Raw genomic sequence first — 68,740 nt, 5'->3', positions numbered from 1 at the left:
AATGCTAATTCTTCCTTTTGGGTTTTTTGGAGTTTTTATGTGGTTGAATTACTGGTTTTGTTTTGTGTGTGGTTCTAGTAGTGTTATTTTTTTTTGCTTTCATAGTTGGTTTTTTTGTTGTTGTAGTTAGACATGGCAAAACAAGCGGATCGGGTCGGGTTCGGATCGAGTCAATCGGGTTGCAGGTCAAACGGGTTGTGAGTCAAAATGAGTCATTTTAAGTGGGTTAAAAACGAATTTGGGTCAATCGGGTTTCGGGTTGGGTCAGGTCTGGTTGACCCATATTTTTCACACGAATTTAAAAAAAAAAAAAAAAAAAACATGTATTTGCCATTTGGAAAGTTATGTAACAAATTACTTGATGTAAAATGTATTACTTTGAATTCATCACTTATATCAAGAATGAACTCAATTAAACTTATTAATACTTATTCAATAATTTTAAAATTATACAAATCCTAATATTGCTATCTAAAGCAAAATAACACAAAGACAAGTAAAACAAATACACAAGTTTTATTTGTACACAATATCAGCATTCCAAAATATAAAACAAAATTACAAATAACTTATTGGATAACTTATTTGATAAAAAATAAAAACATATAAGAAATTTACAATCTTGAAAATTAATTTTATAATATATTATCAATTGTGATTGACACTCTATTTCTATTTGAAATATACATTAAAGTTTGATTGTTTACTTATTTATACATGGTCTCTTTTATGAATATCATATCATTGTTAAGCAACACACACTTTAGGAAATATCATAATTTATTTTGAAAAACCATTTATTTTGGACATAAATTGTTAAAAAATAGGTCTAAGCATTCATAATTTATGCTAATTTGATACTTTGGCTTCACTATTTTCATACTTGTGAATGTTTCTCACACATGTCTACAATTTTAAATCTATATTTTTAACTCTACTGTAACCAGATTAACTTGACATGTACTTTGCTATTTGATATTTAAAAATCTTTACTCATTACAGAATGCTCAACCGTTCATCTTTCAATTAATTTGCATGCAGTTATATGAATGTATTAATTATTTCCTTAAATCTCACAACAAACAATTAAACCAATATTGTCTTAATTTTACTATTTTTTTTACCCAAAAAATAGTTTTAAAAAATTGTTCAGATTCGGGTCGGTCATGGGTCGGGTTGGGTTGATGCAAAAATGGGTCAACTTATTTTTGCTTTTAATCAAAAAAATCGGTTTCGAGTCAAGTATTTTTCAGGTCGGGTTAGGTCAGAAAATTCTGACTCGTTTTACCATGTCTAGTTGTAGTCCTACTCTAGTCTGTAAGTTATAGGTGCTACTATATTTTTTAGGAGCCTTGTTTATTTATTGTTTAAAAATTGTTGCTAGGTTTCCAATTTGTTTTCAGTAAAGTTTCTTCATTATAAAAAATAATAATAAATGAATAACCATTACTAAAAGCCACAAATATTTAGTTCAAAGTTGTTTCATTGTAAAGCATTATTTGCTAATGATGGTAGGATTGCCACTTCTTTGTGAAGCCATTTTTTAAGTCACAATTATCATTATCAAACAGTGCTTTATAAAGAAACAACTTGAACTAAATATATGTGGCTATTAGTAGATTTTTTTTCATTTTTTTCTTGTCGGATAATGAATAAACTTTACTGAAAACAAGCTAGGAATCAGCAATAATGGACTAACAACAAACAAAAAAGACTCTTAAAAAAATGGAAAATGCTAACGAGTGCCCTTAGGGCACTGGTTAAGAATCCAATTAAAGAAAGTTTTGATATCACTTTTATGGGAAATGAAAAAAGCTGTCAAAACATTAATGACCCTAAAAAAATATAGCAAGACCTATAACCTATAAAATAGAGTAGGACTCCAACAACAAAAGCAACCCAACTACCAAAGCACAAAATAACACTAATACAACAATATTTAGGATCCGTTTTGATATAACTTATTTTGTTGAAAACTGAAAACACTATAACAAAATAATTTTTAAATATGTGAATAGTGCCGTAGAACCCATTTTTAATGAAAAAGTTGCTAAAAAGTGAAGTTTGTAAGTCCCATAAACAGTGCACGAGACCCACTGATGTGCACTGTACACTGAAGAAAAGTCAGCAACTGTGGCTTAAAAAAAAGAAAAAAAAAAGAGAGAAAACGCGCAAACTGAAAACGCAGACGTGAATAAGTTGAATCCAAACCGGGCTTTAAAATAAAACCAGCAATCCAACCACATAACAAATCCAAAAAGAAGAAGGAAGAATTAGCATTATCCTTGAGTAAAGAAGGCCTCCTCCTTATAAGAACAAAATCTGTAAACTCCCACATTAGTAGAGGGTTTTAGATAGACCCATTAACTAAATTGAAACCTATATCAAAATTAGCCAAAGGAAAAACTCTACTAATTCTCAAAATAACACACATACATTAACTAAAATTTAAAACTCAAATAAAAATTAACCAAAGGGAAAATAACTCCAACCCATTTACCAAAATTGACACCCAAATCAAAATCAGTGACAGAAAAACTCTCAAAACCTCAAAATAACATAAACCCATTAACTAAAATTGAAAAACCATAATCAGAACTAGCCAATACATACTAACGATTCTCTTTAGTGCCAGCCAACTTATTAATCAGAGAGAGAGAGAGAGAGAGGGAGAATTTGGAGAGGAGCTGGGTGTGAGAGAAGTTTAGATAAGTTTGGGTGTGGGGTTTTCTCATGTGAGAACTCAATGGCTATAATTGGAAAAAAGAAAAGAAAAGAGAGAGAGAACTAAATGCCGTTTGTAAACTTAAGTAAGTGTACAAGTGGGTGAATTTTAAAAGGGGTATTTAAGATATTATATCTAAGTTTTTCCTTTTATATATATATATATATATATATATATAACTTTGGAAAGATTTAATAAAAAGAAGTCCAAAGAGATAATTGTTAATGATTTACAACATGAAATTACTATTATTAAGAAAGAAATCATTGAACTAAAAAAATGATTTAAAAAATGTTTAAAATGATAGCATTAACTTAAAACAAGAAATGTTACTTTTAAAAATTGATAAACAACTTGACAATGAACAATTTCATGTCTTGTGCACTTCTGCCCTTATGGTATCAGAGCCATTCTTTTCTAGCTGGTAATAGTGGTATTGGGTTCTTTGTACTCAATCTGTTTCTACCCAAACTTTTGATACTTCCTTTGTCGTGTCTTTCTTCTTATCTCCGTTGTCACCACCCTTATCAGAAAGTGAATTCCCTATACCAAAAAGTAAGGCCTGTTTAGCTAGAAGTGCGTTAGGGCATAAGTGGTAGAGGATTGATCAGGGTATGTGTTACGAAATGCAATGGTTGTAAGAATAAACATAACAAGTGAGTGTTAAACCTAAGATAGAATGGATAGATTATTTAGATCCAATTCCTCTATTAGCTCCAGATCTAGCGTCCCTCCTGATATTATAAATGAAGAAGATTACTATGTTGAAAAAACTGATTTCATTGATTTTTAAGAAATGGTGTATTCCTAAAGTTGATACTAAATCTATATATAGGACTAGTTGGGTCCAATCTACCTTCAATTCTCAGTTTAGTGCTAGAACTATTGAGGAAACATATTGTATTTCAAGAACTCATGAAAAGTGTTGTTTGTTTAATAGAAGAAGTATTAATGATTTTCTTGCAAAGAAATCCAGTTATTTGCATATATATATATTGTGTCGAGAATCGTGGGCCACTTCCTGGAGTTGCTTGGGCCCTAGTCATGATGATTCTGGCCCTGTTACAGCCCATATAGTCGAAAACTATAAGGGAAAGAGTCGAGAATGAGGACTTGTCAGCTTGTGCCTTCACGAATTCTTATAGTCGAGGATCCTAGATAATGCCTTGGGAAAATCCACTTGCCGAGCATGAGTTTGGTATTATGCATAAGTTACTAGAAAGTCACTTCAACCTCAGAGGGTGGACCATCTCACTGACCTAAGATTTGACATTGACCAACAGTGCCCTAGACTAAAGAAGCCACTTGTACCACCTGAGCAGTGGATCCAATGACGTAAGGAATATTCACTTATCATGACGCCCCTATTCAAAGAAGAGTATAAATAGGACAAGAGTGGGGGAAGTAAGGGGTTGGAACAAAAATTGGTAGAGAAACACGAGAGAAAAGAGAAACATCCTTTCTAGGGAGAAGGAAGTCTTGCTTAGACTTCAGAAAGGGGGCTCGGCTTGTGATAACCTTCACGGCCGAGCTGAACTTGAGGTAGTTCAGTGCTGAAGCACCATTGTAAGACCATTAATGATACCACTAACCATTTCTTTGGACCTCCCATTGTGGGATAGGCCCAATCCAAAATACAAGTAAATCGGGGGTCTGGGCCCAACTTGCCCAACGTTTTTGGAAAATGACCACCCCAAGGTTAGGGTCATATTTTCTATGTATTGGCTTATCCTTGGACAAAACACACTTTACTAGTAATTTGATAGATCTAAGTTAGGTTTAATGTATCATCAAATGTGTGAAGTTTACTTTACAAGTGGTATTAAAGACATGAAGATTGATCCAAGAAACAAGTGAAGAAAAGTTGCTTCATTAAATCTCGACACTAGCATCTATCAAGGATTAATGAAGAAGCTTGATGCCAGCTAAGACAGGTTGGAAGTCTTTCATACCATGACCTCTCTTCTTAAAAAGTTTTTCAAGAGCTCATAGTATTAGTTAGACTTGTGCTTTTTTGTGTAATAATTAGGGAGACTGTTATTTTATACTTCTCTCATAATTAAGCTTGTGGTTTTGTCACGGATTGCCAAAGGGGGAGATTGTTAGGGTCATATTTTCTATGTATTGGCTTATCTTTTGACAAAATGCACCTTACTTGTAATTGGTAGATCTAAGTTGGGTTTAATGTATCATCAAGTGTGTGAAGTTTACTTTACAAGTGATATCATTAAAGACATGGATATTGATCCAAGAAACAAGTGAAAAAAGTTGTTTCATTAAAACTCGATACTAGGATCGACACTAGCATCTATCGAGGATTTATGAAATAGCTCGACACAAGCTTGTAATTAGGTAGATCTAAGTTGGGTTTAATGTATCATCAAGTGTGTGAAGTTTGCTTTACAAGTGGTATCATTAAAAACATGAAGATTGATTCAAGAAACAAGTGAAGAAAAGCTATTTCATTAAAGTTCGACACTAGCATCCATTAAGGATTAATGAAGAAGCTCGACACAAGCTCGATTTATTGAGATTTATAAATTTAGAATTCTCAAATATGAATTTCGGCCCATGATGACTTGGATGATTAGGGTTTCTCTCTCTGCAACCCTAGACCATATAAAAGGCTTATTTTAAAGTCATCAATGTGACACAAAGACTCAATTAGAGAACTCATATACTTTGTGAGAAGCTACTGCGTTTTGTGCGCCTTAGGGTTTTGTAACCAAATGCTTTTTGATCTTCAACGTGATTTGAAGTGAAGAATTTTGCAGCCAACAACAGTCAATCAAGTTGCTGGAGTTAGTCATGTACTAGGATCCGTGCATGTGAAGAAGTCTACTACAAGATCGAGACAAATTGGGTATTAGACCGAAAGTTCAACTCTAGGTTGGTATTTTGGGATAGGCCAAGGTAGTGGTAAGACCTCATACTTGTAATTGCTTGATTATTAATTAGTGGATTCTTGGGAGATGTGACTTGAAATTCAGGGGTTTTTGCCTTGCTAGAGATTTTCCCCATTTGTCAAAAATTACCGTGTCTATTTTATTTCCATTGCATAATAGTTTATTTGGTGATTTGTTGGTGTCTCCACGATTTGCATGTAATTTTACATAATTAATCAACTTGGGTAATTAAATTAATTAACGGGGTCAATTTATAACCCAACATATATGAAAAATATAAAAAAACCCACTAATAAAATAAATATAAGTTTGTTTGAAACAAATGAAAAAAAAAAATGTTATTAATGAAATTCTCAATTTTAATTTGTCCAACCACTATTTGTATATAATAATAATAATAATAATAATAATAATCATACCATAAGAAAAATGAATCAATGATAGTGATTTTTTTAAGGTTTATTAATTTTGATTCTATGGTTTTGTCATCAGTATTCCATATGTGCTTATTTGCAAGTACTTTTGTGCCATTAAGAGACTACAACTTTGTACACATTTCCCGACCTACCTTTTCTAATTAGATTCTCTTGCTTGATGGAATCAAGAATATGTGGTACAAGACCAGTTAACTTCTTGTGAGAAATATCAAGAAGGCTTAGCTGTAGAGAGTTAAGAGTCAGTAGAGACCCCAACGAAGATAGGATATCGCTGGAAAGCAAATTGTTGGCGATATTTATATCAGCAAGAGATCACAAGAACTAACTGTCTCTAGGATTGAGTCAGATAGCTTATTGTTCTGTAATTGAAAAGCACTCAATTGCTTCAGATCACCAATATTAGCATGAGATGTAAAATGTTTTACATTTATAGTTACATTTCACGCTCACTGCTCAGCTGCCTCTCCCCCTCCCCAACTCCTCATCAGATTAGCCACGGTACCCTCCCCCTCCCCAAATATTTTACTTCTTCTTGCCTTAATTTTACAGTTTGACTAGAAAATATTTTCCAATTGACCAGATTTTACAACAAAATAAACATGATAAAAATGTGACAAATGGAGCATAAATAAAGTTGCAGGTCTATCCCCAATCCATAAAGGGAAGAGAACTAAAGAAGGATCCAACTTATGGAGGAGGCTTTAGAGACGGAATTAAAATGCCCTATGACATTCCTGTACTATCTCGGACTACATCCCTGTGCATCACAATGATGATTCACAATGATGAAAGAAAGCATTAGAAGTATAAGTAGTCTCAATTCTCAAACATTAAAATAAAACTACAAAATAAATATAAAGATGCCTGTGACAGATAACAGAATATAAGCTAATGAACACAAGCTACATGCTAAATAAGGAATAAAGAATTAACCCCATTCCTTAAAGATTGAAAAGCATTACCCTTCTCCATGGTTTGTATACCACATTAAGTCTAACAATTGCAAAAGAAAAAATAAAAAATAAAATTCAGAAACCATAACAAATGCAACCATTGACAAACAAACGCTCAAGTCTAAGCGATCTTACAGTTTATCCATACGAGAAAAACTGCCTCCAACAATTGATTTCCAGGGATAATTGGTGACTGATTATTATCCACTAAGTTTGTCACCGATGCTTGATAAAGTCAAAAATCTCACAAAATCAGTCCATTAATTTTCTCAAAATTAAAAATATGTCATCATTCACCCGGATATAAATTCAAATATTTCCACACCCCATTTCTTTTTCATTTTTTCTTCTAAGAAATAAGAGCTTTATAACAAATTTAAGATACATTAATTATTAATCAGCTTTAGTTTTAATTCATAAGATAAATAGAAAATTAAAAAGAAATATAGTTTACAAAATAAGTAAAATGAATTAAAAAGAGAATAATAAAGAATAGGGACATAATTTACTTGATATGCCTTTATTGCAATGGATGGTGAGTTGGGGATGTTACATTCTATTCTACTTAACATCATAGGAGGCAAACCATTGCGCACCCTTATAAGTTCCTCTGGAGTGTGGGTCGGGAGGCAAAGACTGGGGTTCAAGTTTCTAGGAGAGTGTTTCACATATATATACACTTAAATTAGATTAGAGTAGATTTTCTATCTTGTAAAAAAAAAAAAAAAATCATAGGAGGCAAGCTTGGCCAAAAACAAATTAAGCCTCCATTATTATAGATGGTATACATTAGATTAATGATTTTTTTTTTAAAAAAAATTATGGTTAAAAAATATTAGACTATTCGTTATTTGCAAGTGAGGTATTCTTGCTTTGGTGAATGAGCTGATATTATGGCATTCTTAGCTTCTGTAATAGGTATTAATGTAAGTACAAAAATTTTAAAAATTAGATAAGACATGTGTCGCAAGATTAGGCCTTCAATTTAACATGTAATTGGATTTTCTTTCAACTATGGTTTATATATATATATATATATATATATATTTTGGAGGAAGGAACAATATATATTTTTACGACTAAGAAAATCTGAAAATGTGAAGGGCAATAAGGAAAATATATATATCACAAATAAAATAACATAAATTGGTATGTGCTTTTTTTCTACTAGAAATGATATGTTTATAATATTTTCACAATAAATTATATGTGACAGTTTGTTACTAGTTGTTATTATTGGGCAAAAAAGTGATTTTAGTGTTAAGATTAAATTTGAACTAATAACAATTAACTATATATTATGGACGTAGAACCTTTGTTTTTGGAGAAGGGGGTCGTGCGGAGTCGGGATTTCTTATCGTTCCTTATTCCAGCTGAGTAAATTTAGAGGTTGTAATAGTGAGCACATGTCAATTTCCGACTCTACTCAATGAAAGTTATCAAACGAGTATTCACGACAAGACAAAAGGAAAAAAATAATAATAATAACGCATTCACGACAAGACAAAAGGAAAAAAATAATAATAATAACGCGTGTATTTGAAAAATAGCCGTTAGAACTACAACGGCTACCTTCGATGTAGTTTTAAAAATATATAGCCGTTAACCCATAGCAGTGGGATAAAACAAGTCACTGGCTGAGTTTGCATTTGGACTGAAAAGCATCTCACTATTCTCCTTCGTTATATTTTGTTGCCAATTCCTCTCTCAAAGCTCCAACTGCGAAGCGAAGCTAGGGGCAGAAGAAGAGCTATCCTATCCTTAAGAGCAAGGGGCTGCTAATACTCGAGAAAGGTATGCATTAATTCCCTCATCTGAATTTTCTACATTTATTTCTAAAAGGAATTTTCTACATTTAGTCTAGATTACTGTTGAAGTGTTTCTTGAACAATTTTAATTTATTAAGGGAAAGTTTTTAGTTGGTCAAGAGATTTAGGAAGCAAAGCTAATCTAAAATCAAATTTTGTTCCTGATTTATGCAGGTTCTTAATTAATTCCCAATTCGGGAATTCAAAGATAACAAAAGATGAATGACCTCATGACCAAATCGTTCACCAACTATGTGGATTTAAAGAAAGCAGCCATGAAAGATGCGGATCTGGAAGCTGGAAATTTAGAAATGGCATCTTCCAAAGCCCACATGGACAGTGACCTTGGTCTCTTTCTAGAAGAGGCTGAGAAGGTGAAGATGGAGATGTCCGAGCTTCGCGACATTCTGAGTAGCCTACAGCAAGCCAACGAGGAATTCAAGTCCCTCCACAAGCCCGAGGCCTTGAAATCCTTGCGAAGCAAGATCAATGACAACATTCTCACCGTGCTCAAAAAGGCCAGGACTATTCGGTCTCAGCTGGAACAAATGGACCGTGCCAACGCGGCTAATAAGAGGCTCTCTGGCCAAAAAGAAGGCACCCCAATTTACAGGACAAGGATTGCTGTCACTAATGGGCTGCGAAAGAAGCTCAAAGAGCTTATGATGGACTTCCAGGGGCTGAGGCAGAGAATGATGACAGAGTACAAGGAAACCGTGGGTAGACGCTACTTCACAGTAACGGGAGAGAACCCTGATGAGGAGGTCATAGATAAGATTATCTCCAATGGCGGCGAGGAGTTTCTAGGACGGGCAGTACAAGAGCACGGAAGGGGGAAAGTGCTAGAGACGGTGGTGGAGATACAGGACAGGCACGATGCCGCGAAGGAGATCGAGAAGAGTCTGCTTGAGCTGCATCAAGTGTTTCTTGATATGGCTGTAATGGTGGAGGCACAAGGAGAGCAAATGGACAACATTGAGCAGCATGTATTGAATGCTTCTCACTATGTCAAGGATGCCACCAAAGATCTCCAGACTGCAAACAAGTACAAGAGAAACAGCAGGAAGTGGATGTGTGTGGCAGTGATACTTCTACTTGTGATCATTCTTGTTGTTGTCATCCCCATTGTCACTAGTTTTGCCAATTCTTGAAATTGTCTTATTTTCTTCAATCTTTTGGGGGGGACGGGTACTGTAATGTATGATTGAATTTCGTTCACTCAACTGATTAGGTTGAGGTGATTTTAATTTGAATGAAATATATTATTAATTTTATTTAACTTTGGTCAAATTGCATCGGTTGGTTTCATTTTTAAAACAAATTTACGGTAACATTATCTATAACACTTTAGGAAAACCCCCCACTTTGAGTTAAAGAGTGTTGAAATCAAATTTCTTAAGCCACTTTGAACACAGAAATTCCTCAGAATATCATTTCCATCATTATAATAGGGCCCATAAGATAATTATTGTTATGATTCAATCTCTTTACTACAAATATTTCGAAAAAAAAAAAAGTACCATTAGGAATTCATAAAACTGGAAGAAAAGAAAAAAAATTCATTCAAGGAATTCATATAAAAATTCTGAGCAAAATTTATGAAACAAATTAAAAATAAAGCGACCCATCATTAAAGTGCACAGTGAAAAGTGGAAAAGACCAAAACCATCTCTTAAATTGATTCATTCAGACTCTTTCAATATCTTAATTCTTTTTTGGATGGAAAAATAAAAACTTGTCAACATTTGCTTAAAACGTTCTAAATTTTTTTTGATCATGTGACACCATTTATCTATGAATGTGAGGATTTTAAAAACTCCATAATAAAATTACACCCAAGAACTTGAAGAATTTCAATCCCCTGCACCTTGTTTATAAAATCTTTCTTTAAATTCTCAAATCCCTTATTCCGTTCACTTTTTTATGAGCCTTTCATACAGTGTTCTATATATAGTTCAATCACTGAAATCTATCTTTTCTTCCCACCTTAGATTTTCATTTTCCTAAGAACTTTGTTAGGCACCCTGAATTCAACATTGCAGAAATCCATAGAGAACACATATATGAATGTTATTAAATTAATGTGAATAATGAGAGCTGATCATATCATACAACAATATTATCACGAACCTTTAACAATCAATATTATACATTTATACTCTATGGTGAACTAATCTTGTTCTTAGTCATATAAACAACAAATCCTAGTGCTAGTCAATGTTTATTATTCCCACACTATGATTGACATTTTTGTATGTATGGTATTATTCGTGAGTATTTATAACTACAAAGTCAATGTAAAGTTCCCCTCTCAAGGGCAGTGAGGGGAAACAATTCCTGTGTCAGTCGATTGCACATTATTGCATAAAGCTTTGGTTTTTTTCCCTTTTTCAGCTTCCAAGTTAATGCTTTGCAAAAAAATCTCCTGACATGGAAAGCTATTGCTGCAGTTGAATTCAATGGCAACATCAGAAGCGCTAATCCCATGAATGTTTTGGTAAAGCACATTTTTCACCTGAACTGCAGATTTCTGTAATACATTTTAAACCAACAAGATAATTTGTCAATCAGAGAGTTCAATACTTACTTTTGTATGGCTTATGGAACTAAGTTATTTACCTGTTCGCCGCATGGTTTGTCTTGGTCACAGTAATTTTGGTCTATTATTATAGGGTTGGCAACATTATGCATTTCAACATTCTGAAATTTGATGTTGCTTGCACTTCCTGACCCTCCCTGAATTTACAAAAGATGGACTTAGTGTTGGTAGCATGATTCAATTGTCCATGCATTATTATACATTGTTTGTGTCTGTATGGTGTATGGGTAATCTAATTTCATATGATTGAAAGACTAGTATCAATTACCTGCCATGTCTTAATCCTCACACCATTTGTGGTTCCATACAACTTAGCTCCATTTATGGTTACTCCAGAAACATAAGATTCCGAATTTCCAGATCCTAAGCTTCCAATACTGAGCTCACCATGCGGAAAAGGACAAGTCTTAATATTGACATAAAACAAAAATAACAGTAGGTATGTATATATACTAATTGAAATTGGTGAGTCTGGAGCAACTGGTTATAGTTCAGAATTTGGGACCTAATTCCATGACCAGGTCCACAGGTTATGTCTCTGGCTTGCACGTTCTGGGATCCACTTGCAATTGAAATACAATCATCACCTTCAGTACGTCGAAAAACAAATTAGGAACAGTAACTAGTTTGTGGTTACACAAGCATTTCAGTAATTTTTAGTTACTTCTTATGTCTTTTCTTTAAGGAATATGACACGTCTTACGTGAAAATGAAATCTTTTGGGACAATAAAAGTTAGGGACAACAATCCAATAAGATACGTACTTCAATGCTTTAAACGAAAATCTCTTCTAGCCATAAGTTACAAACTCAAGCTAACAACAACAATCTAAGTTATTTGGAAAAGAGAATCAGTGAAATTATATTTTGTTTAAGAACTAGAATTAGTACCCTCCATGGTTTCTAGCCAATCCAAGAACCATGGGGTATTTCAGATGAAATTTTTAGGCTTATATAGCATCTTGCTCATTTTGTACTTCGAGTTGGTGTTGAGAGTTGAGACCATTCCTTATGTTGTGGACTCTCCAACTCAAGAGTTACTGTGACTTTGTTTTTTGTGGAGTATGCTTCTGTGCTTTTATATAGTTTAGGTTCCCCTAATACAATATTTCACTTACCGAAAAAAATAATTTAAAAAAGAAAAGAAAAAGAAGGAGACCTTCGGTATACCTGTTCCTATATTACAGCTTGAAATTTGGATGTCTTGAGTGTCAGCGACATGAATTCCATCAGTGTTGGGGCTATCCTTTGGAGCAGTTATAGTCAACAAAGAAGCTTGAACATTCATGCATTTTTCGAAAGAGGTGTGAATTTGTTGCGCTTCTTGGATCTTCAAATTATTCACGGTCAAATACTTACACTTATAGAAGGTCAGAGCCTGCCAAGATACATAGTTTCCATATAATAAAATTGAGGAAACATTTTTTTTTTTAGATAGAGGATATATTCTGTTTCTCAAAAAAAAGAGGATATATTCTTTTTCTAGTTGTATTCATATCATCATATTAAAAAAAAAATATATATATATATATATATATATATATATTTATATAGGTTAAACAGATTCATATCAAAATGAGTTAACTTATCTTGATATAAATAATGAGGTCATTTCAAGGTAAAAATGACATCATTGTCATGTCAATTATATAAAAGTAAAAACACTATATATTAACATCATTCTTTTCTTTTTGCCACTAACAAAGAACTAGTGCAACAATTTCACACAAAATGGACGCTCACTAATTCAGCATAACATAATTGTCTACAGAAAAACATTACATATAAGGATAGCACTAATTGCATATCTATCAACTATCTTCTGTTATATGTAATATTATTTATATCTTTAGATTGGTTAAAAATCAAATCTTTTTTGTCGAATGGATCTCCTTCGTTTCAACAAAAATTGAGAGATTAGTAATACATTTTTTTGTTAATTTAGAGTTGTGTACAAGCGATGCATGTGCATATAATAAGACATGTAAATAGCATTTTCTTAAAAGGTAAAAGAAGACAAACATACCGTTGGTGCATGCGTGCAAGGCTGTTAGTCAATGAAGAGATAAGAATAGTTAGCACTTCTGATTAAGCAAGTATGAGTTAGATTAATCAAAACAACATTGAAAATTAATGGTTCCTATAATATTGGCTTACCAGAGCTTTATTGACTTTGCAAGAGTTTTGCCACCATATCTTCCCGTTGCCATTGATGGTTCCACCACCGTCAACTATTAAATTTTGAACACTATCGAAGAGTAGCCAGTGTCTACCATCTTGGCTGTAGTCCGATCGATCATTAGATGCTTCCAAGGTTCCAGAAATCTGATCATTTAAAAAATATATAAATATAAATTTTATTATTTAATATATATTGCATGAACTTTTGAAAAATATATATACATAGGAGACCATCTTTCTCTACTATATTTAATTTACCTGCACTTTAAGATCAGATTTACAAGGACCTAAGAATCTAATTGGCTTAAGACGATAGGTTTTCTGAGGCACCACGAGAATAGCTCCTTGGGTTGAACAAGCTACCTCCCAAGCCTTCTTAAATGCCTGAAAGAACCGTTTGAGTTAAACCACATATATATATATATATATATATATATATATTTTTTTTTTTTGAGTGTGACCCAAAATATATTGAGTGATATTCTATGATACAAATTTTGATCATACTAACAAGTGCCCTTAGGACAATAGTTAACAATTTATTTTAGAAAAGTTTTAAAATCACTTTTATGAAAAATGGAAAAAACTGTCAAAATATTAATTACGTTTTTTTTTTCTATAAAAATTTTCTTTAAATGGATTGTTAACCATTGCCCTGAGGGCATCTGTTAGCATTTCCCTATAAATTTTACTACATAAGTTTTACAGATTGATATATCATTAATCACACAAAAAGTAATCTAAATATATACTCATTTATTATCTTATTACAATGGTACAAATCATATTTTTAGTACTTTCCATATGTAATAACTCAAAATGTGTTGAATGATATTAATAATATTACAATTTTTAATACATAAATTTTTTTAAAACATGTGTCACCAATCACACAAGAAATAATTTAAATAATTATTAATTGCGCCATTAATTTGTAGTAGCTTTCGAAAATTAAAAGAAAAAAAAAGTTGTAGTAGTTTTAGTATTTTCCAAATGTATTATAGCATTAATTATATAGCGCCATGCAACTCAACCAAAAACCACTGTTTAAATCTACCATTACTCTGATAAAGGAGTATACCTCTGTGTCATCAGTACCATCACCTTTAGCTCCATAGTCATTGACATTAATTGTTTTACCCGAGGTAGAAATGGTACCCAATATTCTATCAAACCTTTTCAAACGTAAGACATGAGTGCTTTGCTTGATCACGTCCTTAAACCGTGGGTCCTTTTGCAAAGTGCTATAACATGAAATGAAAGAGAGCATGAAAACGAAAAATGGAAGAAGATATCTTATTTGCTGGGCCATTCTTTCCTTTTCCTTTTTTGTGTGAGAGAAAAGATATATAGAGTACTTCTAAAAAGTAGAGTATATATGTTTGGTAAGATGATTATAGGAAGTGAGAAAAAATAGCATAGTTCGTAACATATTTATATAGAGATTAGAGAGGGAAAGGCGGCTTTCAGATTGTTGTCTATATTAATGTTGGCTGGCTCTTGAGGTATGGTTTGAGATGTAAGAGACTGAGACGAAAGGATTTCTTAGTGCACGCTTGTATGCCATGACTGCTTGCATTATTCATAATACGTACATTCATTTACCATATATAGTAAGCAAAATCCTCACACATCAGCTCCTTACTCTGACTTTATTTTATCGTTTTTCAATTTTCACAGGAGAAAGAAGTTGGTTTATATATAATTTGTTTAGAGGGTCTTGTCTTAATTCATAGTTGATAATGGTCCTCTTTTATCACTTTCAGTATCCTTTAGCCCCCCAAAAAAAAAGTAACCAATAATTAGGAAATCCATGGCTAAAACAGCTAACAGATATGATTTCAAGCATATGCGTACGATGATAAATTTTGTCTAGTATGCTAGAAATACTACAAATTTTAGATAATAATTCTTATAAAATAATGTATCACACTAATTAAAAAAATAAATTTGTTATAACTTTTGCATTTTCATTTTTTTAAGCTTTTTCCTGCATCTATTAAATATAAATTGACTTTTCATAACATTCTATACATACATATTATAACTTGAAGAGAAAAAATTACAGGAAAAGGGAATTACAATTTATGAAATCTGAACATGATCACCCTCTAATCTTTTTATGTTAGTGCATTTTAATATTAATTAATAAATAAATTGTTAGATTATTTAATATTATATATGTTTTTTTAATATAAATACATTTTTATTTTAACATGTGACATCTGCACCACAATAATTTCTCTTTATAATCAGATCAAGACACTCATTGATTTTTTTATGTAAGTGGAATTTGAATCTCAAATATCTCATTTGACAACAAAAAACTTAATCAATTGAGCTAATTGGAGCCCACTACATTATTCAATGCAAAGAGCCAAAGACTAACGTATCTAATCTAATATTAATGAAACATAAAAAATCAAGATAACCTATTTGAAAGATTAATACCAAAAATATGTCTGTGTATGTGATGAAAAAGAACGTCATTTGTATTCAATACTTTTTTTATAGGTCATTTTCACTCCATACAAATACCACAAACGATAACATTTTAACAATCACATCCTAAAAGCCAATACAACCCTTCATTTAACACCGTGACAACAAAATCTATGTCGTAGATAATACTATACATTCAACTAATATAACTAAAATTCAACGGCATTACTATAGAATGTGCACTCTTTAAACCTATAACTCAATCAATCTATTGTCCCTTAAAACCCCAAATCATCCGAACTAAACCCACTAGGTGTGTATGTAATAATTTACCAAATTATTTTATTAAAAAAAGACATGAACAAACACCCACATTTTCCATCAAAATATATAACACAAAACCTGAAAAAACTATGCGCTCAAACACCTCAAATTTCAAATGAAAATATTTAAGAAATTTAAAAGAAACCTCAAACTTAGCTCCGCATAACTCTAACATTCCTTTTAAAAAATATTCTTTCAAAACCATCATGCAGTACCATTTTCACTAATCAAGCTCCAAAATTATTCTCATAACCCTAAATACGGCCACCAAAAATTTAATAAAAAGCTAAAGGCATTCAAGACGTACAACCAAAGCACTAAAATGAAAAAGAGAGACCATCTCATCATCATTGTTGAATGTTTTCGTGCATATATAAATGTTACAATCTAATTTTAATTATATTTTAGTGTATTATTACTACTAACATCTTATTTGTTGTATCACATTGATTTCTGATTCATTTATTTAGCATTTGGATGCAAATCACAACAATTCGCTAATTAGAGGGGCATCATGATCGTTAGCAAATCTAGGTTAATGGAAGTTCCAGTTAACACCCTCGTTCAATCTGAAACCAGTTATATATATAGGTCTTACAGGGTTAATTTTTTAGCGATGAATCAGTTGCATGCAAGGTTAATTTCAAAATAGCAGAATTTCAAAATTTTATATTATCAACGACTAAGGTGGCACACACAGTTTTATGCTCAATTTTGCTCAAAATCCGAATCTACTTAATTCAGTCTACTTCATCTGTTTAGGCCTCTGTGTTTCGGTCAGTACGAGCTTGCTGCTTTAATGTTTTATTTTTTAATTAAAAAGTTATATTTATAAAAGCAAGCCTTATCAAGAACTCTAATAATGAGATTGGGTATGTCTAAAATTTTGTTCTTGATTTTATAGGATGGATAATTTTGAAAATTTGTGTTTTAGAAAACACAAGTTTGGTGTAAACTTTGAAAAAAAAAATTGTATTTTAAATTAAAATAATGTTTTAAAAACACAATTTAGTACTGTAAAACACAAAATTTTAAAAATTTGCACTAAACGTGAGTTTTCTAGACACAATTTCAATGCAAAAAGTGATATAACCAATATCATGTTTTTAAAACATAATTTTCAAGTGTACATTATATGTCATTAGCTTTTGATAAGTTGGCAATTTTTGTTTTAAATGGTGTTTTGAAACACAATTTAACCACTAAAAATCATGTTTAGATTCATGGAGAGTTCTCAAATAAATTTTCCATAACACTAATTTAATAATTATTAATAAATAATTTTATTTTTCCAAAAAAAAACCCCACTATTTTCCGTTGATAATTACATATTTTGAATAACCAATGTATCACTTAAAATTGGTATTTATCCATTATTTTATTGATGAGCATACACATAAGACATGACATGCAAGAGGTTGCGACAGTGTTATATCCTCATCATCATCATCATCATCATGACATCACAAAATATTATATGGTCCAATATACAAGTTAGGTAATGTTGCAGTGAACTTTCTTTTTTTAACGGTAACAATTAATTACAAGTAGGAGTGAGGAAATGAAACACATAATCTGTTGTTATCGAAGAATTTTAATGTGAATGTGGAATATGTTAATTGTGGAATGAAGTTGCCGTAATATGTTTGTGAGGTATGGGGAAGGTAGGGCAAATTTGGTTTTAGTTGAAGAGGGATCGATGGCTCTCATGCATGGCGTTGGCCATTTTATGACTTAAAAAGGTTTTATTATTTATTAGGACATTTTTCTATGATGACTTAAAAGTTTCCAAGTGCATTTCACTTTCACAACAAGAATGCACCTCATGAAATAATTTCTTTTTCTTATATAACAGTTGATATGAATTTGAATGAATCAAAAGCAAGATTATTTACAACAGGAGTTTTAACTTGCACAATTTGGCATACTATATGCATTCATACCGGTTTATGTATAATATAAAAAAATATATATAATTTACACATATTTGTTTAAAAATGACCAACATTAGTTTGTATATAATTGTGTAAATTTACAAGTTTACTATAATAGCCGTATAAATTTACATTGACACTATTCATTTTGTATTTATAAGTTGCTTATTTTTTTCTTTACATATCTCAAGGATGAAAAAAGAAAGTGGATGACGCTTGTTGTGTGCGTGTAAAGAAAAAGAAATAATTAAAAAAAATCAAGAAAAATTGATATTTTAATGAAATATAGTGTAAAAATAGATAATTTGATGTATGATGTTTTGAAAAATAAGTATTTGAAATAGAAAAAATAAGTTCTTATGTTATTAAAATAGACAGAAATTTTTGTATGAACTAAAATCAATGCTCTAAGAAAGTGGTTTTTTTTTTTTTTTTTTTTTTCCTGAATAAATGAAGACAATTGCATTTATAGTATACAAATTATCCCATCTAGGATCCTTTCCAATTCAAATGCTATCAATTCTATCCATTTCACACTTGAAATTTTATTTTCTAAGTCTAACGACGGTGTATAAACTGCTATGATTAAAAAATTTAATTTGAACCACGAGATAACGAAATGGATAAGATTTAAAATTAAAACCACCTTTTCACATGTATAACGTAACTTTGCAAAAGATCATTACACACCACGTATGCAAGTTCCACCAATGATATTAGAAAATGGTACTTGGGCGATTTGAATTCTCCGTAGGTATGGAGCAAATGTTGATTGGATGGATACATATAAATACTGTACATGATAAAGCATATATAGGTATGGAGCATATGTTGATTGGATGGATACATATAAATACTGTACATGATAAAGCATATATAGGTATGGAGCATATGTTGATTGGATGGATACATATAAATACTGTACATGATAAAGCATATATAGGTATGGAGCATATGTTGATTGGATATATAACTACCTATGCTTATCATGTATCTTTTTGTCATGTGGAGACCAAATGGAAGATGAAGATTGTGTGACATATGCAATTGATAATAATCAATTTTCAAAGTTTTCAGGTAAAGCAAATGATCTAAATTTTGGCCATTTTCTATTGCCAAAGGTTTGATAAAAAGAAAGAAAATCATACTTGAATCTATAGTTGTTTCTTCTTCAACTAACACAGAAGATGCATCTGGTTCAAAAAAAAAAACATGTTACCTCCTAATGAGACAGGTGAAGTTGCTTGGATTCTTATGAACATCTCTATAATCCATGAAAGTTTTTTCGTTTTAGTTTTTTTGCTCGTGTTCTTATCAAATGTAATACAACTACTCTAACTTTTGCTAGTACCTCAAAAGAGAATGAGGAGATCATTTGTTGACTTATTTTACATCCTCAAATACTACTTTAATTTATCTATTTTTTTAACAATACACTTTACAATACACCCAACATCTCCATTCTTATTTTTATATACAACTCATAAAATAATATAAACTAACCAATAAAATATACTCCTATATAAAACTACCCATGAGAGAGAGAATAAAATATAGTATTTGAGTTTACAATTTCATGAACAGTTAGTTATAAATATAAGGATTTAGAGCACTAGCATTGAGAGGTGTAAAAAACCCCCAATTTCTATTTTACCTCCTTGACCCTTAAAATCATGCAACATCGGGGTATGCAAACTTAAAAATTTTTTCCAGCCTTGCTACAATAAGGTTGCACATATGCAACCTTATAGCATTTGCATTGGTGGTCCTAAAAAAATTAGCTTTTAGCGATTCAAAAAGCTACTTTATCTAATATCTATTTTAACATCACACTTTACAAGACACCCAACATCAAAAGTTCTATTTTTTTTACAACTTCATTTAAATATTATTTCTTGTTTTTTTCTTTTTCTTTTTCTTTTTCTTTTCTTGGAAAAAACCAATTTGCCAAATAATTTGTGGGCAAAATGGGAAAAAAAAAATTCTCTTGCCATCAAGCTAAAGTAAAAAATAAATAAATAATTACCAAGATTCCTATGGATCAACTAAACTAACATTTCTTAATATTTTTAACGGAGAAATTACACTTTCTCCACCTGTAATTTACCCAAAAAACATTTTACTTATATGTAATTTAAAAATTAGTACTTTACCCACTTGAGGTATGCTCCGTTTACCTCTTGTTACCCACCTTTATTAAAAACAAAAATAAATTTGTATTTTTGTTACCATTTTATGTCTCTCTCATTTCAAAACATAAAAAACTAAAAAAATCAAGAGAAAAGAAGATTTAAAAACTAAGTTTTATAAAAATTAAAACTTAGCTTTTAATTTAGATCAGAAAAGATTGTCCAATATGATCAATTGCTTCATTAAATAACATTATCATAATGTAAAAACAAAATTTCAGAAACGTGACAGTTTGAATTCGATAGACCAATAAGATAGAACCGAAAGTACACACACGTTGCTTTCTGCATTGCCTTCATCGCAGCAGCTCCAGTTCTCAATGTATCTACAGTTTCAGTAGTTGCTTTTTGCACCTTCTAACAATATCATCTACAACATTGATATACAAGAAACTTTAGATATTAAAATCATTCCATGCAGCAACAAAACAGAAACAACTTTTTTTTTTTTTTTTAAAGAAAGTATAAAACACCAGTAGATATAAAATATGATTACTAAGCGTAAGTCCAAATATTAATTATAATATTTTCATTGTGAAAAAGAGGAAAATACTTTTTATCATTGAATAAGGCAGCTGCAGAGGTTGAAAAGGCAAAGGAGGGGTTTGGGCTAGAATAATCATGAATTCGCGATTGGAAATTCCCAAGCTGCTCTATTTGCTGTTCATATAGCCTCTTCCTCTTCAAACATTGTATGGCTGCTGCACTACAAGTTAGCATTCAACCAATTATTATTATTATTATTATTTTAAGAATAATGCTAGCAAACATATTGTCGTTCAAAGTCCAAAATAATAAAGTCCAACCATATAGCGGTAATCTAACTTGGAAAATATTAGGAGGCTTTTGGTATCAAAAATCAGAAATTAAACAAACTACAATAACTGTAAAACTTACATAAGAGATAGAATGACCGCGTTACATTTACAAATTCATATAGCAAATTAAAAAAGTGGATCATAAACTGTTACAGTGACCCAATGTAAAATTGTTTTTACAAAGCCTATCTTTTAAATATTTTTTTTCTTTTGATTTTTTAGTTTTTTATTTTATGTTTTGAGAGGATAGAGACATAAAATGGCAGTAAAAATATAAATTTGCTAATATTTTTAACAGAAGTGGGTAACGGGAGACAAATAGAGCTTATCTTAGGTAGGTAAAGTGTTAATTTTTAAACCACAGCTAAGCAAAGTGTTTTTCGAGCAAACCACAGGTGGGCAAAGGGTAATTTTCCCTTTTTTAATTAAAACATCCAAGATTCGAGTTTGTGGTGGATTCAAGGAATCGAGGTGCCGGGCAAGGTACACAATAGAGGGGGAATCCTCTCCCACCCCCATTAGGAGTGATTGAGGTCATCCACGCTGCCCCGAGGGGCGTTGTCGTGACTAGGAGGAAATGTGTGTTGGCTGTAGTGCCAGTAGAAGACTACTCGGGCAAGCAATCATCCGAGAAGAAGATGAAGTTCACACGAGAGCCCTTGGTCGGGTTTGATGGCCAGGTGGTGATTCCCGAAGAGCAAATTTCCCTTCCCGTGAATATGGAAGGAAAGGAAGTAGTAGTAGCATTTATAGTGGTTGTCTTGTTCTCTCCTTATACAACAATCTTGGGAAGGCCATGGATCCATGCGATGGGGGAAGTCCCATCCACCCTGCACGTGAAAGTTAAGTTCCGTATCAAGTAGGGCATCGCTGTAGTAAGGAGAAGCCAACAAGTGGCTAGACAGTGTTTAGTGGCCGCAATTGATTGGAAGCATAAACAAGCCAAGCAGAAGGAAACATCCGAGGAGGTCCCTTTATAGCAATTATAGGAGCCCCAAGAGGTAATGGGGGCTAGCTGTGCTGAGGAATTAGTCAGAGTATGAATATTGCCGGATGTTGACAGGTGTTTTCAAGTAGGGGCAAGTATGGGGGATAAGGATAGGGTGGAGGTGTTACTTTTTCCTATGCAGAATGTAGATGTGTTTGCTTGGAGCTCGTATGAGGTGCCCGAGGTGGATCCTGAATTCATAGTTTACAAGCTTAATGTAGACCCATTATACCCTCCCAAAAAGCAGAAGTCGAGGAGATCGGCTAAGGAGCACGTCAAAACTGTCAAGGAGAAGGTTAAGAAATTGAAGGAAGCTGGGGCACTACGGGAGATATTCTTTCTAGAGTGGCTTGCGAATACCGTAGTGGTCAAAAAGAAGAATGGCAAGTGGAGGGTTTGCGACGACTTCGCTGACCTGAACCGAGCATGCCCTAAAGATCCATTTACCATGCCGAAGATTGATCAGCTGGTAGATGCCACCTATAGACACCCGAGGATAAGCTTTTTGGATGTCTTTCAAGGTTATCACCAAATCACCCTGACTACCGAAGACCAGGAGAAGACGGCGTTTATATCCCCTGATGCTAACTATCATTATACCATAATGCCATTTGGGTTAAAGAATGTCAGGGCCACATATCAGCGTATGATGATGAGAATGTTCAGAGATTAGATCGAGCGCACTGTCGAGATATACAATGATGATATGGTGGTAAAAAGTAAACAAGAGATGCAGCATGTTGGCGATCTCAAGGAGGTGTTTGAAATACTCTGAAGACACAAGCTATGCCTCAATGCTGATAAATGTGTTTTTGGAGTGGGAGCTGGCAAGTTCCTAGGGTATTTGATCACCAACTGAGGAATAGAAATTAACCCCGATTAGATCACAGAAGTAAAACGCCTTAAACCACCGAGCAATCCAAAGGAAGTTCAATTACTGACTGGTATGTTAGCTGCCCTTAACCGGTTTATTTCCAAATTTGCTGATCGGTGTCGTCCATTCTACTAGCTTCTAAAGAAATGGAAGGATTTCAATGGGACAAGCAGTGTGAAAGGGCTTTTCAGGATTTGAAAGAGTATTTGACATGGGCCCCTATGCTAACGGTCCCAAAGCCTGGAGAAGACTTATACATGTACCTCTCGGTGTCCGAACATGCTGTGAATGCCATACTGCTGAGAGACTAGGGTGTGCAACAACCTATATACTATATCAGCAAAACCTTGGTCAACGCCGAGACGAGGTATCTACCTTTGGAGAAGTTGGTGTTGGCGTTAGTTCATGCCATGAGGAAGTTACCCCACTACTACCAGGCTCATATCGTTTACGTATTGACCGAGTATCCTCTACAGTCGTTACTAAAGAGATCTGATTTCACAGGGAGAATAGCTAAATGGGGGACTCGGCTGGGCTCCTTTGATATTAGGTATAGGGCTAGAAGCTCGATAAAGGGTCAAATACTCGTCGATTTTGTTGCAGAGTTTTCCCCAAAGAGGGGGGATGAGATGGTTTACTCCGTGGAGGTGGTCCCGTGGAAGGTGTTCAAGGACAGTGCATCAGGAGCTAGGGCTGGAATCGTAGTTATCACATCGGAAGGAATAAAACTAAAGCATTCCTTTAGATTGGGCTTTAAGGCCTCTAATAACGAAGCCGAATATGAAGCCCTGCTTGCCGGATTGAGAGTTGTTTCCGATCTAGTTGCCAAGGAGGTGGAACTACTCGGACTCCCGATTAGTAGTCAATCAGATGCAGGGAAGCTTTGAGGCCAAAAACCCCCGGATGATGGAGTATTTACAGTTGGTGAAACAAATTGTAGACCATTTTCAAAAAGTTAAAGTGATTCAGGTAGCCCAAGGAAAGAACCAGCATGCTGATTCCTTGGCCACCCTAGCGTCATCATTAGCCGAGGAAATTCCTCGACTAATAAAGGTGGAAGTGGTAGCAGAACCGAGCATCAATGTAAGGGTTAATGTTTCTACGGTAATAGCGGTTGGACTGTGTTGGATGGACCCAATTATCAATTTTCTAGCCGAAGACCGAGTGCTAGCAGATGAAAAAGAAGCAAAAGAAGTATGCCGAATAGTAGCTCGGTATTGGCTATCAACTGATCGGAAGCTATATCGAAGATCTTTTGACAGACCCTACCTACAGTGCTTGCACCCCAACAAGGTTGAAGAACTCCTTACCGAGCTACATGAGGGAGTGTGTGGCAATCACATGGGAGGACGTTCGTTAGCCCACCAAGCAATGACTCAGGGATTTTGGTGGCCGCGAATGCAAAGGGATCCTACCGAATATGCGTAGAAATGTGAGCAGTATCAAAAGCACGCCCCAATGATCCACCAACCGGCAAGAAGCTTAAACCCCATTATTAGCCCTTGGCCCTTTGCACAGTGGGGGCTAGATATCGTTTGTCCATTTTCCTAAGCTACAGGAAACGGAAGATTTGGACTAGTAGCTATGGATTATTTCACTAAGTGGGTGGAGGTGGAGGCGTTGGCAAACATCCGGGATATGGATGTTAAGAAGTTTGTATGAAGGAACATAGTGACGAGGTTCAGGGTCCCAGAGTCACTAGTGTCGGACAACGGGTTGCAGTTCGATAGCAGATCTTTCCATGAGTATTGTAGCGATCTCGGCATTGTAAACCGGTATTTCACCCCGGCATATCCATAGAGTAACGGCCAAGCGGAGGCTACCAATAAAGCTATTGTGAATGGGTTAAAAAAGAGGTTAAAAGGTTCTAAGGGCAGGTGGGCAGAGGAGTTGCCTAACGTTCTGTAGGCATACCGAACAACCTCAAGGAGGTCTACAAGGGAAACCCCTTTTTCTCTAACATATGGAGCGGAAGCAGTTATATTGGCAGAGATAAACCTGTGCAGTTCCCAGGTTGTAGGATTCAACCCCACCAAGAATTCTGAGTTAATGTTAAAACAGCTGAACTTGTTGGAAGAACGCTGGGAATCAACGACTATTCGGCTGGCAGAGTATCAGCAGAAACTTGCTCGGAGGTACAACATAGATGTGAGGAAAAGGGAGTTTGAAGCGGGGGACTTGGTACTCCGTAAGGTGGTGGGGAATACACGAGATATTAATACAGGGAAGCTAGCGCCAACCTGGGAAGGGCCATATAGAGTCACCGCCATCGCGGGCACAGGGACATACTATTTGGAAGATTTAGAAGAAAAACCGCTACCCTGGCCAAGGAATGCCCACAATTTGAAGAAGTTTTATCATTGATCATCCGTACACGAGGGTACAAATTAGATGTAATCTCATATGTATGTTTTATTAATTAATATGAAGATGATGTTTATCCATGCAGGTGTATTTAATTCCATCATTGTTAACTCATTAACCTTGGCTCGCAAATACAAGGAAAGTTTGGAGGACTAAGGCAAATTATTCTATTCTAAGGACAGAAACCTGTCCCAGGTTTGATCATCATCACCGGGCAGGTGGAAACCTTACATCAAAAATATCCTAAGGATAGAAACCTATCCTCGGTTTGATCTTCATCACTAGGCAGGTGGAAACCTTACATAAAAAATATCCTAAGGACAGAAACCTGTCCTCGGTTCGATCTTTATCACCAAGCAGGTGGAAACCTTACATCAAAAATATTCTAAGGGCAGAAACCTAATCCTAGTTTGATCTTCATTATCGGTCAGGTGGAAACCTTACGTTAAATAATCCAAGGAAAGAAATCTGTCCCCGGTTCGATTTTCATCACCGGGCAGATGGAAATCTTGCACTAGATGTATTCAAGGATAGAAACTTGATCTCAGTTCGATTTTCATCACCGGGCAAGTGAAATCCTTGCGTTAAATGTTTCTAACAAGGCTCTTGCGCGGTTCCCCTTACACGGCTCCTCACAATGGAAGACTCCGTACCTGGTAAACTTTGTACCTGGTTCGGCCTAATTATCTAGTCAATGTTTTTTCTAAATTGGGCAAAGCATGGCAATTACAACTTGCAAAGAGTTATTCTTCCAGCGTAGGATATTTCTTTAAGCCTATCCCGACCACTATATATGTAAAGATATACTCGATCCTATAAAAAGTCAAGGACACACTATGATTGAACTGCCCTGCTAGTTGGAATAATGAGTAAAAAAGATAAACAAAAACAACCACAGTTAAACGTGTTAAAAGATAGCCTAGTAGTGATAAAATAATCGTTCACAGAATGCTCGATCTCCAAAGCTGAGTAACAAAGCAATTGAAGCAAAAGGCAATTAAAATTAAACAAATGTCTTGTTATCACAGCCCGGTAACTCTAGGAAAATAAAACTTAAGCATAGAAAAGTAAGACTTAGAAAAACAGAAGTTAAATTAGTGTTCTGTCACCACATCCTGGTGACTAGGCAAACCGAATAGATAAAAGAAAAGTAAACGCAAAGAAAAAGGTGATGAATATAGAAACTAGTTAAAAACTTAAGTAGTAGGGTTGGTAGGAAAGAAAAGGGCTGCATCATTGGCGTGCTGGTCTGGAACATCCTCGGTAGGCGGTTGTTGGGCTTCTTCATTTTCTGGGGCATTAAGGTTGCTGGTGACCTCGAGATCAACAATCTCCACGTGCATGCCAATTGCTTACACCAGCTCCCCCATGCTGGGTGTATCTTCATCATCGGCAGTGTCAGCCTGGCTTTGAACAAGAGGAGCAGGAGTCGGGCGTGGGATTTGTTCCAGATTCCTCAGTGGGGAATCCTTGGGTACTCCCAACGCCTGAAGGGCAACCAACCACCCCTCCTCAAACCCTTGGACCCGAGCTTGATGGACAATAGGCTCCACAGAGTTCTTAGCATCCATCAAGCCTTCATTGTACCACTTGTTCTCAGAGGCCTCAAGGGTCGCCTTCAGATCGGCCATTTCATCAACATGGGCCAAGTTCAAGCTTTCCGCCTGCGCCAACTTTAGCTATTTCCCCCAGCTTGGCCTCCATATTTGCCAATTTCCTCTCAGCTAACAACCGGGCCTTCTTCGAGGATTAGGCATTCTTCTCGGCGACCTCAGCGGCTTGGCCCTTGTCCCGCGCCGTGGCATTAGCAACATCCTTCAACGCCTTCTCCCGCTCAGCCTCCTTGGTAAGCTCCTTCATCCTTTCACCAAGGATATGGGTTATTTGCGCAGCCTGGTAACACCACAATAACAAACTTAGGAGTAAAAAAAAAAAAAAATCGAATCAAATCACTCGCGCAACAAAATAAATGAGAAAAGGAATGAGAAGAAATTACCGCGATGGTGTGCCATTGCAACTACCATGCAATGGATTCCTTAGAGCCGTCCGAGAAGAACTGGACGTCCTCAGACAGCAACACTCCGTGCACCAAGCTCTACACCACCTACCCTCCTTCACCTTTGTCCCAAGTTCTTATACTCGCAGAGGCTGGCAGGGGCCCATCGCCGAGTGTGAAAGTAGGCTGCCAGTTGGGCATGGTCCGCGAAGATGAGGCCATTTCAGTGCCGCCCCAGGCAGCAGGACAGGGACCACTCACCGATTCCCGTATTGTGATCCCGCCTAATGGCTGAGGGGGAGTTTTTACGGGCGCGTCACTGGAGACCTTAAGTGTTTGGTCCAACACACGTTGCTTCTTCTTAGGACGGCTAGATGGGGGAGGGGGGGGGGGGGAGAAGGAGGAGGAGTATGGTCCTGGCCTTGAGGTTGTTGGGGCTGAGCTGGTGATCGGGGACTGGGAAGAAACCGATCAGCACTTAACTTCCTCCTAGTTACCATCTCCACTCCCTGTTCGCCCTCGGCTACTTCTGGTTCGGCTGCTTGGACTTAACCTTCATTCCCTTCAACGAGAATATGCTCCCTGCGACTTCGAGAAACGCGCTCAGTTGATTCGTCTCTAACTGGGGCAAGGTCCTTCGCGATAGTATAACGAAGGCCAAGGTCTCGAGCTTCACCAGTAGTCAGTGAGGGGGGGAGGAAGTTTGCGTGCCGGACGTCTATGTATGAGAGCAAAGGGCTATCTACCAACAACGCTTGGCTGAATGCTTTCGCCGAGAATCAAGTGGGATGCTCGGAGTTGCCCGTCTATGTGCACAAAAATCTTCGACCTAAGGACGAAGTTGAGATCTCTCACATGTACAACTCGGAGATCTAGTTGAAACCTTCTTCCTTCTGCAACAAACCAACAAAAGACCGGCTAATTTATATGCAAATAACTAAGAGATTCAAACTTAAAGCAAATAAAGGTTCTCAGTATTGACCAACGTCACGCGGTGAGAAGGGATAAGGGAGTTCATCGGCAAACCAATTGCTGCTCACCCAGACAAATTCCCCAACTGAATTTCTATTGGAATCAGGAAGGCATGATATCAGCCATACTCGCATATGCCTAGTTTTTAAGTAGTAGTCGGTTTTAATGTTCCTGCACAAACTATACATGAAATTAATATCATGGTGGTTTAACTGTAGACTGAACAATTGGTTTAACCTACTAATGCAACTCACCACACAGTAAAAATTGGGGGAGAGTTGGTTGGGACACAAGCCATAAAATCTAAGGGTGCCTATGATGAGAGAGTCAACGGGGAACCTAACCCCACCCTCGAGAATGGCCATAAGGGGGAAAAATACTGTGTTTAGGTCAGTATGCTTATGGAGATCGATATCGCCCACGTGACAGTAGGCGATGCCAACATCTTTAGGGACATTGTAGGCTGCTCTAAAGCTAGCCAAGAACGCTTCTGAAGATAGAAGGTGGGAATAGCCCATTACTAGACTAAGGTTCTTAAACTAAGAACAACGGAAAACTGAAAGAAGAAGAGAGAGTAAAAGGAAAGGCAGAGAGGACTTACTAGGGGCCCTAGGAAGGAATGGTGTTCTGGGCTGGAAGATGAGCGCACGAAAGTAGTATGCTCGGCAGAGAGGGAGTTTGAAGGATGGAAAATGTAAAAGTGAAGAAGAGACTTAGAAGGAGATATATATAAGAGCCAAAGGAGGAATAAATAGCATTTAATAAATAAGGGGCGGGAAATTCTACGAATCCCCATTGTAACTGCCACGGGCGCTGCCTCGATTCACGAACTGTCAGACAATGATGATGGTTGAACCAAACAACCAGATACAATGCCCCTTTTAAAGGCACATTAATGAATCTTTTAACTGCCTAGTATCTACCCATTAGGCTTCTCGGATAGTTTGTATCTTAGAGTCCTTGATTTGTCCCCAAGGGCCGGGCACAATTCAAGGGAGGGCTAATGTACGGCATAGGATCCCCAGGCCCGTTTGGGCCTTGAACTTCAACCTTATAATGTGGCCCATGGGCCCAATCCTCTTGTCTGAAGCTAGGCCCTAGGCATGCTGAGGCCATGGGCCCGGACCTCATACCTTTACACTCAATTCAAAGCCCATTAGACATGCAATTTTACTCTGTACATCTCACGATTCATTACCAGAGACCTGTTCAGCTAACACAACTTGGTCGGGAACGTTATTGCTCAAGGATGCTATATCTCGGTTGCCCGGTATTGCCTTGGGGAATATCGCTACCGAACGTCCCTCCTAAGGTGGGAACCAGTTCCAAAGTCACTACTCCTACTCCCAACTAAACACCCACTTAAAAGCAATGGAATTGGACCCCCTTGCCCACTAATAATCTTGAGTAATCATAACCCCTCCGCTAATCTTGAGATATAAATAAGAGGCGAGAATGGGGAATTGGGGGTTGGGAGAATTCTAGAGAGAACATAGAGCAAAGAACACAAGGAGAGCAACAAGAGAGAAAGGGGAGGAATCTGTAGGAGTAGAGTGTTCTATTGGGTCTCTGAACTAAGAACTACCCAAGTCAGAAAATCCAAAGCTCACATCATAAATAGATTGTGAGGACCAGCCCATCAGCCTCATTTTTGGCGCGCACAAACCCCATTATGAATGTGAAAAGAAGGAGCACCATTCTCCGTGTTCTAGGAGTAACTAAGTATTACTCCTTGAATGGTAGAGTAGATACTAATTAAAAAAAAAAATCATCATGCAAGGGCACCAATTTGTTTGTTCCCAAACTTAACCGTTAGAAGTGGTTGTGAAGTTTCCCGCGTTGTCCAACCATACAAAAACATTCAGATGAATCCAATAATGCCCCAACATGTGAGTCCTCACCCAAATCCACACCCGCCTCCTTCTCCAAAATCATAGCCTTCTGTGCTCTCTCACCCTTCAATGACATCAATTATGACTGCCGAGTTTCTCTCAAATCCCAAACCCAAACATATTCTCTTGGAATTCCATGATTAAGGATTGTTCCCAAATCCAAATTCCATTAAGGGAACCCGTTAATCAATTCAAAAGATTGGTTAAAAGAGGGTACCCTTGTCCAAACTCGTTCACCTTAGCCTTTATTTCTCAAAAGGGTCGACAGGTTCGTATGTGTATTTTGTGATCTGGGTTTGGCTCCAACCCGTTTGTTCAAACTACATTGGTGAATTTCTATGCAAAATGCGAAGACATTGGGTTATCTAAGAAAGTGTTTGATGAAATTTCTGAGAGGAACTTCGTTTTCAGGACTGTGGAGTGCGATGATATGTGGGTATGCAAAGGTTCAATTAGTCAATGAGGCTTTGGATCTGCTAAGAGAAATGCTGAAGATGGGTGTTGAACCTGATAAGGGATGGTTACCGTGATTTCAGCTTGTGCCATAGCAGGGTCTCTAGATAGGGAAATTATTGTGTACTCCCGGAGTACCATAAATGCGTACTCTCTCCTCTCACATAAATGGTGGGTCCCACTAATTAAATTCATGGTGGGACCCACCATTCATGTGAGAGGGGGGAGTACGCATTTATGATACTCTGAAAGTACCTAATAATTTTCCCTCTAGATATTGGTAAGTAAGTTCATGCATATATGGAGAAGCAGATGATTGATACTGATCTTGAACTTAAGAGCAAAGAAGGTTTTTCATGAAATACTGGTGAAAGATATAAAAGCTTGGAGTACAATGATTAAGGGGTTTGCAATTAATATGCTTTTGGAAGATGCTTTGGAGACATTTTCTAAGATGGAAGAAGCCAAGGTAATGACATAAAAGAGTAGCTTTAGATTTATCCTTTAAACGCAAATTAGCTAATGCATTATGCATTAGAGGTTTACTGCAATTGTGAGCTTATTAAATAATTATTTGTTTGCCAAAGGTTCAAATTACGTTTGATTTCTCCTAGTGTAAATGATCATGCTGATTTCTCTTCGGGTGAAGCCTAACCATGTAACATTCGTTGGTGTTTTGTCAGCATGTGCACATGGTGGGCTAGTTTCAGAGGGTTGGAGATTTTGGTCAAGCATGCTTGAAATTGGAATTGAACCGTTTATGGAACACTATGGTTGCATGGTTGATCTACTCTGCCGAGCCATCCTTGTTGATGAGGCTTGCAATCTTGTTGAGGACTTGGCCATTCCACCAAATCCAGTAGTTAGGCGAACATTGCTTGTAGGTTGCAAGAAGAATATGACGTTAGGTAGAGGTGAAATTGTAGCTGAGTAACTTCTTGAAATAGAACCACTAAATGAAGATAATTATTTACTCCTCTCAAATTTGTATGCATCAATCTCTCAGTGGGAGAAGATGAGCCACCTGAGAAAGAAGATGAAGGAGATAGGCATCAAGGCAGTTCCAGGGTGCAGCTCCATTGATGTTGATGGATTAGTTCATGTGTTTGCAATGGGTGACTGGTCCCATCCTAAGACCAAAGGAATTAAGAGAAGTTTTAAGAGAGATTTCAGAATGGATTCTTGAATATGAGCACAAACCGTGTGTTTCAGATGTATTACACAACGTGGTTCATGAAGAGAAGGAGAGTGCCCTTGGTGAGCATAGTGAGAGGTTAGCCATTGCTTATGGGCTATTAAGGAGTAAAGCACCAGCTACAATTAGGGCAGTAAAGAATCTAAGAACTTGTGGGGATTGCCATGAAGTGACAAAGATTATCAACAAAATATATGATCGGGAAATCAATATTAGGGACTGGATTCGATTCCATAAATTCATCAATGGAACTTGTTCTTGTAGGGATTTCTGGTGAACATCAATATTTTGAACATCTATTACATTTTTGAGCTACTTATCATTTTATTTATGGCCTCTATAAAAGCAGAACACTCCTTTATGTGCCAAGACTTTTGTATGAGGTCCAACTTGCTTAGCAAGCATAGACAAAAAACACCTGGAGAGAGATTAATTAATCAACAATTTTGTATAGAGAAGTTGTAATTTTTAGATTGGCATCAAGTAAGCCGCATCCATTGACAAATCATATTTCAGAGTGCTCAAAAGTGTTTCCTAATTTCTGACAATCAGTAATCTCATGGTATAGTTGGTTTCTTTTCCTCCTCATTTATTTGATGTAAATGAAACATAAAAATTTTAAATTTAAAAAAAAAATTAAAAAAATAAAAATAAAATTTCCAAGCATGGATTATTTTATTGCCCAAGTTTACAATTTGAGCACTCAATAATTCCTGAACATGTATATTGTTCTTATTTATCTTGTTCCTTCCATTCGTTGCATCAGTGCTACAAGACAGCTATAAGGTAAGTTTGATCCCAGTATCCATGACTGATGACTAAACATACAAATAGATGTGGTACTAAATGTGATTGGTGGGCTTCAACCACTTCATAAATGAATATTTATATTGATGACACATTATTTTATAAGGTCAATGTAGTAAAATTGTAGTAACCATAGCGCAAAATATTTCCGGTTTCTTCTTTGCCTCATTCTCTTTTGCAACCAAGCCGCGAACCATACTCAATTGGCTTAACATGGCCAAGAATTTATAGCACATAAAGAAATAAGCATTTTTATTAAAGAGAAATGGAAACAACAAGACATGGTTCGCCCCAGTTATTCAAATGTAAAGCTCTCCTTCACTCCACCTTGTAGTACACATTGTCACCTAGTCACCTAGTCTAAAGCCATGCATCACCTCTCCCTAATAATGGTAGCATGCTACTCAACAAGTTCGTTGTATTGAACTACTTAAACTTGGATTTCAATAGGCCATCTGTACATCTCCTCTTCTGCCACAGGGATGTCAAAATTAACCAATCCAGTGGCAGAGTCATAGTTGAAGCTGGTCTCAGCACCGCCCACATTGCACTTCAATGGGCGCTGGGAAGAGTAAACACCAAACCGTCCACATCCCCGGACTTTGAGCGTAATTGTTGCGGTTGGAGATCGGTTCTCACTGAGGCAAGTAGTCAGTTCCGAGGAAATTTCACCATCAAAGTGCTCAGGTTTCCTGTCTGAAGCCATGTGGATCTCAACCTGCTCCACAGCACCACCAGTGTTGAACATGTCGAGCAAGCCAATTGGTGCAAATGAAATACTGGATGTTATTTCCTGCATCACAGAGAATCAGCAAATTCAGTATCTCTAATTAAAAGCGCAGCCTGAGAGAAAAGGACATAAACGAGCAACCAGAAAGACTCACCTTAAGTGGACAGAAATGGAAAAGTTCGTACTCAAGAACTTTTAGTGTCACAGGCAGTGAAGCACCCTTTGGCAACCGAACCACTTCCCCTGAAATCCATAAAGGTAGGGTTGATTTCAATTTTTCAGAATGTTGTAAGAATAAGAATAGAAGTTTTACCAAGATTCCTTATTTTGAGCAAATGTATAAGACTGAATTAATGAATTCTAGTATTACTTGAAGATTCTAATAAATTAATTAACTCTTTCATAAGAATATCGCAAATAGAGCCATTGCAAAGAGTAGTTCCCCAAGCTGGAGCTACTTTACCATATTCCAAATTCAATGGTTTCAATAAATCCCCTACAATGGTTCATTTTGGACCAGATCTTCAACTTAATTTGGTTAAACTCTTCATCCACAAATTTACATCAGTTGCTTGCTTACAATAGCGCCTACAGGTCAATTTTTCTTCACACAAATGGTCACCTCAAAATAGAAAAGTTACCTGATCTATAGGCATAAACTATCATCTCTCCATTCCAATCTGCACCGGCAACTTGAGAAATGAGTTCAACATCAGCAACTCGAACGGAACCAGTAAGGGTGCCAGGAGATGCATCATGGATGCGGGTCTTCTTCTCAATCTTGCACCATCCAGCACCTTGGCAGTTGAACACACCAACTACTCCAGAGCATTTATTCACATTCCATAACTTGAGCAAGCTGCAAATATAATTTTTCACACAAGTTCACTACGAGTTCTCTAGGAGAGCTCTATGATAAAGAATCAAACATGTTAATAAGAAGATGACAGAGAGAATAACAAACCTTGTCCCATCTCTAGCTGGATCAGCAAAGAGACAGTCACGAGTGGGTCTACCAGGTAGCTGCGCACGGAGAACTGATCCATCAGGGAGGACCAGCTTCTTCAAAAGTTCAAAATTGTGATTGCCAGGTTTATCACTGTTAACAAGAAGTAAAGATTTGCATTAAAATATAGCTATCATAATGTGTTACAAACAACACAAAAACTAATTCACATTGTAACTGAGTTATTTTCATTTATAGAGTTCCTTGAAACAATACCTAACATAGATTGGACAGCCACCAATTGCACGAGCGGCACCATGATAATCTGCTGCTGGGTGTAGACTCTGCAAATTCAAGAATGTTTCTTGTGATGATAATAAATTTAAATCATTGTTTGTATTCCTTCATTTCCAACTAGATGATAATAACATCATGGTAAATTGCTTAGCAAGAGGGTATTTAAAACAAGATAAAACTTGACCCATCAAAGCCTTCACCAAATATAAAAAGTTGGTTTATGCAATCATGTTGTTTTCTAGAATTATTAAATTATCTTATAGTACTGATAAGCATGTGAAGATCAAATATTCATTTCTAGATCTATGAGAAATGAACATGCTTCATTAATTCTCAAAATGCCCTTTTCAAACACTGGCTCAAATAATTGGATTCAGGCTTGATGAACAAGCAAATTATGGCAAAAAATGATTAATATCCACTCACATGGAACATATCCCAGTCAGGTTGCATGAATTCTCCAAGGAAGAGAGAGTTGTAAGCCACAGATGAAATATGGATGGTGTGGGAAGCAGGGTCATGAGGGTAAAAGTCATCAGAAGCTCTGACCACAGCAGTCTGCTTGGCACTATAGATCCCATCAGTGTTGTGACACATGCAAGCAATGCATCCATTATCAGAGAAGTTTCGAGCAATTGAGGCCTCAAGGGCCTGGCTGTAGCTACGTGTGAGAGAAACTCTACCACCATGGCCAGCACCAAGAGTCTCAATAATGTTCTGTACGTCAACTTTTACTCCATCTACTCCACATGAAGCTAAGTAAGCGTGAAGCTCATTGTAGAAGTCAAAGACCTTCTTAGGATGCACCAGACCCAGGCCATGGACGGCGAGGCTGTCCATGACAATGTCTGGTTGGTTGCCCATTATACCGGGGGACTGCACTGGGTATGCAAGAGCAGTGTCATAGTGTTCCATACCAGAAGCTGCCGGCTTCACTCCACCCCAGTAGCCAGCTAAAGCATGCCATACGTACACAAACCTGTGACAACAAGTAATAGAAATGGAACTTCATGAGTAAAATATGTTATTTCCTTGGAAATGTGTTTTCCTTGATTTATTTATTTATTCTTAACACAAGGTTGAACCACTTTTTGAACATATTACTTCATATCCCTTGCCACCACATATATGCTTTCCCAAATTCCCAATAGTCACTTTTGCCATCATTCTGATCATGCTACTAATAAAATTTCTTCCACTCGTCCAATGATTTGACTAAAAAAATTGTGCACAAACTAGATTATAGATAGCATGCTCATAAAGCATGAAATAAAAGAGCAATTTTGGTCATATCTTTTTTTTTTTTTTTTTTTACAATTCAATTTTCAGATCTCAATTACAGGATATTAAGCAAAGAAAAAGCATCTATTTTGTTTGAGTGGCTATCATGTCTGAACAGATCCAAAGATAGTAAAAACAAAAAAAAAAAACAAAAACAAAAACAAAAACAAACATGATCCAAAGATAGTAAAAACAAAAAACAAATATCGCTTCTGCGAATTTAGCTAAGGCATCTGAAGATTATAGCAAACAGAGATTGTATAAAGTATTCAAGGCCATAGGAAAGAAGAATACTTTGCAGTTCTTATCAGTTGTTTTGGGATACACACCTGAAATGCAACACCCCAGTAGAATTCCAAAAGAGTAAATAAAATATCAACTTGGAGTACTTACTTCACATTGTGATGTTGCTTGGCTTCATCCACAACTTGCTTCAAGCCAGGTTCATTTTTCTGGCCGTTCTTTTGGAATTTTTCATTCTCTTTTATTCCTGTCAATCTGGTTGCAAACCTGCAAGAAATAAATTAGCCAACAAATCAATAACCAAATGCCTTATTCAGAACAATGAGCACTTGAAAGGAGAGAACAGAGGGCCGCGCGCGCCTGCAGGGGGGGGGGGGGGGGGGGGGGGGGGGATGTATGTGGTGGTGGTTGGTTGTGCTTCAGTAAGATGACAATAGAGGCCATCCTCACAACTTGACCTCTACCAAGCTGTGCACATGAAGAGACAGCACCTAGACTAAGCTAAGGCCAAAAATCAAGAAAAGATTCAGGCATTAGACAGTGTCCTGCAATGTCTCTGCATTACTATGAGGGCCAAAATATACAATCTGTCTGGAAATACTGTGATTCAAATAGTTGCCTCCAATGGGTATTATAACAGCAAAAGTACTGAAGATAAATTTTTCTGTTGGTTTCTGCTTATAGATTGGCATATCAAAATTCTCACCCATGGGCTGATAAGGTCAGCAACCCACAAGTGCAAAGCTCATATTCCAAAAGTTCCTCAGAAAAACAAGGCTAGATAATGACAGGTCAAACACTGGGTTAACACTCTTTGGTTGTTCCTTAGGTTACTTCTTTACATCTCTTGAATCCAGTCTAACTTTAAGTATAACTCAGGGAATTTATTTTAAACACGAAGAAACAGTATTCTGACACACAATAGTCCCTTGAGGTTCTGCATAAATAAAACTAGAAACTAAATATCTTTGAAACTTCAAATGAGCTGTCTTCTAATGCAAACTTTGTTCCTCTTCCAATATACCAATAGGAGACTCAAAATGAATAATTGAATTATGCAATTCCTCACAGCCACAGGTCTCTCATGTTGCATGACATGACAAGAAATCAACTAAATGAATGGCACAATAATCACAGCATCAAGAATTCCTTATTGGGGTTAAAAAGAAAATGGAAATTCATAATGTATATAGCACATCGCTTGAAATGTGCATGTGTATGAGAGAGAGATCTTACTGTGCTCCTTCTTGTACAACACAATTGGTGTCCTTGGCTTTATTTTCAATCTGTTGCCAACCATCATCTATGATAAGGAATTTTGGTGGTGTCCCTCCATCAGATAAGCTGGTTCCAGAACAGAAATCAGTGACAAAGCATCTATTATTGTTGTTTTTGGAATTTAAATTACCAAGTACTGATGCTGTCTAACTCAGTGCCATCAGCTTATAATTACCTTTTAAGGCCTTGTTCAACACCCTCAGCTGTGACCTCGGTGTAAAAAGCATCCCATGTGCACCAGCCAAACCAGTCAAGGAAAGAAGGCAACTGAATACAAACAGCAAAAGAGTACAGTGAGATTCATTCAGATATTTCTTATGAAATTGACTGATCAACTTGCTTTGCTATTGAACATTTTTTTCATATTTTGAGAATAACAAGCATTCAGACATGTCTTATAAAATTAACCGATCAAACTTGCTATGCTATTTAACATTTATTTTATATTTCAATAGTTTCTGTGCTTCTTAAGCTCTGCACATTTCCAATTGACTGGAACCAAACAAAGAGATCTGTTCTTACCTTTTTCTTCTCGCGATGAAGAAAAGTTTGGATGTGCTTTTCTACAGCCCTGTTTAACAAATAGAAATTAAGGAGTCATGACTCATTCACAGGAAAGTAGGAAGCAAAAACAATATCTTCACTCAAAATCCATTTTTACCATTTTTGTTGTAACCATGGATAATATCAAATACAGAAAAATCCTAAAAAGAATTAGCTTACAGCATTTCAGAGGGGAAAAAGAAGAATCTAAATGCAAGACAAGAACATCATTCAAGGAAGTTCAGGACTTACTTTACAGCTTGGTTGATTACTTCAAAGGGATTGGTTCCAGCATGCATGTAAACAAGGTGAAGGCCTTGATTTGTCTCTACATCATTATCTCCTGCAAAACCAAATCACACCACAAAAAACAAGTTGTTTCGGTTCATTCGAACTCGATCCCTTCTATTTTTTTTTTCTTCCGCAAATGCTATAAACTCCAATAGATTGATTCATTTGAATGATAAAAGTCATTCAGTGGTTTCTCCTGTCTGATTTTGTTCGCATTAATGACAGCTCCACCCCACATACAGGTGGTTACTGGTTAGTCCCCTTCATGGCAGATGGGATGGGACTGAATTAACGGAAGGTATGGCCCTAAATAATGGTATGAAAGGCAAGGTGTGTTTTGCCTGCACCAGATAAATTTTTATGGCCATGGTCTACTCACCACTGTCGAGGCAAATCTCTATCTCATTCTTGTCGTTGCCTTGCAGAACAGCACGGAACTGGCCTTCAAGGAGAGGGAGGAAGACAGTGTAGATGGTTGGGGTATCATCTTGATTGCCTCCTTCTGTGTCATCTTTGCTCTCTATGAGCATGAATTGGGTCTCCAAAGGAACATCTTTCCCACATGTCCCCATTCTTTGTGTCATCCACCATAGCTTAAATCGGAAACAACACATGAATCTAAGATCCCTGTTACAAATCAATCTCACAGTTATACTTGGAAAATTTTAACATATGTTAAACATTAAAACTTGACAAATGAATTGTCTTATTATGGCATAAAAAATAAAAATAAGGTTAAATTCAGAATAGTGAGAGTTCATTTACCAATTGATTCTAAAACTCAAAACTACTGTACTAGCATAGTTGGCTGCAAGTGTGCAGATCAATAATATTAATAGCAAACTTTCTCATTACACTCATGCATTTCCACATACTACATTAAGTGCATGACAAAGCATTATAACTTACTCTAAAACACCCATAGGGAACACATGGAGGCTTTTACTATCAGAAGCCGTGGCACCAATGAAAGCACCGGTGACAAGCCCCACGCCAGGTCCCGGAGTCAGCACAATGTTATCAGGCACTCCTGTCAGAATGGTCTTCCCTTGGACCACAAGGTTCCCATCGTTGATGGAGATCTTTGGTGTGACCGTCATTTTTGAGCTCTTAAGTTCTGTCCCAACATATTAAAAAAAAAAAATGATCATATAGAATGAAACAACAAACATAACTAAGAACAACATGAAAATTTTACAAAATCTAAAAATGTACAAACTGTCGCATCATTTAAAAATGAACCTTTAGTTTAATCAATAGATAAAAAATAAATAAATCACCAATAAGACATAAGAGAGATTCTTATAAGAACCTAGGGGGTTATAAGTTTCGCATAAGCTTATCCGTATATTCGGATAATTGCGATGTGACTTCAATGATAGAGGGATTAAAGTGGTGGTAGTAATAGTAAAGGTCCGCCTCAAAAGTGACTTTTGTGGTGGAGGGATCCACCTCAATGCCTGTATTGATGGAATCTTGTTGATCATCATTTTTTCACCAACACAAATTGCACCCAAAAACTTTTAATTTTCAAAAGCCTCTTTCGTTGTTTGTTTATGAAAAACGCAGTTAGTTAAATAAATAAATCCAAACAAACACACTCGGTTGTTTAACTTGTTTTCCTTCTCTTATATTATATATGTTCACAAACTTTGACTCCTCATAATTAGAAGCTAGATGAGAATTACGGCACAAGTTTTCTTGGGGGCTAAGAAATATTAATTCAAACCTTAAAAAATCCTAGATATGGCAATTAATTTTGTTTTTTCAATTATTTCCAAAAATAAAAGTTTTTTTTTTTTTGGGTTAATTAACCAATTACACGAAGTTCAGGCGGTTTCTGCAACATAGAACAAAATGATTTTGAGGTTTGAACAGCCGCAACGGTGGAAATGATTTTAGATACAAACCTTTTTCGTATAACAACAAATTTGGAAAACATAGAAAATCTCACGAAACCGACTATTAAAAAGAGAGGGGCATAAAGTGTTTGATAATGTTTAGATTAAAAGAAAAAAAGTGCTCGGACAACCTTAAATTAAATTTTCAGGTTTAAGACAGCAAAAAGAAAATATTCTTTTTGATGAACTTGAAGATGATGTTTGAACTTGTTTGTCTTTATTTCTAATTATTTTGGTTTTCAGGTAGAGTTATTCTAGAGAGAAACAGAGTTATTGATCAAATTAAAAAGTTTTACAGAGTTCGCTACAATAATATTTGGTAACGAATCGTCGTGATCTGCGAGAGAAAATCAGGTGCAAGGAACGTAAATTCATTCGGAACTATATATATATTCAGTATTCAAGTTCGGGCATGCTCTTCAAAAAAAAAAAAAAACAACCTCGAATATCAAAGAAACAGTTCAAAATATATTGGTCACCGCAGGCAGCTGGAATTTCCACAAAACAATTTAAGAAGAACAGCAACAAAAGCTAAATATATATATATATATATATATATATATATATACTCAGAAAATGTCTAGCTCCTTTTAAAAACTCACCGGTGCAGCAAATGAAAAGCCCTCGCTAGCTGCTGCTGAGTCGAAAGTGTTCACACAAATTATTAAGCTTTATGCAAAAGAATTACTCCTATGAGTTATGAAAAGGAAGCTTTTATGAGTGAAAGATCACTGCTTTTAGTTTTAAAAGCAATTAGCAGAAGAAGCTAGCGCATTCCACGAGGAAATTAATGCTCCTCTATCGAATGCTTTGAAAATCAAAGGAAGCTCACGAGAAAGAACGAAGCAATATTGTTATACTCTTCGATTGAGTGAGTTGTGAAAATGAAACGAGGTAGGCTTATATACCCGTGTTAAGTGTTAAAGTTCGAGCATGTTCAGGAACTAGATGTTTCCTGATCTTGACATCTGGATTTTCAACTGCAGATTTCTTTTACTTTTTTATGAGTCCTTGTTTTTTCTTTTCTGATAACCGGTCAGAAAATGAGTCCTTGTTTTTAACTTTAAAATATTTAGGATATTTTTTGGCTTTGATCTGAATGACCCACGTGAACCTTATAATTTCTCGTGAGCCGGTGGGGTGCGGTTTGGCTATTGGGGAAACATTAAGGACACAGACACGAATGGAGAGTTGGAACCTGGAACTCTCCCCCAGTCTCCCAGATAAATTCCGATGAACATGTCCGTACTATAGTGTTCATTATTTATTTATTTTATTTTTTTTCTGAATATAGTGTTCATTATTAGTTGTCACTGCCAAAATCCCTGCATATATTATATGCCTCTCTTTTTGCAATGCAATACAATACTATTTCTTTTCTGTTTTTTAATCAATCATTCACTTTATGCTTATGAACCTATGGGCTATGAGTATGATTAGCTAAGGTTTACATGTCTTCTATTGTATGTAAAGGTGTTGTTCTTCTCACCCATTTATTGGTAGATGCAGTGGAAAACTTGTCACCGCGCGTGTTGAAACTTCAAACAATTCTAGTGTCAAATACTATTTTGTCATCGTCGACTAAATTTGACACTGTTTTTACCTCAAGTGCTACTAGCACCGTCCAATAGCAAAATGCTGAAGCTTTAAAGATATTTTATTCAAATGTCGAGATTAAGAAACTTTTCATCTCAATCTTTGATTTGCAATTGTATGGTGTAAAAATCCTAACTATTACATGATTTGTATCTGATTTTAATCCGACCACAAAACACTTTCTTTTTTTTTTACTACAATTTTAATATAACAGACTATAAATGGTCATTTATCACTTATACATAGACTTATAATTTTTCTTTCACTACCCACACTCTATCATATCACAGTGGTTATAAAATAATTTATGATATATTTTTTTTCTTTTATAAATGTTATTAGTAGTTAGGTGACTTCCCGTGATATTTTTTGTTTTTACCCTTCTAGCTAGGAAGGTAATGTTGTCATTGTCCTCATTTAGTCTTACCCTAACATTGGACTAGCAATTAGTCACCCGCAAACTTTATACGACTATTAAGGTGTGATGATGTAAAAATTTTCAGTAGTCGTCCAGATAGAGTTGAATCCACATCACTGTACTTGCAAATGTAGTGTAAGGCGTTCCTCAAGTGGTCACCGATGTGGTGCCTACCACAACGTCTCCGATGTCAAAGTCAGTATACAGAAGCTTTTGAGGAAACGAGAAAGCTTAGGATATTAGAAATACCTCTGCTTATGAGTTTTGGGTATATGTGTATGTCCCTTGTCTGATTATGATGAGTGTGTATATATAACTTCATAGTTTCTAGCCATTGGGGCCTTAATTGTGGCTTTAGTGCTCTTTTTGTAATACCTCAGGGCTTATTAATGTGGGTTTTGATGAGCTTCCAACGATCTGGCAACTAATTGGTAACTGTCCGAGACATTGAAACTTCTTATTGATGACTCGCCTGCTCTCATCCATGCCGTGGCAAGGTGGATAGATATGCTTGATGAGGTCGTTTGGGCAAGAGAGTTCATCAGTCTCATCAAGGTGTGTTACGATTGACAACCTTTATATATATATATATATATATATGTTATAATTAAATTTAAACTTAGGACAAGTTTGGCATGCATTAATAAAAATTACCATAGGAATAATAATCTTTATTATTAGAAATAAAAATTATTATAATGGAATAATTATTATTTCCTATTCATACATTTGGTTCTAAATTAGCTATTTCATATGAAAAGTTTGTAAAGAATAATGCATATGAAATTTTGTAATTTTGGAAATATATTAATTTCAAAAGTTGTTATGCCTAGAGCATCTACAACCATTTAGTTAAAGCCAAAATCCTCTTTATTTTAGAGATTATGGGTTCATTTGGATACCGCTTATTTTGCTGAAAATTGAAAACACTATAGGAAAATAATTTTTAAATATGTTAATAGTGCCGTGAGACCCATCTTTAATGAAAGTTTGTTGAAAAAAGAGGTTTGTGGGTCCCGTGAACTGTTCACCACTAGAAAGCACTGAAATGTGCTTCTCAACGAAAAAAAAAACGCTGAAACGCAAACGCACTTTGTTTCAACTGTACCCAAACGGGTACTTTATCATTAAAGTAAAGCTCATCGAATCTCTAAAATAGATGATTTTTTTTTGCTCATGAATAGTGACTCTCTTTATTTGAAGAGCCATTGTTGATTAGCAAAATAATTTTTTGGATTGAAAAGAATGAAAATTGTATTTAAAAGAATAAGCAAAAGAATCTTTAAATAAAAAATGAAAAAAAAAAATTAATGGTATATAAAAAGAGGAAAAAGTTTGTTGTAAAGTGTATTTAAAAAAGAAGATAGACAAAATGAAAAAAAAAAAAAAAAAAAAAAAAAAGAATTTTATATATATATACATATATATATATATATATATATATAAATTACTCTTAAATTTTGGTGAGAAAATGTCAACATTGTTGAATATGTTAGCTAGCTATTACATTCCTTTTAGAGGAAGAAATAGTTACTCCTCAATTTAAGGTATAACTATTCCTAAAGAGTAATAATTTCTTGCAATGAAGATACAAACAAATAACCAAATAATTTTTACACATGAATAATCATTCTATTATATGATCTATTACTGCATACCAAACATACCCTTACGATGTCCCTTACCATCACAACTTGTCAAATAATTTTATCTCCAATTTTTCTATTTAACTAGGTCATGCCAAACAAATAGAAATCCTTTATCTCACTTTTTGTCTTTCATTTTATACTCCAATGATTGTCGTGTGCAATGTATTGGATTTCTTTTCTTCATTTTAAAATTTGGTTATTTTATGAAGAAAACAAAAAAGATACATGTCAAGTTGTAATTGGTGAAGTGTAAAGTGGAATTAAGAATCTGTATTTGTGTCAAACTTTTAACTTTATTTTTTATATAGTATGTGTTTGGATTGGACTGAAAGCTATGACTGCGTTTCAACTTTCGCATTTTGCCTTTTTTTTTTTTTGTTAGCCGCAACATTTGACTAAGTCTTCTATGAACAGTGCATCCATGTACTGTTCATGGGTCCCACAAATTACATTTTTCAGCAATTTTTTCATTAAAAATGCGTCCCACAGTACTATTTACACATTTAAAAATTATTTCACTACAGTATTTTCAATTTCAGCAAAAACAAGCTCAATCCAAACGGATCCATAATGTCAAACTTTTAACTTGAGAAATGTAGTACATGTTCCAATTACTTCCAAACTCATTAGAGGCAACAATCATATGCAACTAAACATTTTTTTTTTTAAAGAAGGAATCATGCAACTAAACATGAGGGTACAGCCATTACGTCTTCTCTTCAAAATTTAAAGAAAACACTCAAATTTTTTAGTGCATAATTTTTTTTTTTTTTTTTTTTTTTTTTTTTTTTTTACAGAGAAACTGTTCGAATAAGTAATAACTAAGCCTGATTATTGGAGCATGAAAAAAAGAGGACGAGCTTACTGCCTTTCTAAGTGATATTTGCAGTTGCACCCCTAAATAATATTGCTCTGTCATTCTTTTGATCTTCTACATTAATCTGCATCATTATAGGTTATAACTTGTAACATATAAGAAAAAGTATAGAATTCCAAATTATAGAGCTGACAATGTTAAAAATATCCTTCAATAATTGATGGTGTTAAAAATTGTATTTCTTGAGTTGAGGATACACGCAAAATGGTGTCCAGCTGTTTACTTAAAAATTAGGACTACTCGTTTGCAGTAGAACCATCCATATTGGCTTACACTCTTTATTATTATTATTATTATTATTAGTTTGATTGGTTTACATGAACTCGCTCACCCACCTTTTTTATCCGGGAATATATTCTCATTTGACTGAGAAAGACGTCTTGATTTTTTCAATTAGAAAGGTTATATCATTATCATATATATTACATTACGCTTCATTCTATACCACTTCTAGCTTATTGGATTATCATTATATCTAAAGCAACAAGTTATTTATTTTTGGATAAATCTAATGCAACATGTGGAGGTGCATATATATGGAAGTAACCAATCCATCCTCAAAGTATGTATCAAGAAAATGCCTTGAATTGATACATATCTTGGTTAATTAAGAAGCATTCGAGTACATGCACACGAACTGCACTTGCTGATTTTCACATTTAAGGCCTATTTGGATCACGTCTGCATCTGCACGTTTCTACATTTTTTTTTTTTTTTACTAATGCCTCTTACACTGTTCATACATGAACAGTGCATTAAGGCAAAGCTATAGTAACCCAGCAATGAGCAGTAATCTGGAAATTATTTTTTTATTGTTTTTAGCCAAATAAGCGGTATCCAAACGCACACTAAATGTTACTTGTGCTATATATGCATGCATGGTATACTAAATTGTGAATCACATTAATTGATGTTTGTAAATGACCATCATTGGGATGGATGGTGCAAACATTACATTTTGCAGCATCCAATGAAATCAAAACAAACTATAAGCAAAATGAATCAAATAATCTTCACTGCCACTGTGAAGCAAATGTTGCCATTTGTCAAAACTACTTCAATTACATTCACTAATGTTCAAAAATAAGCATGCAATAAGATATTGGTATCTGAGCATTCCTATTTCATCTATAGGAAGTACGTACATTTTACTTAGAGTGTTGTATCTGTGTCGTATTTGTAATATACTGGTGTTGTACTTATAGTTTTGTGTTCTAATTTTTAAAAATTACTCGTGTCACCGTATTATATTTGTGTCCATATACTCATAATTATGTTATGTCTATGCCGTGCTTCCTAGTATTTTACAAAAGTTGGATTTTTGCTTAAAAACGAGATTGGTGCAAGTATTTCATACCCAAAACACTTTAAAGATAGCTTTCAAGTGAAGAATTTGGTCTTATTTTATGCAAAAAAAAAAAAAAAAAAAAAAAAAAAAAAAAAAAAAAACCCCTAGAAATCAAGCTGTTTACACAAATACAAAATAAGAAGAAGTGCGAAAACAAGCTCGATACAAGTGTGGCTATAAAACGAAACAAGTTTAGGTTAGTATCCCTGGGCTGCCCAAACTGGACAGAGATGGTTATTAATTGATCTGCTAGTTATAACATGTCTGACGTCATTACTTCGAATGAGACAGATAAATCATATCATAGATAGGCAATCTATTATCTATCTAGGATTGGCACGTAACTAACTCGTAAGCACATTGCAAATTCAAAGTTGAAAATCTTGGTCTTGATTTGGGGCACGTCTACCGGGGCTAATTTTTGTCGGGGAGTACGTTGCAAAGCCCAACACGTGTGCCACCACATCATCCATCAGAGTGTATCGTAAAACTATCGTTCCGTGCTCGTCATTGCCACGTCGGCTTCGTATCTAAAATGTAAAAAAGTTTAAACAGTGAGTCACGTTGGTGGGCCCGGCTGGATGGAACATGAACATGCTGAGGGCCACGGTTAATTGGGGTGGGTGGGAAAAAAATAATAATACTATTATTGAAAATGTAGTCTAAGCAATCACGACATGTGGGGCCCAGACACGTTGTCTCTGACAAAATGGTAGACCATACACCTCATCTCATCTCTGTTTCACTTTCATCTCCACAATTTCTTCCAACCTTCTCCGTCATTTCAACTTCTTCTTTTCTAAGTTCATTTATTTTTTGGTTTTAAATTTATCTCTATACTGCTATTTCATTTTTCAATTTTTAATAAAATTATTTTAAAAAATTCTTAATTTATATTGTAAACTTTATATTACAAGCTAAATAAATGTGTACAATATTATACATATTTACAACAACAACAAAAAATTATACAACATCTAATATTCTTTTGTAAATATGTACAACATTAAACTTAATTGTTTAATTTATTATGTAAGATTTATATTGTTAGTACAATGTAAATCTATAATTACTCATTATGAAAATTGATGTCATATAATCATATTAATTAGAAGTACTGTTGAAGGAAAATGAGCGTTAAGTGAAGTTTCATTTTTCAATTCTAAACTTCCAACTTTCATTAATATAATAATATCCCATGCTTCAGCTTGATCATGAGGAAACTTTGAAAATGATGTTGCATGATCTTTCACCACATACATTTTTTAAATTGCTGTTTCTAGTAATGGAAAGGTTTCACTTCGGAATTCTTTTGGATTTGGGTTATTCATAAGTAATTTTCTGTTTTTTTTTTTTTTTTTTTTTTTTTTTTTGAGAAGGAAACAAACAGTTAGATGATAAGTTAAGTACGTACGCATTCAATCAAACTAATTCTTTACACATTTCAAGTAGTAAATCAAAGTGAAGACAAACCGACCATAGCATGCATGCCACAATATGACACTGACATAATTTGACAAACCCGTTCGCAAAAAAAATAGCTTTGTTTTGGAAAACTAATCTTTCAAGCTTTAATAACTTTGTGTTCTACTAATTTGAGTACCTGATTCTCAAAAAAACAAAAAAAATTAAGTACCTTTATGAATGAGAAATGAATCATTCACATCCATTAATAAAGACTCTTCCGAGCATTCTAGAAATATAATCCCGAAATTACTATCTAATTAACATAGAAGACAATTTTGGCCATTGTAAATGTCATTTTTTTTCCACGCATCCATAAATATTATTAAATACTTAGTGAGTATAATAAATACATACTTCTTTCTCTCAACATTAATAATACACTATAAGGAAAAATTAATTAATACCCTAAAGACATTAGTTTATGATATACTAGTATTTTTAGAAAAAATTTATGAGAAAAGAAAAAAGAAATTAATTTTTTTACATCTTTGTATGTTTCTAATAAAAATAGTGCCAAAACTTTCTTAAAATATTTTATTAACATTTTTCCTAAAGACACCCGTTAACCAAACCCAATAATATATCCCACTTCAAAATTAATTAAAAGAGCTTACTAATAATTTTTTTTTTTTAAAAAAAAATAGAAGAACTTACTATTATAAGAGGAAAATAGAGTATAATTATTAGGCGAAAACATCATTTTGGTCCCTACATTTTGGGGTCACAATCAATTTAGTCCCTACATTTTAGTAGCAGTTAATTTGGTTCCTGTTATTTTTAAGTTGGAGTCAATTTAGTTCCTACCGTTAACTTACTAACGGAAAATGTCTACGTGGCAAATGGTTTGTCTTGTTGGCGCACACGTGGCTAATATAATTATATATTTAAATATTTAAAAAGCCACCTAAGCATTTTAATTTTTAAAAAAAATCCATTTAAAAAAAAAACTAAAAGATTGATTGGAAAATGGAAAGTACAAAAATAAAGAAAATTATTTTTTTAATCTTTAATTTATTTTCTTTTCTTTTTCATCCTTGGACTCTCTTAGCTTAGATACAAAACACAATATCCAACAATACAATAATCTGAAACCAAACATTCCAGTAGCACTTTGTTTTACTTTCTTCTTCACCTCTCTCTCTGTCTCATTCTCTCTCACACATAGAAGCAAAAATCCAAATCTATTTTTCCAATAACTGTGGCTGAGCATGGTGGAGCAAGAGGGGACATCAGTGGCTTCATGTGAGGATTCGACATCAGATGACCAAAGGGAACTGTGGACGTGGAGTACGCCGCCATGGATGACGTAAGGAGGAGAAGTGGGTCTCATCCATTCTGATAACTCACCGGAACATATCTACCTCCACTCACTTCAGGATGGGTGATTAGGATTCGATATTGGCAAACAGATCTAGGCCTTGTGGTTTTGAATGCACTATTTGATTATAAATGGCAAAACCAATTTCTGGTGGTTAAGGGGTTCGGTCTTGGGTGGTTGAGTTTTTCTACCTTCAATGGTTTGGATATTGATGGTGGCTGTAAATGGTTAAATTTGGGGTGTTGATAGTTGTGTGAAGTTGCTAGGAAAATAGATAAAAAGAGAAGAATATGACAGAAAATTGAGTCTGTGTGATTAGTGTTTAGTTTTAGATTGTTGAGTTGTTGGGAATAGTGTTTGAAGCTAAGAAAAATCTTTAAGAATACAAAAGAAATTGAGGATTGTTATAAAAAAAAAAAAAAATTCTTTCAATTACTCATTTCGTTTTTTTTTTTTTTTTTTTTAAATGGATTTTTTTTTAAAATTACAATGCTTAGGTGGCTTTTTAAATATTTAAATATATAATTATATATTATTATATTAGCCATACGTGCACCAACAAGACAAATCATTTGCCACATAAGCATTTTTTTGTTTGTAAGTTAATGATAGGGACTAAATTGACTTCAACTTAAAAATAACATGGACCAAATTAACTACTACTAAAATGTAGGGATCAAATTGACCATGATCTCAAAATGTAGGGACCAAAATAGTGTTTCACCTAATTATTATACTCTCCAAATATTCTATACTTACCTCCAAGTTCAACTATATTCTTTTTCTCATCTCATAATGTACTCTAAATTTAGTGTTCATTTGGGATTAATTTGTATAGGTTTTTTACAAAAAAAATAAATTATAAAAAATCATGTAAATAAAATGTAATAGTTAAATAAAATAAATAGGTGTGAGATCCACAAATAAAAAAAAAAGTTAAATAAAATAATAAATAATTGACTCAAATAAGACCCATATTTAGTATATATGTATAAAAAAAAATTAAAAAAAAAATGTTTATCTAATCTCAAATCGGCATATAAATAGTTTCATAAAGTGTTTTTTATTTTATTTTTGTAAGTGAACGTAGAGTAATTAATGCTTATGATAGAATTGCTTGCATTGCATCACAGTCAGAGCGTGTAATGCACACACCGCGATATTCCAACTTCCAAGTTTAGCAGATTGAGGCTTGACCGTTAATTAATGGCACAGAATTAAAAGTGGCACGACTTCTAAGAGACATCTGCAGTAGGTGGTCCCATAAAAAAAAAAAACTGCAGTAGGTGGATGTCACAATGTTTTGGCGACTGTGAAATAAAGTAAAATAATAAAAATAATTCATTAAACAAATGGTATCTTCTCAATCATGCGCTGCACTATTTAAATTTTAAAATTACTGTTTGTGGTGTTCTTTTTTCGGAAATTATGAATCCGTTTGGTACATATGTTTAAAAACTGAAAATTGTTATTTAAAAATTTTTGTGAAAATATGTATGGGTGAAAAAACATGTTGAAATACGTGAAATGTTATTTAAAAACTGAAAATTGTTGTTTAGAAATACTCACCAAACACCCCCTATTACTGGGGAAAAGACTGGCCGGCCGCTGGTGGTTTGTTTTGGCAACCACCTTGATTAATGGATTTTGCGTTTTAACTACTTTTACGTTTAGGAATATGAGCACATTAAATACCATAATATGTATTTTTAAAATACTATTATTATTACTTTTGATATAAGATAGAAATTATATTCTAACTTAATTTAAACGTATATATGTGTGAAACTTTTTCCTGAAAACTTAAATCTCGACCCTTACCCAATGACGGCGCCACATGTTGTTCAGGGGGTTCAAATTAATCCCCTGACTTGCGGTTTTTTTTTTTTTTTTTTACATATAACATTTTAAAATATTTTTGTTTTGAATACCTCAAAATAAAATTTTGAACCCCTAAATTAAGTCCAAAGAACAAATCAATTCAATACTAAAATTTATCTTGGCCTCCTTAAATAAAAAGAAAAAACCCAACATCAAGCCAATTTGATATAAAATCTCAAGAAAAAAAAGAGAAAGTCCAACAACAAAAATTAGTAATTTGTTGATCTTAAATCTCAGAAAAAGACAATTAAATGAGCTGTAAAGTGTAGACATTAAAAGAAAATTAAGTGTGAGATAGTGGAAGTGGGATATGAGACAGTGAAGAGTGAAAACATTTTTTTTTAATGATTGTATTGTTGTGTTGAATTCTTAATAGAATAATGTAAAAAACACAACAAAATTCTTCTCAATGAATTACAATGACCTGTAAGTTGTAACAATTGAGTTCAATTGTTAAATAAAAGAATTGAAAAGAGTAAAAACAAAAACTAATAAATAATGAATTAGAGTATTCTAAGTAATAATAATTAAAATTCACTTAACAACAATAACTAATAACTTTATTATAGTTTTTTTTTAAAAAAACTTTATTATAGTAATAGAGAATAGATAATTTACAAGATTTAATTTTAGTAATAATAATTAATATCTTCATTATACTAGGAAAACATATGCCCAATGAAATTATAATTTATCTTTAATTCTTTTGCTAATACTATGAATAAATTTTTGATAAGGAAGTCACATATACCGTAAGATTTATCTCCTACCTAAGATTTATTATCTAAAAGAACTCGTGTTGACTTAAAAAATCTTCCTTTGGATCATAGGTTATGAAAGATCTCATCAATATTATCATAATGATCAAGATGAAAAAAAATTATTTACTAAGAGCTCTTTATCAACCTCTTCAACATGAATTTGAATGACCCTCCTAAAAAATATTCTTGAAGTCGCCACTGCCCTTACCCCTCACACCCTACAAGTACTTATACTTATGGAGTGATCATCACATCAAGGATATGTAGTGGTATTATTATTATTATTATTATTATTATTATTATTAGCTGGCTAGTGCAATGCACAAAAAAAAAAAAAAACTATTCAGCATCAGATATGATTTAATCTTGGTTTAGTTTATTATAATCATCGTATTATTGTAATTTAGGTGATGAAACTACAATGTTGATCTTTCAAGTTTAACCTTAGAGCATAATTGGTTTCTCAAATTTCAATTGAGCACAATTAGTCCCTTAAGTTTATAAAATGAATTATATTAGTCTTTTTAATAACTGTCATTAGTGATGTTACTTACATAACTAACGGAACAATGACTTAGCATTTTTTTTAATGACATGCCATTTTTTAAATTACAGAATTACAATTACTAGTTTCCACAAAATATTTTAGCAAAAAGACCCTGTTGAAATCAAATTTAAAATTATAACCCGGTTACAAATTAAATCCCATTCATTATCTAATTTTTGTTTCACAAATGCACGACAATGCGAGAGAGAGAGAAGGGGGAGAGAGAGATTGACAGACCCTAGCCTGCCACGATGCCGCCTCCCTCTGCTAGCGACAGCGGCCTCGTCTCCCAGCGACGCAACCTTCTCAATCACTAGTGTGGATTTTTAAAGTTATTCTTCTTCAAGGAATTTTAAAAACAAGAAGTTGTAATAACAATGTCTTCTAAATAAAGTGTTCCTCATTTTTCTGGTCCATCTCAAAGCAATTATTTATTGTCTACTAGAATTATTTTTTTTCAAGTATCATTTTGGCCACTCTCTAACTCCAGAGCTCAATAAATAAATCAATAACAAAATAATTTTGTTATACAATATAAAAAGTCTTATGGTTAGTTTGTGGATGGAAAAGTGTGAGACTAAAAAATGAAACACTTAAATCATATAATGTTCTTGACATGGAGCAGACAAATGGGGTAACTTCATCAGTACCACTGTCTCCACCTGTATTAGCTATTATGGATTGTTTTGTGATGCATTTAATTTGTCAATTAATAGATATGGATAGTTCAAATATATTCAAACATTTGCTCTTCCATACAAGAGCCTTGCAAATTAAACCATTCCAGGGCATAGCAATATATCTAAACAACTGATCACTTTTAAAAGAAAGACTAGTCAACTCCATAATTTGATAAGGTTTCCAATAAAAATCATATTAAATTGCACCATTTAACATGTTTAAATAGTAACATCATATAACCTATACTTCAAATTGTTCCAAATAGTAGTAATCCTCGAACTATTTCAAACAATAACAAAAAAATATCTAAGTGTTCCAAAGGGTCGGGTAATTTATGAAGCAATAAGAGCGGCAAGCTCCAAGTCTCGAGAAGCAGGAAGGGGCTAACCAGCCCATGGAGTCCAATTAACCTATGATGACACAAGGGTAGAAGAAGAGTATTCTAAAGGAAATGCATGAAGAGGCATGAACAACTAGAATTCTTAAACTTACCTCATCCGAAGTTAACCTAGCAAGATGGGCCATCACTTGGGGAAACTCCCTCAGAACTAGGTTGCTGCCTAGATTTATGAGACCATACCTAACAACCCACCGCTGCAAAAGAAAAAACACAAGTCACAAGTTAGATGCAAGATGACAAGATGCAGGATGATATATATAGGATGATAGTTTTCAAGACAGTACAATTTGCAAGACTACAAGCTACAAGAGGAAGTGCAAAGAGTAAAAAGAGAGTTGACCTCAAGGAGATTCCAAGGCCCCACAAGCTGCCGCAAAGATAAGTAAGACATGCTTGCCCCCAGTTAGCCCTTCGTGCCTCCCCAAAATCTTAGAAGAGGGTTAGCCACCTTAAAGACATCATTTTCCCACCATTGGCAAAGAGGTAGGCCCCCCATCAAGTGGAGAAGGAAAGCCCTAGCCATACGGACACATTCCTTCGTGGTCCTCTATGGAAGAAACATGTAATCCGATACCAAGTCGAAGCAGCGGATGGTCTCAGTGGAGTACTTCCTCCCCAACATGTCAATGCTTAGCAGCATGCCCGACACACCATCCAGGCAAATGATGGCCCCCTCGAAGCCAAGGTCGGTCATGTGGCAGAAGTTATAGGGAGTCACCGTAATCTCCCGATCAGCGATATGAAAGGTGTGGGTAGTGTCCCACCACCTCTTAATGAGGCACTGCACCAAGGTGGCATTAGCGAACTTTTCTGGAAGAAGGCTAATGATGGGCTCAAAGCCCACCTCCCAAACATAGCCTCTAGTTTCGGGGGCAAGAAAATTGAACCACTCCACCACCTTATTGGTGCTTCCCCTACTAGCATAAAGGGTTAACGACTACAAAAAAGAAAGATGTCATTAGATTCATGATTCAAGAGAGATTCAAGAAATATGGTGTTTTAATGCGAGAATGAAGATGAAAAGAATGATACAATGATAATCGGGTGTAAAAATGGCAAGAATATGCGTCAGAATTGCATGTGGAGGTGAAATGGTTGAAAAAAGAAGTAGAAATGGACAGAGCAAGGCTTTTGCCAGGTGTCTCACGTATGTGGGTAAAAGCCCACACACACAGGCAAGACCCCACGTACGTAGGTCCATTCCCACGTACGCAGAAGCTCAAGAACACACCTATGTACGAGAGAACAGAGCTGCTTACGCATGGATACAAGCTGCATACGCAGGCCCAAGCCCACGCACGCAAGAACACAGACAGAAGCAATTCTTCGACATTTTCAAGGAGGCATCATCCAAAATCAATCCTAGACATGTTCCTGCCCCTCCTAAGGCATTAGGTTTTCTTCTAAACTCATCCCATAGCAAAATCCAAGCATTTACATAGAAAAAAACACATCTAAGCCAAAGATCAGAGGGAAACTTGAAAATGAAAAAAAAATGAAAAACTTATTGATTCACTCATGGGAATGTCATTCTCTGGTCGGTATGTCAATGGTGGAGGCCCTACTAACCTTGTGGCTCCACTCCAACGGGTGAGACAGAAGGCATTAGCCGTAAGGACATGGGAGGATTTCTTGGCCTTGGGTGCCATTGGAGAAGATTATAAGAGGAAGAGAAAATGAGAGAGTTTGAGAGAATGAGGAAGTCAGGAGGTGTGAGGAAAAGAAAGGGTAGAGAGGTTTTTGTAGGGAGAAAAGAGAAAGGAGTTATGAAGAATGTGAAGGGGTGAGGAAGATGAAGAGAACGAAGAAGAAGAAAGAAGAAACAATTGGCAACCATTGGAGAAAATGAAAAGGCAAGAACGCACCTGATGGCTAAACTACGTATAGTTTAGGCCTCACCACTAAACTACGTGTAGTTTAATCATGAATAGTAAAATAAATAAAATAAAAAAATAAAAATTCTTTCAAGGAAGGGGCATCTCAAGGTTCCCACAACTAAACACAAATTATCAAAAAATCAAAAAATTCCCCAGTGGATCAAGCATATTAGAATAATCCCTAGTGGATCAAGCACATCACAAACTATCCTTAGTGGTTCAAGCACCTTAAGAACCTTCCCGTAGTAGGTCAAGCATGTCAAATTCCATACTCGGTAAGGAAGTAGAAGACTCTTCCTCAACCTTTCAAGCGTCTCAAGCAAAACATCCCTAGTAAAGGAAGCAAAAGATTCTTCCTCAAGTGAATCAAGCATGTCAAATACCATACTAGGTAAGGAAGTAGAAGACTCTTCCTAAACCTTTCAAGCGTCTCAAGCAAAACATCCCCAATAAAGGAAGTAGAAGATTCTTTTTCAAGTGAATCAAGCATGTCAAACACCATACATGGTAAGGAAGCAGAAGACTCTTCCTCAACACTCCAAGTATCTAAAGCAAATCCCCAGTAAGGAAGCAGAAGATTCTTCCTCAAATGTATCAAATGTCATCCCCATGGAGGAAGCAGAAGACTCTTCCTCAATGATCCAAGCATATCAAGCATCATACCTATGGAGGAGGCAGAAGATTCCTCCCTAATAGGCCCAAGTACATCAAAGCAAGTCCCTAGTAACGAAGCAGAGGATTCTTCCTTAAAGTATCCCCAGTAAGGAAGTAGAAGATTCTTCCCAAGTGAGTACCATATATCAAAAAATCTCCAGCAAGGAAGCAGAAGATTCTTCCTTAAAATCCTTAGTAAACCATAAAGGAAGCAGAATATTCTTCCCTAGTGGATCACACATCTATACTACTCCTCAGTGAGTTTCTCATCTCCAAGCAAGAGGTATAAGATTCCTCCCCATGCACATCTAATCCTCAGTGAGTTTTTCATCATCCCTAGTGGATCTCACTCATGCACATATCCTCCAAGAATTGAACATGCAGGCACGATAGAAAAAAATAGAGATAGTGATAGAGAAAGAGGCCAAGGCCAACCCAAGATAAGAGCCTCACCTAACAAGGTAGAGAAAGTAGTGAAGAAGACAAGAGGAACAAGTCACTCAGAGAAGTTTGAGGCAAGAGCCCCAAATGGACACCACAAAGACTATATCTTTTTGTTGTTTGTTGGGTTAGCTCGTAAGAGCACCTTTTTTTTTTTTTTTAGTGAATCTAGGATAGCGAGTCATTCGTCATTTGCTTACAAGTGGCAAAACAGGTTCTAGGATAGTGAACCTATCATTGCTCGTTTTCCGGGCAACAAAGGTGGGACTTTGGACATATGAATCCCATGCAACTCTTCGGAGTTGCATCCTGCCCCATGTATGCATGATGTGTGTCGTGTGTGTGGGTTAGGCCCGAGCTGTATGTCGAAACAAAATGTTTTGTCTCTTATTCTTTTGATTCCGTTAGCGAAGCTCACGAATCAAAAGAGAGGCATTTGTAGACACTGCATTTTGTACCCCTTACGACTCGGGCCCCCGTTCCCCAATGATGCTCGAGCTCTAAGGCCCAAGGCTAGTTTAGAGCCCAATCAAATATTAAATTGACTTGAGTAGTGTTAAAATGGAAAATATAACATTTTTAATGAGAAAAAAAAAATCTATTTTTGGAAATAAATTAACCAAAGTAACCCTCTGCCTGTGTATGTGGATCACAACTCGCATACATGAGCCACTACATGCATAGACAGGCACAATCCTGCTCACACAGCTAGGGTTTTAAAAGCACAAGAAAGGTAAGTTTTTTGCAATAATGGCTGAGGTTTGAAATGAATCCCACATCATTTGGGAGCCGCTCTAAACCTTATCTTTTCAACTATAAAAAGCCTTACATGATACATTTTCAAGACAAAAAAACACACACAAAAATCCTACGAGAAAAACCTAAGATTCACCAGAAAATAGTAAATCAAAAGGAAGTTTTTCACAAAACACCCTCAAGTCATTTTTATTTGATTGAGATTTTTTCTAGCCCTAATCTCTTGAGTTTAAGATTATTAATCACTTTTTTATTGAATTGTGATAGATTTGACTGAGGGGAGCGGTCAAAAATCAAGCCTAGGAGTTTTGCTTTAAGGTACTCTTTTAAACTTTTATTTCTCTTTTTTGTCTCTAATTCTTGTTTTAATATGTTTCTTTTGTTTATGCTTACGTTTATATATGTTTGTTTATGTTAGTTTGAGGTTTTCCTTATGTTTTTAAGCATGCTAGGTTGTTAGATTTTACATTTTTTGTTGTCGCTCTGTTTCTATGTTGATTAGGGTTTCTGGGTAAGGATCTGCATACGCATGATCTAGCTTGCATACACAGGCTGAATTCATACTACCCAGACCTATTCTAGCGCGTGTGAGTCTAGAACACAATGATGGGAGGCCAACCTTAAGGTTGGACGATCTTGGGTGCCTAACACCTTCCCAAGAGCATGCCTAAACTCTAAACCCAAACTCTGGTAGTAAGATCAAAGGTCCTTCCTCGAAAGGACGCTATACTTATGGTTCTTAAACCATATAACTAGGTGGCGATTCCAACACTTTTGGTTGCAAGTGTGGTTGAGGTCGGTTGGTAGAGATTAGTGTAGTAGATCCAGGGTTGCTTCTCAACAATTCTTCACAATAATCTCCCAACTCGGCATATTGTTATGTAAAAGAACCATGCACTAATTCTTTAGCCCTACCTTTTGCTCTGGATGATACCTACTAATATGAACCTTAAACTTATTTACAACTCGGTCTTTAATAACAGACATCTTCACATTTGGGTCACTCCTTACATCATCCACCAAATGCTTCCCAAGCCAATTTGAAGATGCAAATCTATTCCTAAGTCGCCTCCCATAATTATGTTATGGATTCAATTTATTCGCTATCCAAGTATCTTCATCTTTCATCTTTCCACAATACAACTCAAAAGGACATTTATCTATGCATTTTACTCTTATCCTTACTTTAACATTCTTTATAAACTTTATTGGAATCCCTTTGAAAATAGAGTAGAGTTTGATAGCATCCATGACGTCCTTTTTGATGGCAAATTGCATCTCAAGTTCGAAGTATACCTCAGAAAAGGACTCTAGTGGATGGTATTGAGGATCCCTAGGCCTAGTTTCACCATCAAGTGAACTAACTAGACTTGCAGACGTCTCTGACTCCTACTTATCTTCATCCCTATCATCAGCTCCAAATGCAAAAAACATACTTGCACTAGGATTAACCCCACTTGCATCAACCCATGTAGAACCAACACCTCTTGCATCAATCCCAATAAGACCAACACCACTTGCACCAGCCTTACTAGAACCAACACCACTAGGATCAACCCCACTTCCACCAACCCTACTAGGACTAACTCCACCTGCACCAGCCTTTCCCTCTCTCCGCTCTTTGAGTTTCACTCTATCATATCTTTTTTCCTACTTATCTTTTTTAAGACATAAGGTATCATCAGGTAAGCCTTTTACTTTGGAGGCTATTTCATCACTGTTGATATACTGTGCAAACATATCATTGTTATCACTTTCACTGCATCCAAAATGAACCCTATGAGCATTATCCTCTTCACTAACAACCCCATCTACTTTATCTCCCTCATCAAAATTACTCACCTCATTATCACCACCTCCCCCATCTCCCTTATTACCAATAGCATTCTCATAATCATCTAAGAACATAACGTACACTTCCACTTCATTATAACCTCTAATACACTTCACCATGTTCATTACATCAACATCATTCTCCAAAGGTTTTAAACCACCTGCAAATGGCATAGTAGGCACTCTGTACATTAATTCATCAATTTCACTAAACTCAAAATTTTTGGCCTTATTCCATATCTCAACAAATAACATTTCATCGGAATTATTGTCTTCGTATATCTTTACCTCTCTTTCTTTGTATCTGTATGGATTATTCCTAATCTTTCCCCAATAGTAAAAGGTGATTGTGAAGTCAAAGTCGTCCATCCCTTATGAGAGATCATGCCCCCGGCCTGTTTTTATAAGATGTTGGGCCAAACCCATGTGAATGGGTGGAGTCATGTTATTGCCTCTCAAAATGGAGGTTCGACTAATTATATTTTCCCCTTTTAGATTAAGGGTTTTATAATGGAGTCGTCACGTATTTAATTATTGGAAAAATAAGAAAATCATAATTGAAAAATTCCTCATTTTATTAATTTGAAATTGAATTTACATTGATCCTAGAAAAATTACACGGCTTTGGTCCTAGGTACAATCTAAGATAAAGTACATTACTTTATTTCCTAGTTACAATTTAGAAATTGAAAATTACATGGATAACCATTTGATCTACTAACCCTTGATCTAAGCTCGGAAGCCATGTTACAAGGTGGGAAGGTGTTAGGCACCTACCTTGCCCGGTGAAACCGGTCTTCTAGACTATGGTAGCCAACATTCATATCACATCATCCAATATGATATCAATCAATTTGCATGTTGAATTTAATGTGTGTGCATATGATGACCCTAATTCAATTTATTAAGTATTGCATTTGGATTGAAAAATAAATTCTAGTGAATGTGTGTGTATGGTGATATCCTAGATTCAAAGATTTGAAAGAATTATGAAATAAACATGTTTTTCATATTTTTGATATGGATTTAGGATCAAAACTAGTGTTTATGCATGAACATGTGATGAACAACCAAGAACATATGAAGAACACATAAGAACATTTAAGAACATTCAAATATATTCAAGAGAATTTAAATAATTACTATCATGCTTTGATCCTAAATTCTCATAATGGCAACATAAAAAACCAATTAGCGAAAATAATTATACCTTCATGCAAGATACATATGGTGGAGGAGGAGACTTTTGATAGAGGTCCTAAGGGTGGAGGAAAAGAAGAGCTAGGAGAGAGAGAGTGAGTCTTACTCAATACCTTGAGTTTTAAGAAGACCAAGATATGACAAGACTACTCAACTTCACTAAAACTCAAGAAAAGAGAAGAGAGGGGGTTTTTGTGTGTCTTTTGGAATGAAGGAGAGGGGGGTTTATATAGTAGTGGTGGAGGAAATATGAATGGAATGCCATTTAATGAGGGTTGATAAAGAGTCATGAACCTAGACCTCATTTTAGCCTTTGGGGAAATCTGGGGCATTAAATGTGGAGATTGATGACAGTGAAGAGCAAGTAAAGTTTGGTTTTCTTGTAGCTGCTGTAACAGCCTGTAGAGCCAATTTCGAAAAATCATATCTGACTCAATTCTGTTCGGAATTGTCTCATTCTTGTGCTCAAATTGAAACCCCGGATGTCTAGTTTTTGAGAAAATTAACTTAATTCACATATTCAAAATATTCTGAAAGATATTGATGAAATAGTGAGCAGAGGTCATTTGTTAGAAAATGGTTTTAGCACAATTAACATTAATAGGTCCCAAATTAGCTCCCAATTAACATTAAATGGCTTCAATCACTCCCATTTCAGACTTAATTGGTTCCAAATTTATTCTAATTAAAATATAATTGCACAAATTACTCATTGAATAGTTAATGTTTAACTATTTAGTTAATTAAGTGTGTGCAACCCTACCATAAAATGTAGTCCTAACCAATCAAATTATGACACATCATCGTTCTCAAATTGATTATACTTATAACCAATTAGAATTAATTGTTCATAATCACATATAGTAGGACTCAATTTGTGATAATGCATCTCGGCCATTAAAACTTGATTTGATGATAACTTTCAATCTGATAGTCTGATTAGGGCTTATAACCAGTCGATTTGATCGTTACAACATCAAGATCATTTTGGTGAGATGAGATTAAGGATCTAATGACCAGAATCAAGATGCATATGCTCAAGGTGAAATTACCCTTTTACCCTCCATGTAAAGTTAAATACGGGTTGCAAAATGGGGTGTTAATAGAATGCCCCTCATTGGCAGAGCTTGAAAAGTGAATGTCAATGTATGAAAGAGACACCTAACTTTGCAATTAGTATTTAACAATGGTGAATGCGTGTAGATAAAAATGCAAATGGTCATGTAGTGGATCAAAATGTGGATCGAATCTCGAGGGAGATTGCCTACGTACCTCTTGGTAGGGGGATTAGGTCCAAACGTAGTTCATGCATGCATTTTTTTTTTTTTTTAAATGAGTACAAGATATGCTTACTTGGAGGACGACGGATCTTGGCTCATGTTTTCAGAGGACCAAGGATTTTTGGGCTTTAGCTCATGCTTTCAGAGGACCAAAGGTTCTGGATCCTAGCTCATGTTTTCAGAGTCCTAGGATTTTTGGATCTTGGCTCATGTTTTTAGAGGACCAAGGGTTTTTGGGACTTTGACTCATGTTTTCAAAGGATCAAAGGTTCTGGATCCTAGCTCATGTTTTCAGAGACCTAGGATTTTTGGATCTTGGCTCATGTTTTCAAAGGACCATGGGTTTTTTGGGCTTTGGCTCATGTTTTCAGAGACTTAGGATTTTTGGATCTTGGCTCATGTTTTCAGAGGACCAAGGGTTTTTTGGGCTTTGGCTTATGTTTTCAAAGGACCAAAGGTTCCGGATCCTGGCTCATGTTTTCAGAGACCTAGGATTTTTGGATCTTGGCTCATGTTTTCAGAGGACCAAGGGTTTTTTGGGCTTTGGCTCATGTTTTCAGAGGACCAAAGGTTTTGGATCCTAGCTCATGTTTTCAGAGGCCTAGGATTTTTGGATCTTGGCTCATGTTTTTAGAGGACCAAGGGTTTTTTGGGCTTTGGCTCATGTTTTAAGAGGACCAAAGGTTCTGGATCCTGGCCCATGTTTTCAGAGGCCTAGGATTTTTGGATCTTGACTCATGTTTTCAGAGGACCAAGGGTTTTTTGGGCTTTGGCTCATGTTTTCAGAGGACCAAAGGCTCTGGATCCTCGCTCATGTTTTCAGAGGCCTAGGATTTTTGGATCTTGGCTCATGTTTTCAGAGGACCAAGGGTTTTTTGGGCTTTGGCTCACACCAATGTGTGTGGGCTTTTTACCCTAGTACCTACAAAATAAATATTTTCAATTAGTAACAGAGTTATTCATTGAAAACAATTCGGCATACCTGGCAAATGCCCCTAGTTTGGGACATACTCCATGCTTCGTAGTACCTACAAAATAAATATTTTCAATTAGTAACAGAGTTATTCATTGAAAACAATTCGGCATACCTGGCAAATGCCCCTAGTTTGGGATATACTCCATGCTTCGAAGAATGCTGAGGGTAGACAATTGACTTGATGTTGCATCACTGGAGAATGTGGAAAAGGATCATAGCTTTCTGTTCCTGAAGAAGAATTTAATGAAGATTTTTTTTTTTTTTTTTTTTTTTTTTTGAAGGAATTGAAAATTTTGATTGATGAACCTTTTTTTTGGAAAATTTTGGAGATCTTGAATTTTTTTTGAAGGAATTGAAAATTTTGATTGATGATTTTTTTTTTTTTTTTAAATCTTGAATTTTTTGAAGGAATTGAAAATTTTGGTTGATGAAATTTTTATTTTCATTTTTATTTTTTGAAAATCTTGAATTTTTTGAAGGAATTGAAAATTTTGATTGATGATTGATGAAGGAATTCAAAATATTCTGAGAGATATTGATGAAATAGCGAGCAGAGGTCATTTGTTAGAAAATGGTTTCAGCACAATTAACATTAACTAGTCGCTAACCCGTGCAATGCACGGAAGAGTCGAACAAAAGTTATAAATTTTCACTAATAAAAGTTACAACTTAAGAGGAAAAATAAAATACTAAGACCAAAAGTGAAACTCTAACACCAATAATGTTGTATGGTCTCAACCTTCAGATGAATAAAATGACATTGTTAGGGAGTGAAGACAAATAAATGTATCAAATATTGAGTAAAGATTACTTTAGTCATCTGGCTTAAATGGTAAAACTATTAAAAAAAAAAATTCATTTGGACACTTTTAAGCCAATAAACAAAACAAACCCTCATCACACACACAAACGTGAGAAATTTGGAAAGAATAGATGTTGAAATATATGAATGTAAAAAAGAAGAAGAGGCACCAATTGAAAGTAAAAAAAGAGTATTAATCGAGTAAAAATGCAAATTGATCAAATATATGAAAAAAAATAAAATAAAGGGTGAGGCATTAAATTCCAGCAGAAGATGGGCTACTAATAACATATTTCATAATTTAAAAATAAATTCAAATCTATAAAGATGTATTTCATGCCTCTTAGCCGACCTTTTCTTTACATACCAACAATAAAAAAAAATAAAACAAAGTTATAAATCAAAGTATACAATTATTTTATGTGTTAGTTTTTTTTATTATAAATTATTATAGTTTCTTGATTACACCTAGCATCATTGTATATGAACGCTAAAATGCAAATATATTCATAACAGATTAATGGTGAAATATATCTGGTATTCCATAGCAAAAGTGATTCTCATAGGATTTGAAATCATGAAAATTTTCTTTACATACCAACAATAAAAAAATAAAAAAAAGTTATAAATCAAAGTATACAATTATTTTATGTGTTAGTTTTTTTTATTATAAATTATTATATAGTGATGACGTGGAAAATTGTGGGAGTTTCAGAGGTTTCGGTTTTATATATATATATATATAGATAAGTCCCAAATTAGCTCCCAATTAACATTAAATGACTCCAATCACTCCAATTTCAAACTTAATTGGTTCCAAATTTATTCTAATTAAAAGATAATTGCGCAAATTACTCATTGAATAGTTAATGTTTAACTATCTAGTTAATTAGGTGTGTGCAACCCTACCATAAAATGTAGTCCTAACCAATCAAATTATGACACATCATCGTTGTCAAATTGATTATACTTATAACCAATTGAAATCAATTGTTCATAATCACATATAATCGGACTCAATTTGTGGTAATGCATCTCGGCTATTAAAACTTGATTTGATGATAACTTTCAATCTGATGGTCTGATTAGGGCTTATAACCAATTGATTTGATCGTTACAACATCAAGATCATTTTGGTAAAATGAGATTAAGGATCTAGTGACCAGAACCAAGATGCATATGCCCAAGGTGAAATTACCCTTTTACCCTCCATGTAAAGTTAAATACGGGTTGCAAAATGGGGTGTCAACATCCCTACAACAAAAGCAAGGAATTAATTGTTAAAAACTGACATTGCAAAGGACTAATTTTTTTTTTTTTTAAAGCTATTCTACCATTTAAACAATGAATTATTTGAAAAAGGGCTAAACTATTTGACAAGAAAGGAATTCTATCTAATACTATGCATGAACGTAACAGAAATTAAACAATAAACAATATGTGGTCCTTGTCCTTGTGTAGTATTAACTCACTAACAAACACAAAGGGTTTACCACTATTGAGATGTGGTATTGACATTTATAGATTTATTCTAAATAAACTTTTATGAGCTGCAAAAATATATTTGCATAAAATAATCTGACAGTTTTTATTTTCAAAAGAAAGAGGAAAAATATAAAATTACACTATAATCTAACAAAGACACAAAACACAAAATTTCATACAAGTCCTAAATGAATTGCAGAGCCACAAAGGGTCTACCACTATTGAGATGTGGCATTGACATGTATAGATTTATTCTAAAATAATCTTTTCTGAGCTACACAAATATATTTGCATAAAATAATCTGACAGTTTATATTTTCAAAAAAAGAGAGGAAAAATATTAAATTACACTATATAATCTGACAAAGACATAAACACACGAAATTTCATACAAGTCCTAAATGAATTGCACAGCCACAAAAAGAGAGGAAAAAGAATAACACCTAAGCGTTGGCGAGATACCAAAACTGGGTTGCACAAGTAGAAGAAAAAGTGTAATACATAATGTACATTATTATAACTCATTTGCATTATACTATTGTACATATTAAAAATTCAACTATAATTAGGAATATAAATATAGGTATGTGAGCACAACAGCTTCCTGCCTAGGAAATGAGGAGTACGCCTTGACCAAGTGGACCAGGGCGGAAAAAAGATTGGAGTTACCACCTAGATTAGGTCTAAGAACCATTTAATAGCGCCCTTACGTGGAAGAACTAAGTCTTATTACCAGAGTATGGATTTGGAGTTTAAGTATGATTTTGGGAAGGTGTCAATCACTCAAAAATGCCCAACCCATAGTCGGCTTCCAGTCATTTTGTATTACGTCTTATCCTATTAAAGGCTTAATTAACATTGTCATTCTAACTCACGCACATACTAGCATACATCTAAGAATACAACATGGCATCAATCATCCCAAAACCCTAACATACATCTGTCATGGCATCATGTAATCATAAACCCTAGCATGTTCCTATCTCATTACATCCAAGGCAGCAAACAAATCATGGTAGAAACTAAACATGACAGCAATCAAACATATTATCCTATTCAAATCATGGCATGTAACCTTGCATATACATACCCATCAAAAGAAGATAATGCTCCTATAACAAACAAATGCATGTTCATATGAATGCATGACTTACCTTACTTACCTTATTGCATCACAACACCTATGCATCAATGAATGGACATATCATGTGCATGTTCATGGTAAAACAAAGAAAACATAAGAGAAAACCCTAATCTAATCATGTTAAGAACAAACAAACAAATAAACAGAGAAACAACTCAAGAAAATAAAAACAAGACAAAACAGAGGCATAAGATGAAAAAGAAACAAAGAAATAGAAACAGAAAAACTCGGATTAGAGTTTCTAAGCTGAAGTATGCATGTACATACATAAGCCTACATATGTGGGCTAGTTGTATTTGTACGCATACTTCGAGTCTACATGCGCATACAGAATTATGCGTGGGCAGGCATGCCCCAAGAACCCTAACCCAGAAACTTAAGACAGAAAATAGAGCAAAGACAAAAACTAAAGAAATTAACAACCTAACATGCTTTAAAACATAGAAACTACTAAACCCTAGGCTAAACAAACATATTAAGATATAAACAGAGCAAAGAAAACAAATTAAAATAGAATTAAAATGAAGAAAAGAAAAGAAAATCTTAAAACTCAATACCTCAAAACAAAAGCTCTTAGGCTTGATTTTGAATGTTCCCCTTAGTCAAATCTATTCATAATCAAACAAGGAAGTGATTAGTAATCTTAAAACTCAAAGATCAAGGCCAGAAAAGGCCCCAATCAAAAAATATTGACTTGAGAATGTTTTGTGAGAAACTCCCTCTTTGATTCACTATTTCTAGTGAATCTTATGCTTTCCCTTAGGATTTTCTCTGTCTCCTTTGAAATATACCATGTAAGGCTTTATATAGTTGAAAAATGGAAATTTGGAATGGCTCCGAGACGATGTGGGATTCATTCCAAATCTCAGCTTTAATGTAGAAAACTTGCCTTTCATAGCTCTCTGGAACCGTAGTTGCATACGCATGCATCAGACCTGCATACGCATACACGTGTATGCGTACGTAGGCTGAGAGTTTCCTTGGCCTTTATTTTTCAAAAATAGATTTATTTGCTCATAAAAAGTTATATTTTTCATTTTAACATTTCTTAAGTCAATTTAGAATCTAATTGGGCCCTAAACCAACCTTGGGCCTTAGAATTTCAGTATCATAACTGGAATCCGAGTTGTAAGGGATACAAAATGCGGTGTCTACAAGGTAGTCCCCTTCAATTGTTTTATAGTTTTTCCAAGTGTTTTTGGAAGTTGTTTACAGGCCCTTAGCAAGCTCTAAACTTCATGCCTTATTTCCAGAACACAAACACAGTTAATAAAAAAAAAATTGCAAAACCAAATGTAATCTTTTGAATTTAGTTACAAATATCCATTCAAAATTATTAATAAATAGAAATGCTCCTATGAATAGAACATCCAACATGACAACACATTGGTGAAGAGAGAAAATAGCAATACTTGAGGTTGAGAGGCTTTTCAAAGAGGGCGAGGTATTGGTGGCTGTGCTAGCAAGAAGACACTAGTGGCTGAGAAGGACGCGTTGCTTGGAGGCAAGAGGATGCTGTCACCAGCAGAGGGAGGCGGTGTCGTAGTAGGCTGAGGTCCGTCAATCTCTCTCTCCCCCTTCTCTCTCTCTCATGTCGTTGTGCGTTTGTGAAACAAAAATTAGATAATGAATGGGATATAATTTGTAACCAAGTTATAATTTTAAATTTAATTTTAGTCAAGTTAGTTTGCTAAAATCTTTCGTGGAAACTAGTAATTGTAATTTTTTAATTTGAAAAATGTCATGTCATTAAAAAAATGCCAAGTCATTGTGCCATTAGCCACGTAAGTAACACCACTAACGGCAGTTAGTAAAAGAACTAATACAACTCATTTTTTAAACTTGAGGGACCAACTGTGCTTAGTTGAAACTCAAAAGACCAATTGTGCTTCGAGGGTAAACTTAAGGGACTAACATTGTAGTTTCGCCTATAATTTAATAAGAAAACTTAGTTTTGTATAAATGTATAGTATACTTAGAACATGAGGTAACATCAAAAATTTACAAATTGTAGTGAATTTGCAAAATGAAATCTAAAATAAAATTGAACACTCATAATAAATTAGTACATAAAATCGTGAATTTTATTTAATTCTTTTTTTAAGAAATGTGAATTTCAGTTAATTCAATTAGTAAAATCTAGAACTATCCAATAAATATTAATTATAACTCTTTTGGGAATGAACCTTAAATGAGCACAATATTTAGCAAATTTATTTATTTTTCTATGATGTATATGGATATTTTGCAAATTAAAGTAAATTTGATATATTTTTGTAAAAATAATTTTTAAAATTTTCATTTCTTCTTTCCATTCTAAAAAATCCCTAACCTCAATATGAAATATGCAATTAAACGAAAATTTAAATAAATATTAGAATTCCAATTATATTCCATGGAGTCCTACTCCCTTCTCTTGAACAATATACCTCATAACAATTCAAGATACTATTCAATGATGATAATTTTTAAAAAAAAAAAAAAAGTGTTGAGGACCAAAATTTCACAAGAAAGTCCATTCCATGAAAAGTAAGAAAAGACCATGGGCCTTATATTCATGAAGTTTCGAAGGACCATGAAGGCCCAAAGTCCCAAAAAGAAGAAAAAAAAAAGAAAGAAATAATAATAATAATAATAATAATAATAATAATAATAATAATAATAATAATAATAATAATAATAATAATAATAATAATAATAAAGAAAAAAGAAGAGGATCTCGATCAGGCCAGAGGACATGCAGCAAGGATCTCGGTCAGGCCAAAGGACATGCAGCAAGGATCTCGGTCAAAGGATATGCATCAAGAAGAGCATCAAGGCCCTAGGAACTTGATGTGTCCTTTTGAAGCCTTGAGAAGAGGACCTTGGCTAACACATGGGAAAACCAAGATGTATATTCAAATTTCCAGTAAAAAAATCATTAAAAATCCAACAAAATAGGTATTTTCTTTGTAACCCATGGTCCAAGCCCGTGGGATCCCGA

At 34.9% G+C, this 68,740-nt stretch overlaps 3 protein-coding genes and 1 pseudogene across 3 annotated transcripts; 2 read left to right on the top strand and 2 right to left on the bottom strand.

The window, feature by feature from the left end:
* The first annotated feature begins 8,638 nt into the window (after window positions 1-8,638).
* On the top strand, window positions 8,639-10,108 carry LOC126693014 (syntaxin-related protein KNOLLE). Its single transcript, XM_050388865.1, has 2 exons — window positions 8,639-8,815; window positions 9,004-10,108. Exon 2 carries the CDS (start codon window positions 9,048-9,050, stop codon window positions 9,978-9,980), a length of 933 nt encoding a protein of 310 aa, XP_050244822.1. The 5' UTR covers window positions 8,639-8,815; window positions 9,004-9,047; the 3' UTR covers window positions 9,981-10,108.
* Window positions 10,109-11,105: 997 nt separating this feature from the next.
* LOC126690886 (polygalacturonase-like) lies at window positions 11,106-14,920 on the bottom strand. The gene is made up of 9 exons (XM_050386000.1): window positions 14,690-14,920; window positions 13,867-13,992; window positions 13,585-13,752; window positions 13,454-13,474; window positions 12,598-12,805; window positions 11,934-12,015; window positions 11,697-11,805; window positions 11,449-11,565; window positions 11,106-11,359 (listed from the first exon to the last, which is right to left on the bottom strand). Exons 1-9 carry the CDS (start codon window positions 14,918-14,920, stop codon window positions 11,141-11,143), a joined length of 1,281 nt encoding a protein of 426 aa, XP_050241957.1. The 3' UTR covers window positions 11,106-11,140.
* Window positions 14,921-27,541: 12,621 nt separating this feature from the next.
* LOC126691239 (pentatricopeptide repeat-containing protein At4g21065-like) lies at window positions 27,542-32,326 on the top strand (annotated as a pseudogene).
* Window positions 32,327-33,080: 754 nt separating this feature from the next.
* LOC126693013 (probable galactinol--sucrose galactosyltransferase 2) lies at window positions 33,081-41,247 on the bottom strand. Its single transcript, XM_050388864.1, has 14 exons — window positions 40,969-41,247; window positions 39,375-39,582; window positions 38,845-39,092; window positions 38,427-38,517; window positions 38,154-38,202; window positions 37,807-37,898; window positions 37,590-37,697; window positions 36,504-36,620; window positions 35,256-35,808; window positions 34,809-34,876; window positions 34,551-34,685; window positions 34,228-34,445; window positions 33,741-33,829; window positions 33,081-33,649 (listed from the first exon to the last, which is right to left on the bottom strand). The coding sequence occupies exons 2-14, from the start codon at window positions 39,563-39,565 to the stop codon at window positions 33,287-33,289; spliced, it is 2,322 nt and encodes a 773-aa protein (XP_050244821.1). The 5' UTR covers window positions 39,566-39,582; window positions 40,969-41,247; the 3' UTR covers window positions 33,081-33,286.
* Between the last annotated feature and the right edge of the window lie 27,493 nt (window positions 41,248-68,740).

This window comes from Quercus robur, chromosome 7 (assembly GCF_932294415.1).
Source record: "Quercus robur chromosome 7, dhQueRobu3.1, whole genome shotgun sequence".
Classification (NCBI taxonomy): domain Eukaryota; kingdom Viridiplantae; phylum Streptophyta; class Magnoliopsida; order Fagales; family Fagaceae; genus Quercus; species Quercus robur.
This window is presented reverse-complemented; position numbering and strand designations above follow the sequence as displayed.

What these genes read in the sequence shown, in the direction of transcription:
- LOC126693013 (XM_050388864.1), bottom strand. Translation starts at nt 39,565, where the DNA reads ATGACGGTCACACCAAAGATCTCCATCAACGATGGGAACCTTGTGGTC. An exon ending in TTCCCTATGGGTGTTTTAGA is followed by an intron (nt 39,093 to 39,374) that starts GTAAGTTATAAT and finishes GATTTGTAACAG; the next exon opens with GGATCTTAGATTCATGTGTT. An exon ending in AGTTTATGCCTATAGATCAG is followed by an intron (nt 33,830 to 34,227) that starts GTAACTTTTCTA and finishes TATGGATTTCAG; the next exon opens with GGGAAGTGGTTCGGTTGCCA.
- LOC126693014 (XM_050388865.1), top strand. Translation starts at nt 9,048, where the DNA reads ATGAATGACCTCATGACCAAATCGTTCACCAACTATGTGGATTTAAAG.
- LOC126690886 (XM_050386000.1), bottom strand. Translation starts at nt 14,920, where the DNA reads ATGGCCCAGCAAATAAGATATCTTCTTCCATTTTTCGTTTTCATGCTC. An exon ending in ATGGTACTGATGACACAGAG is followed by an intron (nt 13,993 to 14,689) that starts GTATACTCCTTT and finishes CGGTTCTTTCAG; the next exon opens with GCATTTAAGAAGGCTTGGGA. An exon ending in AATCTGATCTTAAAGTGCAG is followed by an intron (nt 13,753 to 13,866) that starts GTAAATTAAATA and finishes TTAAATGATCAG; the next exon opens with ATTTCTGGAACCTTGGAAGC.